Source organism: Zea mays, chromosome 8, assembly GCF_902167145.1.
Source record: "Zea mays cultivar B73 chromosome 8, Zm-B73-REFERENCE-NAM-5.0, whole genome shotgun sequence".
NCBI classification, from domain to species: Eukaryota; Viridiplantae; Streptophyta; class Magnoliopsida; order Poales; family Poaceae; genus Zea; species Zea mays.
In genome coordinates this window covers 34,758,061-34,830,149 of record NC_050103.1, presented here as the reverse complement: position 1 = coordinate 34,830,149, position 72,089 = coordinate 34,758,061, and the positions used below count along the sequence as shown (strand labels likewise).

At 43.4% G+C, this 72,089-nt stretch overlaps 1 protein-coding gene across 4 annotated transcripts; it reads right to left on the bottom strand.

The window, feature by feature from the left end:
* Positions 1–19,858: 19,858 nt before the first annotated feature.
* LOC100272416 (phospholipase D family protein) lies at positions 19,859–46,436 on the bottom strand. Of its 4 annotated transcripts, none has more exons than NM_001350737.1 (20): positions 45,568–46,411; positions 43,984–44,085; positions 43,400–43,518; positions 43,097–43,238; positions 42,783–42,950; positions 42,521–42,694; positions 40,856–41,095; positions 40,660–40,776; positions 39,242–39,381; positions 39,001–39,150; positions 38,746–38,902; positions 38,137–38,679; positions 34,692–34,802; positions 34,361–34,507; positions 34,081–34,278; positions 33,849–33,950; positions 22,210–22,341; positions 21,006–21,071; positions 20,679–20,740; positions 19,859–20,586 (listed from the first exon to the last, which is right to left on the bottom strand). In NM_001350737.1, the coding sequence occupies exons 1-20, from the start codon at positions 45,799–45,801 to the stop codon at positions 20,337–20,339; spliced, it is 3,354 nt and encodes a 1,117-aa protein (NP_001337666.1). In that variant the 5' UTR covers positions 45,802–46,411; the 3' UTR covers positions 19,859–20,336. The 4 variants fall into 4 exon arrangements, 3 of the variants coding, with proteins under 3 accessions (NP_001337666.1, XP_023156501.1, XP_035817227.1); XM_035961334.1 differs by having other exon boundaries at positions 19,922–20,586; positions 43,984–44,080; positions 45,568–45,786; XR_004851749.1 differs by having other exon boundaries at positions 20,212–20,586; positions 20,679–20,813; positions 45,568–46,427.
* Positions 46,437–72,089: the final 25,653 nt, after the last annotated feature.

The following is a 72,089-nucleotide window of genomic DNA, read 5'->3' as shown; positions in this document are numbered from 1 at the left end:
AATCCCAAATAATTCTATACAGAGTAAACCAAAATTAAGTATAAATTTTGGATCATATAGAATTTGAATTTCATGACATAGGACATTATAATGTCTGGTGATACACAATGTACTACTTGTGGTAGTAGAAAATTGGGCTAGTTATATTTCCAAGGATAATTTGGAGATTTTGGAAATCTCATTTGTTGAATTGAACCTTAAATTTGGTCCAGTAACTCGCTTGCCTATTAGTTAGAGCTATAGGTGACAAATATGTGAATATGGAATATATGAGTATGCTAAGTATACAACCACAGTGTGACCAAATGTGAGATTTGTCACTATTGTTATATTTGTTTTTAAAAAATGGCATCATGCATTTGTAGGATTCATTACGTAATGAATTGCCATGTACATTAAAGTCCTAATAAATAAGTTGTGTAAACAATCGTTTATGATTCGGGCAATGTTATGCTCTGTGTTGACTACTTCAATAGAGAAGTCACAAAGAGTGGATGGACCATACTCCTCAACATATTCAAATTTCTTTAGAAACTGATTGGAGGAGATGTGTAAAAATGTATATGCACATGTGTAGTGGGTTTAGTGGGTGGACACTTGTGGAAAATGAGCCATCATGACAATGAGGCTATAAGACACCAATGATATTTTTTGATATACAATGTCCATGTTAGAGATTTAATCCCATTCAATGCGAGTTATAACAATCCTACTAGAAATATTAGCCATATCCTACATGATGTAATCATGTGAGTAATAAATTTACTATATTAGTAAATTATATAGCAATAAAGCCTTGTGGTATAGATTTTTGGTCTCAAGGTGGTACTTGAGTTTGGACTAACCATATGAACAAACAGTAAAGTTGTTACTAACGTTTTGGACTCAATTCCTATGGGAATGAGTGATGTAAGAATCATTAGCAAAACATAAATAGGGGGTTGTCACCAAAACAATACAAAACTATCTTGTTACTTATTTAAACAAAATTGTTGCTCAAATAACCCTTAATTCAAGGTGAGTCTTGAATTGGTGTATGGATAATATTTATGAAGTCAAGATGAGTCTTGAATCACAAATAGTATTGACCTTATATTGGTCAAAATTGAGGCCATATACAAAAGTGCTACTTGGAGGACATTTTGTGAACAACAATTCTCTCATGGATTAAAAGTCCTAGAGATTAATTTGTGACTAATTAAAATTGGCATTGGACATATATCTGTCATTTGTTGTTTATCTCACTCTTTGAGAGCAAACCATAAAGTGTATCGATTTTTATCCATGATATACATAGATTTATAATCTTTGTATGTACTTTATTGAGGTAAAGTCTATATTTTACTTGATCTATAACTAGTGGTGCTCCATTATAGGGGGCATTATACCACTGTGAATCTATAGATCAGTAGGATGAAATTTATATCAATTGACCATGTGGGATATTTGGGACCATCAAGAGTGAGTAAATCAAGCTCTTCCTTGACCACTATCCTTGTTTGGGTCAAACCATATATTTATTTAATTTCACTGTGGGTAAATTAAAACGACTATGGTATGGTCGTATAATATGCAAAAGTGATGGTACAAGGAAAACTGTCACATCATGAGTGTAAACCTCAATATGTGCAAATACTTTGGAGGTAACCACTAAAAATAGTGTAGATCTCATTATGGGGTATAGTAAGTGCCACTTATGATTTGCAACTTCGTATTAACACATTAGGTAATCACTCATAAAAGTGTAGACCTTATTAATTAATTCATTTTTCATATTGGGTACGCATGTTGAGGATTAATATCATGCAGTAGTAACTATGATACTACCTTGTGTATGGCCAATAGGAATTATGAATTATGGTAGTCACCTTTAAGAAGAGTGTAGACCGTTGTTCCAAATTTAGATATTGGGTATGCACGTTGAGGATAGGTATCCCACAACAACAACTAAATGTTATCTTGTGTATTGCCAACATCCAATATTTGTGAACATTGTGTTATACAAAGTGAGATAAACATATAAATGGTTTTGCATTTAAATGGATTAAGCGCTTTTGGCTTTTAATGATAAAAGCATATGTCATAAACAAAAATTGCATGAAGTGCAATGGATAAAATAAGTGTATGTTTATTGGGTTTGTGGCATACAAACTCTTTGAACAACACTTATAATGGATATTTTACACTGGTAAAACATCAGTGGCACAATTATTGATAAAGTCGGCCAGTACAATGGATTGAGCAATGACAATCTCTACCAACAAGATGGATGAAAAACTCTACTAACAAGATGGAGAGCATTGAACAGAAATTTGGAAAGTATGAGAGGACAAGTGAATTTTCGCCGTAGGTACTCACGGTGGATAGCAGTGTCATTATTCTTCTTATCAAGATCATACTTCATCTTGTTCACGTTGTTGTGATTTGGGGAGAACATTGAAAATGTCCTCGATGCATATAGATGCAGATAGAAAAATACCAAGAACAGAAAATAGAGTAGAAGACAATCAGAAGGTAGTTACTCATATAATAATACTTATTAAAAGGGAAATAGGGTTAACCTTTCCCACAATTAATTTTGGTGCTTGAATGCCCAACACAAATATATGGACTAACTAGTTTGCTCTAGAATACATGTTCTACATGTGCAAAAAGGTTCAATACAAACCAATAAATATTCAAGTTAGGGATCAAATTCAAAGGAGCAAAGAAACTTGAGTGTGCTCAAGACTGGCGCACCGGACTGTCTGGTGTGCCACCTAGAGATGGAATGGGTAAATACCCACCGGGTATTACTACCCCATACCCATACCCACGACACAAAAATAACCCCATCGGGTCACCCATATATACTGGTGGGTATGGATTTACCCCCATACCCATACCCATGTGGGTATGAGTCACCCATCGGGTCACCCGTACCCACAAAAATTAAACATCTATCAAAATATTATATTATACAAATGTCAAGTATATTCATCTAAATACCATTACAAAATTTCTAGTATCATTTAACCATCCATTCAACACACCAAATATAATTGATAAAGTAGTAACACCAGGATAGTACTACATAGCACATTACATGTTCCATTACATGGTCATTAAATTGTCGTTAATCCTTCTATGACATTATGGCCTAAAAGGTTGTTAAATAGTAAAAAAGATGGATGACTAAAGTTAAGTTCATGCTTGGCTAAGTTTATATTGGGTATTTTATACCCACGGGTTAACGGGTATGGGCAAAGGCGGAACGTTCTAATACCCGTTTACCCATTGGGTGAAGATTTTTGCTCAATAACATACCCACGGGTAAAATATTTAGCCCGCATACATACCCTAATGGAGTAAATACCCATCGGGTATCGGGTCGTGGGTACCCATTGCCACCTCTAGTGCCACCGGACAGTGTCCAGTGCACCAGGACCGTACAGCTCAAACCAGCCACTCTCGGGTTTCCGCATGCGCGCTCCGCTATAATTCACCGGACTGTTCGGTGTGCCACCGGACTATCTGGTGAGTCAGCGGGCAACAGCTATCTGCGCGCAACGGTCGACTCTTCAAAGGCTATAGTGCATAAAAAGTGCGCGGCAGAAGTCAGAACAGAAGTCATGGCGTACAGGACAGTGTCCGGTGTGGCACCGGACTGTCCGGTGCCACAAGAAGACAACGGCGCCAACGGTTGACTGCTCCCGAACCCTAACGGTTGGGTGACGTGGCGGCGCACCGGATAGCCTACAGTGCCTGTCTGGTGGCGCACCGGACCCATCGACAACATCCTTCCCCAACAGCCACTTGGTGGTTGAGGGCTATAAATACCCACCAACCACCACCACACCAAGCATCCAAGCATTCTGAACATTGCATTCAATACAAGAGCAATAGAGTTCACTCCAAGACACAATCAAAGCGATCGATCCACTCAAAGTCCCCAAATCAACTCTAGTGCATTAGGACTTGTGAGAGGGTCTCTTGTGTTCCTTTGTTGCTCTTGTTTGCTTGGCTTGGCCTTCTTTTTCTTTTCATTTCTTACTCTCAAGTGCTTTGTAAGCAAGGCAAGAGACACCAATTGTGTGGTGGTCCTTGCGGGGTCTAAGTGACCCATGAGATTAAGGAAGAAGGCTCACTCGGTCTAAGTGACCGTTTGAGAGAGAGAAAGGGTTGAAAGAGACCCGATCTTTGTGACCACCTCAACGGGGACTAGGTTCTTTAAAACAGAACCTCGATTAAACAAATCACCATGTTCATCTGCTTTATTTCTTGGTTGATTTGTTTTCCCCCTCTCCACCGGACTTGGATTTAATTCTAACGCTGAGCTCGGCTCGTAGCTTGTGTTTTAAGTTGTAAATTTCAGATTACGCCTATTCATCCCCCCCCTCTAGGCGACTTTCAATTGGTATCAGAGCCTGGTACTTCATTAGAGTCTAACAACTCGAAGTGATGTCGGGAGATCACACCAAGAGGGTGATGGAAACCGGCGACAAGCCCACAAGACATGGGAAGGCCCCATCAAGGGAGTCCGGCACCAAAGTGAAGGAGGGATCTCCTCCCTTCATCAAATCGCATCGGAGTGGCGACAAGAAGAAGAGGATGAAGAAAGTGGTCTACTACAAGACCGACTCATCGTCGCCCTCCACATCCGGCTCCGACTCGGCGTCCGTCACTTCTAAGCGCCATGAGCGCAAGAAGTATAGTAAGATGCCACTTCGTTATCCCCGTATCTCAAAGCATGCTCCTTTACTTTCCGTTCCATTAGGCAAACCACCATTTTTTATGGTGAAGATTATTGCATGTGGAGTGATAAAATGAGGCATCATCTAACCTCACTCCACGAAAGCATTTGGGATATAGTTGAATTTGGAGCACAGGTACCATAGGTAGGGGACAAGGACTACGACTTGGATGAGGCCGCCCAAGTTAGGCACTTTAACTCCCAAGCCACGTCTATACTCCTCGCTTCCTTGTGTCGAGAGGAGTATAACAAGGTGCAAGGATTAAAGACCGCCAAAAAATTTGGGAAGTTCTCAAGACAGCGCACGAAGGGGGCGAGGTGACCAAGATCACCAAAAGAGAGAAGATCGAGGGGGAACTCGGTCGATCCGTCCTCAACCAAGGGGAAGAGCCGCAAGCTATGTACAACCGGCTAAAGACCTTGGTGAACCAAGTGCACAACCTTGGGAGCACCAAATGGGATGACCATGAGATGGTCAAGTTTATTCTAAGATCCCTTGTTTTTTGCAATCCTACTCAAGTGCAATTAATTCGTGGGGATCCTAGATACAAATTAATGTCTCCCAAGGAAGTAATAGGAAAGTTTGTGAGCTTTGAGCTAATGATCAAAGACTCCAAACACATCATCAACTTGGAGCAAGGCGCCACCTCCACACCCGAGGTGCAACCCGTCGCATTCAAGGCGACGAAAGAATAAAAGAGGGAGTCTACACCATGTAGGCTTCCAATCGACGCCTCTAAGCTCAACAACGAGAAAATGGCGCTCATCATCAAGAGCTTCCGCCAAATCCTCAAGCAAAGGAGGGGGAAGGACTACAAGCCCCGCTCCAAAAGGGTGTGCTACAAGTGTGGTAAGCCCGATCATTTTATTGCTAAATGTCCAAATTCAAGTGATAGTGACAGGGGTGACGACAAGAAGGGGAAGAAGGAGAAGAATAGATATTACAAGAGGAAGGGCGGTGATGCCCACGTGTGTCGGGAATAGGACTCCGACGAGAGCTCCACTGACTCCTCCTCCGACGAGGATGCCGCCAACATCGCCGTCAACAAGGGACTCCTCTTCCCCAACGTCGGCCACAAATGTTTCATGGCCAAGGACGACAAATCTAGAACCACCCCCAAGTATACTACATCTAGTGATGAGGGTAGATCTAGTGATAGTGAAGATGATTTAATGTCCATTTTTGCCAACCTTAACATGGAACAAAAGAAAAAAATTAAATGAACTAATCGAGACCATTAATGAGAGGGATGATCTCTTGGAAAGCCAAGAGGACTTCCTTATTAAAGAAAACAAAAAAAACATGTTAAAGTAAAGAATGCTTATGCTCAGGAAGTAGAAAAGTGTGAAAACTTGACTAAGGAGCTTAGCATTTGCAATGATTCAATTATCAGTCTTAGAAATGAAAATGCTAGTCTAAATGCTAAGATTGATGAATTAAATGTTTGCAATGACACAATTTCTACTCTTAAAACTGAAAATGATAATTTGATTTCTAAAATTAAAGAATTGAGTGTTTGCAATGATTCTATTTCCTGTCTTAGAAATGAGAATGTCATATTACATGCTAAGATAGAAGAATCAAATGCTTGCAAACCCTCTACATCTACTATCGAGCATGTTTCTATTTGCACTAGATGTAGAGATATTAATGTTGAGGCTATTGATGATCACCTTACCATAATTAAACAACAAAATGATCATATAGCAAATTAACTGCTAAAATTAATGAGCATGATCTTGAAAATGAGAAGTTTAAATTTGCTAGAAGCATGCTCTATAATGGGAGACGCCCTGGCATTAAGGATGGCATTGGTTTCCAACAGGGAAGCAATGTCAAGCTTAATGCCCCTAAGAAATTGTCTAACTTTGTTAAGGGCAAAGCTCTCATGGTTCAGGATAATGAGGGTTACATTTTATATCCTGCTAATCATCCTGAGCATAAAATTAGGAAGATTCATGATAAGAAATCTCATTATGTTCCTCACCATGCTTTTATGTATAAGAATGAGGCTTCTAGTTCTAGGCATTCCACTCATAATAAAATGTCTAACAAGAAAACTTCCACTGCATCAAATGAACATAACATTTCATTTAAAAATTTTGATGCATCATATGTGCTTACTAAAAAATCAGGCAAAGTAGTTGCCAAATATGTTGGGGGCAAACACAAGGGATCAAAGACTTGTGTTTGGGTACCCAAGGTGCTTGTTTCTAACGTGAAAGGACCCAAGACTGTTTGGGTACCTAAGAACAAGGCCTAAATTGTTTTGCAGGTTTATGCATCCGGGGGTTCAAGTTGGATAATTGATAGCGGATGCACAAACCACATGACAGGGGAGAAAAGAATGTTCTCCTATGATAAAACGAAGATCCCCAACGCGCTATCACATTCGGGGATGGAAATCAAGGTTTGGTCAAAGGACTTGGTAAAATTGCTATATAACCTGACCATTCTATTTCCAATGTTTTTCTTGTAGATTCTTTAGATTATAACTTGCTTTCTGTATCTCAATTATGCAAAATGGGCTACAACTGCCTATTTACATATGTAGGTGTTACTGTCTTTAGAAGAAGTGACGATTCAATAGCATTTAAGGGAGTGTTAGAGGGTCAACTATATTTAGTTGATTTTAATGAAAACACAGCTAAACTCAACACTTGTTTAATTGCTAAGGCTAATATGCGTTGGCTCTGGCATCGCCGACTAGCCTACGTTGGGATGAAGAATCTTCACAAACTTCTAAAGGGAGAACACATTTTAGTACTAACCAATGTTCATTTTGAGAAAGACAGGGTTTGTAGCGCATGTCAATCAGGAAAGCAAGTTGGCGCTCACCATCCACACAAGAACATCATGACAACTGATAGGTCGCTCGAGCTAGTCCACATGGATTTATTCGGCCCGATCGCTTACATAAGCATCGGCGGGAGTAAGTATAGTTGTAATTGTGGATGACTATTCTCGCTTCACTTGGGTGTTCTTTTTGCATGAAAAATCACAAACCCAAGAGACCTTAAAGGGATTCTTGAGACGGGCTCAAAATGAGTTCGAATTAAGGATCAAGAAAATAAGAAGCGATAATGGGACGGAGTTCAAGAATTCTCAAATAGAAGGATTTCTTGAGGATGAGGGCATCAAGCATGAGTTCTCTTCTCCCTACACACCTCAATAAAATGGTGTAGTGGAGAGGAAGAATAGAACTCTACTGGACATGGCAAGAACCATGCTTGATGAGTACAAAACACCGGACCGATTTTGGGCGGAAGCAATCAACACTGCTTGCTACTCCATCAACAGGCTCTACCTTCACCGAATCCTCAATAAGACATCATATGAACTCCTCACTGGTAAAAAGTCCAATGTTTCATATTTTAGGGTCTTTGGTAGTAAATGTTTTATTCTTGTTAAAAGAGGTAGAGAATCTAAATTTTCTCCCAAGGCTGTAGAAGGCTTTTTACTAGGATATGACTCAAACACAAGGGCATATAGAGTCTTCAAGGAATCCACTGGATTGGTTGAGGTTTCTTGTGACATTGTGTTTGATGAGACTAATGGCTCCCAAGTGGAGCAAGTTGATCTTGATGAGCTAGATGATGAAGAGGCTTCGTGTGTCGCACTAAGGAACATGTCCATTGGGGATGTGTATCCTAAGGAATCCGAAGAGCCTACACAAGCACAAGATCAACCGTCATCTTCCAACCAAGCATCTCCACCTACTCAAGATGAGGATCAGGCTCAAGATGATGAAGATCTGGAGGATGAGCCACCTCAAGAGGAGGTCAATGATCAAGGGGAGATGAAGAAAATGAAGACAAGGAAGATGATCAAGAAATTCAGGGTCAAAGACCGCCACACCCAAGAGTCCACCAAGCAATTCAACGAGATCACCCTGTCAACTCCATCCTTGGTGACATTCACAAGGGGGTAACTACTAGATCTTGAGTTGCTCATTTCTATGAACATTACTCTTTTGTGTCCTCTATTGAGCCTTACAGGATAGAGATGCACTAAGAGATCCGGATTGGATGCTGGCAATGCAAGAGGAGCTCAACAACTTCACGAGGAATGAGGTATGGCATTTAGTTCCATGTCCTAATCAAAATGTTGTAGGCACCAAGTGGGTATTCCGCAACAAGCAAGACGAGCATGGTGTGGTGACAAGAAACAAAGCCCGACTTGTGGCCAAAGGTTATTCACAAGTCGAAGGTTTGGACTTTTGATGAAACTTATGCATCCGTAGCTAGGCTTGAGTCAATTCGTATATTACTTCCTATGCTACTTACCATGGCTTTAAGCTTTATCAAATGGACGTGAAAAGTGTCCTCCTCAATGGACCAATCAAGGAATAGGTCTATGTTGAGCAAACTCTCGGCTTTGAAGATAGTGAGTACCCTAACTATGTTTATAAACTCTCAAAGGCGCTTTATGGGCTCAAGCAAGCCCTAAGAGCATGGTATGAATGTCTGTGAGATTTTCTTATCACTAATGGCTTTAAAGTCGGAAAAGCCGATCCTACTCTCTTTACTAAAATTGTTGCAAAAGATTTGTTTGTATGCCAAATTTATGTTGATGATATCATATTTGGGTCTACTAACAAATCAACATGTGAATAGTTTAGTAGGATCATGATATAGAAGTTCGAGATGTCTATGATGGGGGAGTTGAAGTATTTCCTTGGATTTCAAATCAAGCAACTCCAAGAGGGCACCTTCATCTGTCAAACAAAGTACATTCAAGACATACTTAAGAAGTTTGGGATGAAAGATGGCAAACCCATCAAGACACCCATGGGAACCAATGGGCATCTCGACCTCGACACGGGAGGTAAATCCGTAGATCAAAAGGTATATTGGTCGATGATAGGATCTTTACTCTATTTATGTGCATCTCGACCGGATATTATGCTTTCTGTATGCATGTGTGCAAGGTTCTAAGTCGATCCTAAGGAAGTTCACCTTAGGGTCGTAAAGAGAATCATGAGATATTTAGTTTACACTCCTAAGTTTGGACTTTGGTACCCCAAGGGATCCACTTTTGATTTAATAGGATATTCTGATGCCGATTGGGCAGGGTGTAAAATTGATACGAAGAGCACATCAGGGACTTGTCAGTTTCTGGGAAGATCACCGGTGTCTTGGGCTTCAAAGAAACAAAACTCCGTAGCTCTTTCTACCGCCGAAGCCGAGTACATTGCCGCAGGCCATTGTTGTGCGCAATTACTTTGGATGAGACAAACCCTTAGGGAGTATGGCTAAAAATTGAGCGAAGTCCCTCTCCTATGTGATAATGAGAGTGCAATCCGCATGGCAGATAATCCTGTTGAACACAGCTGCATTAAGCACATAGACATTCGGTATCACTTTTTGAGGGAACACCAACAAAGGGAGGATATCGAAATAGCTTATGTAAACACCAAGAATCAATTAGCCGATATCCTTACCAAGCCACTAGATGAGAAAACCTTTAGCAAACTTAGGAATGAGCTAAATATTCTTGATTCTCGAAATTTTGATTGAAACATTGCACACATAGCTCATTTATATATCTTTGATCATATCTCTTTCATTTGGTACAAATGCATATTTCTTATGTACCAAGGCTACGACTAATGTGTTTTCAAGTGTATTTCCATACTAAGTCGTAGATTGAAAGGGAAATGGGGTATATGACGAGGACAAGGCTTCCACTCCACTCTAACGGTATCATTTATCCTTCGTTGCTACTCCAATCACTCCAAATTGGTATAATCTTTCACTCATATTTCGCTCACCAAAAGGGGAGAAAATATAACCTAGGGCTCTCAAAGTCTCCGTTTTTTGTGATTAATGCCAAAGGGGGAGAAAATATTTAAGCCCAAAGCAAAAGGATCGCACCACCAATTTCAAAACTTTTCGAAATGAAGATTCATTTGTTTTTCACAAATATTTGTCTTTCAATTGATATCACAAATTAAGCTTTAATTGATATTTTTCATTGGTATCAATGTCAAGACAATATATCAATTGATATCCTTATCTTGAGAAAGCAAAATCTCATTTGGTATTGTGTTAAACTTCAATTGGTATCTTGTTATGACAATCTTTTCAATTGGTATATTCAAAGATAGAATTTCAAAAATGGTATCTATTAAAACCCTCTTGAAAACTAAGAGAATTTCATTCAGGGGGAGTTTTGTTTAAGTCAAAGGAAAAGCATTTGAAATAGGGGGAGAAATTTCAAATCTTGAAAATGCTTCTTGCAATCTTATTCATATACCTTTGACTATTTGCAAAAGACTTTGAAAAGATTTTTCAAAAAGATTTGCAAAAACAAAACAAGTGGTGCAAATGTGGTCCAAAATATTAAATAAAAGAAAGCAATCCATTCATATCTAATGAGATTATCAATTGGTTTAATTCTAAGTAACCTTTGCACTTACCTTATGCAAACTAGTTCATTTCTGCACTTTATATATTTGCTTTGGTTTGTGTTGGCATCAATCACCAAAAAGGGGGAGATTGAAAGGGAAATAGGGTTAACCTTTCCCACAAATAATTTTGGTGCTTGAATGCCCAACACAAATATATGGACTAACTAGTTTGCTCTAGAATACATGTTCTACAGGTGCAAAAAGGTTCAATACAAACCAATAAATATTCAAGTTAGGGATCAAATTCAAAGGAGCAAAGAAACTTGAGTGTGCTGTGGACTGGCGCACCGGACAGTGTCCGGTGCACCAGGACCGTACAGCTCAAACCAGCCACTCTCGGGTTTCCGCAGGCGCGCTCCACTATAGTTCACCAGATTGTCCGATGAGTCAGCGGGCAATGGCTATCTGCGTGCAACGGTCGACTCTGCAAAGGCTACAGTGCGTAAACAGTGCGCGGCAGAAGTCAGAGAAGAAGTTAGGGCGCACCGGACAGTGTCCAGTGTCCGGTGCCACAAGAAGACAACGGCACCAACGGTCGACTGCTCCTGAACCCTAACAGTTGGGTGACATGGCGGCACACCGGACAGCCTACAGTGCCTGTCCAGTGGCGCACCGGACTGTCCGGTGCGCCCATCGACAGCAGCCTTCCCCAACGGCCACTTGGTGGTTGAGGGCTATAAATACCCCCCAACCACCACCACATCAAGCATCCAATCATTCTGAACATTGCATTCAATACAAGAGCAATAGACTTCACTCCAAAACACAATCAAAGCGATCGATCCACTCAAAGTCCCCAAATCAACTCTAGTGCATTAGGACTTGTGAGAGGGTCTCTTGTGTTCCTTTGTTGCTCTTGTTTGCTTGGCTTGGCCTTCTTTTTCTTTTCATTTCTTACTCTCAAGTGCTTTGTAAGCAAGGCAAGAGACACCAATTGTGTGGTGGTCCTTGCGGGGTCTAAGTGACCCGTGAGATTAAGGAAGAAGGCTCACTCGGTCTAAGTGACCGTTTGAGAGAGGGAAAGGGTTGAAAGAGACCCGGTCTTTGTGACCACCTCAACGGGGACTAGGTTCTTTAGAAACGAACCTCGGTAAAACAAATCATTGTGTTCATCTACTTTATTTCTTGGTTGATTTGTTTTCCCCCTCTCCACCGGACTCGGATTTAATTCTAACGCTAACCCCGACTCGTAGCTTGTGTTTTAAGTTGTAAATTTCAGATTACGCCTATTCACCCCCCCCCCCCTCTAGGAGACTTACACTTATCTCTTTCCATGTTCTCATGGTGAAGAACAACTTGTTCTTGTGATTCCAACAGCAAAGAACATAAATGATCTAGTGGCATAGATGGGTTAGAGGCTTTAGTGCCTCTATTCTTCTTTATCTTGTGCTCAAAGGAGAGCGTGCATGATAACGTGTTAATAACTGAAATGTAAAGTGAAAGTAGAGAATGGAAGAAAATGTGTCTTTGTATTGATCTCTATACATATTTATACAAGGGGAAAGGGTGCGGTGAATAGGTGCCTAATTGTAACACCATGAATTTAGGGGTATAATATTTCTTCTCTAAATGCCTACGAAATTTAGGTGTTACCTCTTGTCTTTATCCCTCTAGAGTTCCTCTCTCCTCTTTTTGTTTAGAGCTAAGTTAATTAGGTTAGGGATTAATTATTTGTTTTGCCAAAACTAAGTGAGTCATGAATTGTTGCATCATGTTGAGCCTAAATTATTCTTTGATTTGATTTGCATGTTTGAATTATTTGAATTTGAATTGGTGTTTGAATTTGAATTGAGTTCATTAGAGAAAATAAAGGAAAAACAATTGGAAATTTGGGGAAATTGGAAAACTGCATTTCAGCCTAATCGGCCCAGTCCATCCAAGCGGGGTCGCGCACGCGCCCACGCCTCCTGACAGGTGGACTCCACCTGTCAGTGGCGGTTTCCTAGCCCGCGCGCGCTCTTCCCCCTCCCTCTGCCTAGTGGGGCTGGCTTGTCGGCGCTAGTTGCCCTCGCTCGCGCGCCCGCGTTCTCTCTCTGCATAGTGGGCCCAACTTGTCAGCACACCGAGGTGTTCCCTCCATGCGCCTGTTTTCCCTCGCTGCGTCGTGGGGCCTCCCTGTCAGTTCCGCCTTCCCCGCGAACCGCTGTGGACCAGCACGCACGCAAGTCAAGAACCTCACCACATCGCCTGCCCACGCACCCCAGCTCCCTTTTGAGCACCGCCCGCACCCGCTCTCTCTTCCCTGCCCCATTTCGCGTAAGCTCACTCTCTCTCTCGCTCTGCCCTCGCCGCTCACGCTCGCCGGAGACCCTCGTCCGCTGTGACAGCCGTCTAGCTCGCCAGAAGCCATGCCAAGCCACCTCGAGCTTCGTCCCAAGGTGAGGAACCTGTTCCCATGCTTGGTTTTCCTTATTCGCGTCTGATCTTAGCCAATTTGGCCTCGCTGGAGTTCATCTGTGTCGGTTCGCCGTGCCCAGCGCGATGACCGGCCAATTTAGCCTCGCATCGTGCCCCTGTGTTGGTCCATAGCACTCCTATTCTCTCGTCGGAGCTAGTTCGAGCCTTAGCACGCTCGATTGCCCCTCCTCGCTGCCGGGATTCCTCGCCGGAGTTACCTTGATCCGCCTGGAGCTTTCCCTCTGCTGTTCTCTCGCCTCTGGTCTCGGTCTCGTGTTCGGAACCCCACCAGTGAGTTCTTCGGGTCCTTCTCGCCGGTCCTAGCCAACTCTGGTGACCTTGGAGCCCCTCTAGCCTGCACCCGCCCTAGCTCCGGTGACTTCACCATCGTGGGCAGGAGCGGCGCCGCCCACAGCCGTTAACCCCCCGATGCTTGATCTCGGCCATCCGATCTCAATGACGCGGTCCAGATCACCGGGTACCGCTTCACGCAAGTGCGCCCTGCCCCCGAGCCCCATCTATCGGTCGCCTGTGCCCTCTGGCGCTGGGCCCGACCGGTCAGCTTGCCTCGTGTCCCCGGTCGCTAACCGCCCTGGCCCACTGATCAGTTGTGCGTGCACGCCCGTGTCCGTGCGCTCGCCCGCGGGATCTAATCTCGGCCGTTCGTTCGTGATTGTGCGGCTGAGAGAGCCTGATACCCCTTCACACAGTAAAATTGCTTAAGAAATCCTTGGTTTTGTAAGAATCAACCCACCGTCCCTGGTTTTCGCGTGTAGGCCCCTGTAATCTTGCAGATAGAACCCCAGGCTTTTATTTAATCACAGAATTAGACCTGATTTAGGGTTTTAAATTCCAAAACTTGTTTATTTCATATCTTTTGCATATGAATTTCATATTGAGTGATTAAAATTGCAAAATGTTCATGGGATTATTCTCAATCTGTTAAAATTATGATCATTCAACCGACCACTAAGGCCACCCGACCATGCCACGTGCTCCTTTCAACTGACCTAATTTCTACTACCAACCTAGAGAGGTGTATAGGACTCGAGGCCCTAAGAGTAGTGGTCTTACCATGGTGGGCCCTAAAGCCAATCTCTCGAGTCCATATCCCTGAGTGCGTATTGGTGGTAGTTGGGGGTATGACCTTCCTCGGGCATTGACAATAGGTTTAATTTGTTCGAGAAAGTTTAGATAAGCCTAATTCACCCACTTAGGCATATTGATCCTTTCAATTGGTATTAGAGCCTCATGCTCATTAATTAGGCTTCAACATCTAGAGTTAAGACGTCTGGTGAGGACGAGCTCCTCCTATCTTTGAGGGAGACGATTTCCATATTGGAAAATTCATATGGAGCCATACCTCGAGGTGATTGATGTAGGGGGTTTTAAAGCCCTCACTCAAGATCTTTCACAACCTAAGGATGTCACCAATTTAATTTCTAATGAAATACACTACGAGAAATGGAAACATAAAGGCCAAAACACTCTTTTTAGAGTACTTAGCAAAGATGTGTTTGATAGAGTGTGCAATCATAAAAATGATCTTGTTCTTTGGTCCAATATTTGTGTGCTTCATGAGGGGACAAAAAGTGATTGTGAGGAATTTTTCATTTAGTTATGAAGAAACTAAATTCATTTCAAATGCTTCCACATAAGAATGCAGTTGATATGTACTCATGATTAAATGTTCTTGTAGAAGAAGTAAATGAATTTGGGCTTACACAATTAACACAACCAAATGTTGTAAGAAAGATTCTAAGTGTTCTCCCAATCAATAAATATAGCCACATCATTTGGCTTCATCAAATTGATCTATCCACCACTACACCAACTCAGATCTTGGGAAAGATCAATGCTTATGAGATGTATATGCACATCAATGATCAAGATGGATCTTCTTTGAACAAAAATAAGAATTTGACTCTCAAGGTCAACAATTAAAAGATGGGCAAAGATAAAGTCAAGGAAGATATTGAAATCTCAAACAATGATGAAGTTGATGGTGTGAAACCAGCACTCATGGTGAAGAATACTACCAATATGCTAAAAAGCTAAATGAAGAAGGCATCGAGTTTGTTTCAAAGAAAAAAGAAATATTTCACTAGTAGAAAACGAAGGCACATCTATGAGATGGATTGCTCAATTATGGTAAACTTGGTCATCTTGCTCACCAATGCTCCAAGCCAAATAAGAATAGGTTCAAGGGCAACAAAGATGATACAAGTGATGATGAAAATAAGAATAGCAAGGCCTTCAAGAGAAGGGTTAGCAAGAAGAGGCATTTCCGCACAAAAAAATGAAGATGGAAAGGCATACATTGTTGTGATTGGCTCATCGACATTAAACCCACAAGTGGCTCATCTTCATGTGATAGTGATGAAGAAGAAGACAAGGTGGTCAAACTTGCTATGGGATTTTCTTCACCACCATTATTTCCATCATCCTCTACACACATATGCATTATGGTCAAGGGTGATCAAAAGATACAAAGTGATGATGGTAGTAGTGATAGTGATGAGAAATTTACCACTCCTTCATATGATGAATCGGTTGCCTTTCTTAATGAGTGTACCAAAATCATTAGAAAGACAAGAGACAAAAATGAGAAACTAAAACATAAGAACAAGTCTTTGTTTGCTAAATATGACATAGCCAAAAAAGCTAGTGATGAGCTTAGAGATGAAAATAAAACTATGTCAACCAATATCAAGGAACTAAAATCATCCCCAAGATAGCTCAAAGAAAAACATGATAGACTTAAGTGGATACATGAGGAGCTCAACACTAGATTTATCTCTTTAAAAGAAGACTTTGTGTTGAGATTAATCATGATAATCTTGTTATTGCTTATGAGCTCTTGTCTAGTAAAACACATGATGTTGCTAACCAAATTGTTAATATTGATATAGCAACATCATGCGATGATTTGGTTGAAAGACTAGAGAAAGAAACTAAAAGCAAAGGCACTAAATGAGATTGATCAAACCAAGAAACAAATGAGAAACTTAGAAAAGAATTAGAAGTGGTAGAAATCAAGAGCTAATTCACCAAAGTGCAATACCTCCAAAGTGAATTAATCATTAACATTTTCATGAAATTGGATGGGAATGGTATTGGCTCTCAAACATTTAAAGAGAAGAAATATAAACAATAAAACAAACCAAAGAAAATGCCTAAGACAACGGAATACTTTAAATGTGGAAAAGAGAGACTTTGCTCATAATTACAATTGTGCATGACAAGCTTATACTCACCGAATGTGTTCGGTGTCGCACCGAAACAAGATACTAGTACAATAACAGCTAGTTTAAAAAATTAGACGTTAGAAAAGCACTAGACATGTCTGGTGCAGAGATTTGGTATGCACTAGACATGTTTGGTGCCCCTTGACTTTGCTGAGTTGGCTTGTAGCGGCTAGTTTCTTTGCTTGGGGCTAATATACCCTCCCCCCCCCAACTCGGCCAAATGAGGTCTCTTCTATTTCAACTGGTGAAAGAAACTTGAGAGTGGGGAAGAGTCTTTCCCTAGTTAGGGACTTGAGAGTTACTAATCACATGAATAGTGGCCATATTAGTTTATTTGCAGAAGACTTGGTGTCGATTAGGAGTTCAATTATCACTCGGAGAGCTTGTGAGTAATACAACTCAAGCTTATACATGTTTGTGAGCAGTTCACCATGTCTGAGCAAAAAACATCTCATAGAGAGCATTTTGTCCTCGCACAAACCAACCCTTGCGTGGGGAGCGATACTCTTGCGTGGGTGCTCCAACAAGAACTAGTGAAATATATTGACCCTCCGATAACTCGAAAAAACATCGAGCTTCTAATCCCTTCTTTTACTTTACATATACGCATTTGATCAATTCTTTTGAAGCATTTTATATTACTAGAATTGCCATGCTAGTCTAAGACTCGAACTCTTTAAGGAGTGAATTTGTGTGCTTGAGTACAAGTTTTTTAAATTGGGAAAGTTCAATTCATCTAATTTATCTCTCCTTTTGGTATATTTTTTTAAGATATAGAAAGTTTCAAAGTCTGTAATATTATACCTATTACTTGTTTTTGATATTTGATGAGAAAAAACATTGTAGCAAAAGAACATGTAAAAGATTAGGGCTAGCCGACAGCAACAAAAAAGTTTGTGCCGTACAGTCTGCAAATGGAAACTGCGCAAAAAATATAGCTCCACCTACTATCATTAATTCTAATATAAAATAAATAATTTCCTGCGAAAAGCTTTGTTGAGAGTTGACTTGGCTACGCAGCCAATAAACAAAACAAAAAATTCTTTAGAAATTAAAATTTTGTTAGTTATACCTATCGAAGCTATTAGCAGCTAATAAAAAACAAATTAGCTACTTTAACCCAGATAAAACCAGCTAACTTATCTGCTGACTAACAACTCAGATAACTAATTTTATGACTACCAATTAGCTCTATTAATAGTACGTGTCCAGGCTAAATTTTAAGTACGTACTTTTCGCCAAGGCTTTAACTTATCTTAATCGTGCATACAAAATATAAAATAAATAAATTCCTTCGAATATCTTTATTGAGAGTTGGCTTAGTTACGCAGCTAATAAATAAAATAATTGCCGTCTATAGAAAAAAATATCCATGTTCAGCTGTGGTGTAGGCCCCGTTTCCCAGAGGGTAGCAGGGCCTTCCAAAAATTGGCGCGCGAGCCCACCCTAAAGTAGGGGCAGGACATCGCTCGCACCTTTGGCAACGTGTTCAGTCGGGTGTCGGCACGGCACGTCAGTCTCTATACGATCATCAACGGGCCGCCTTTCACCCCTGACAGGGTCAGGTAAGAGTTCCGCATCCCTCACGCGTCGTTCTTATAGCGCCCAGGCAACACTCACGTCGCTTCAGCTCGCGTTGTGGTACTAAAAAATTCCAACGCGCAGACGCCTCTCCGACCGACGCTTCAGCTCTTCCGTTTGCTGGCTGCGTAGCCCGAGTGAAACGAGCCGAGCGGTCTTTGTTCGGCCCAACAGCGCACAACCTAACTGAAGTCGTCCTATTCCTGCTTCCGCAAAGGCCTGCGGTTGTTTTAAAATAAAAAAATACCGCTATTTGCTTTCTACTTTGTATTTTTTTTCTAAAAAAAATTAGTCAAAGTTAATGAATTTGGTTTCTATAGATTAATTTTTAGTCCCTTCATTTTATTCTATTTTAGTCCCTAAAATGACTAAGACTCTATTTGGTTTAAGAGACTAAAGATTAGTCACTCCATTTTAGTCTCATTTAGGGCCTGTTTGGTTCGTGGCTAATTGTGCCACACTTTGCCTAAGGTTAGTTGTTCGAGTTTAAGAACTAACCTTAGTCAGAAAAGTTAGGCAAAGTGTGGCAAATTAGTCAGGAAACCAAACATGCCCTTAGTCCCTAACTAGTCAAATAGTGAGACTAAAATAAGGACTAAAGTGCTTTAGTCTCTAGTCTCTCAAATGGTGATTAAAAGGGACTAAAATATATCAATTCCACATTTTGCCCCTCATTTATTTCAATTACGCTAATGGTGGAAGAATGTTAAGGAGCATTTTAGTCTTCTTACGAGTCATTTAATACGTTCTGAATACTTTTAGTCCATGCAACAAAATAGGGTAAGGACTAAACTTTAATCACTCGACTAAACTTTAGTTCGTGGACTAAAGAAATAAAACATATCCTAATACAGAAACTAAAATAGAGTTTTAGTTTCCGTATTTGGTGACTAAAATAGAATAAAATGGAGAAACTAAAAAATAGTCCTTAAAAACCAAACACCCCTTCGTAAAAATCTCATGTGTAAAGGTCTGTTTTGTTCGATGGACTAAAGATTAGTCCTTCCATTTTAGTCACATTTAGTTCCTAAATTATCAAATGGTGGAACTAAACTATATTAGTCTCTAGTCTCTCAAGGGGTAACTAAACCATATAAATTTCACTTTTTGTTCCTTCTTTATTTCAGTTGCATTAATGGTGGGAGAATACTAAGGGATAATTTAGTCTTCTTATAATTCATTTAATATGTTTTGAATAGTTTAGTCTCTAAAACCAAAAAAGATAGAGACTAAACTTTAGTCTCTGAACTAAAGGAACAAACGGAGGCTAAATTATGATTTGGATCAGATGAAGTACACTCCAGTGACCTTAGTTGATTGATAACCTATTTAAGACAAAACTCAACCTATAATTTAGAACGAATGAAATTCCAATAATTCGTCTCAGCATGTACATTTAATTGCCTATAAAACAATGATTACATTAGATAAAACAATATACCAAATGTGCCCTCACTGCCTCACAGAAACTTCCAAAGTACCACATCCACAATAATGATCAGATAACAAATTTCAACAGAATCTGCCAATGCTCAATGTACAAGACTACAAGGCATCAAATTCAGCTTTAAGTGCATTTTATTTTGCATAAAAGAATTCATCTAATAGGGCAACATCTGCTGCCCGAACTAACTCTGATAAACGATCTGTACAAATCTTGGCCGTCATATCCTATATACCCGAAACTAGCAAGGATATGGTTGTTCCTTTGTTTTTGTTTTTCCTATTCATCCAGGCACGAGACACGATCTAGGCATATACAAGTATAATAACCCTATAACATGTACCTATGGGCGGACTTTCGCCAAAAGCGGGAAAATAAACACTAAGGGCTTGTTCGTTTCAACATTAATCCATGTGGATTAGATGGTATTGAGTCAGTTTAAATCCATAGCAAGTCAAAATTCATCCTAATTCACTCCAATACACACCAATCCACATGAAATTGAAATAACCGAACAAGCCCTAATGGAAAACTTGTGGAGATGTATAATACTCGCTCTCACTGAAGAAAGGTCTCAAGTCCTCTTGGCACATGAACTCCAAAGGGAAGCAAACAATATGACCCCGAACGTCCTGCAACCGTTCCATTGGTTTGGCACATGCCAGGTCTCCCTCCTGTTGCGTTTCCAGGTTTTCTAAGGCAACACCCAAGTCTATGGTTGTGTGGCCAATTTTCTCCTTACGATGAGCAAAACTTTGGCGAAATTGATACCTGCAAGAGGTTGATATCATTTCAGAGACCAGTGAGCACAATATTTCGACTCGAATGGGAGAAAACTTGAAGACAGGTCCTGCATTCAATACCTAGAATGGATGTGATCGTTGGGAACACATGAGAATACTTGATGGTAGATCACGGTATTCTCCTGTCATATATCAGTTTGTTCAGTTGAGAGGACCCGGGGGACCAAATAAGTTTTGGTACTCAGATGTATCAATCTTATTGTAAAAAAATGTAATGAAAAAATCATTAGATAATGAAATTACGGCATCGATAGACAGGTGCAGTGACAGATAGTCACTCAAATGGTTCCTGGTTTAGTGGTTAGTTCAAAACAAAACAGTTCAATCTCTAACTTAATAGCTTCAAATAAATAATGGGTCAACATAAAGTATCTCCGCTACACTCACCTTAGCAGTGGCCATCCAGATGTTTTTGTACGCTGAATCATCCACAGGATCCATAATGCAACTAACCTGAAAATGAAAATACACATCAAGTGGAATCTAACTCAAAGAGCTCTATACTGTATATGCATCATGTAACTCTTCTATTTCATGTTCTTGTGTTTTCGACCTCCGCAAGGAGTCGATTGTACCCGGTCTGTTCTCAGACCTTTTCTCTTTTTTAATATATTAATACGCAGCTCTCCTGCGTGTTTCGAGAAAAAAAAAACTCTTCTTCTGTCAAAAACGTGTCAAGTCTTCAGGACTACTTTATAAAGTGCTGCCCTGAAACAGATTTAATGACTTGGGTGTTAGATAGTTCAATTGCATGTGTTCAGAATCTTCAGATGGGAGGAGGGGTGACATTTTTGCTACGGTTGGCTTTTATTCTAGTTATACCCTGCTGATCCTCTGTATTTCTCACTTAGGGCTACTTTGGGAACCTCAAATCCCCTTCGGGATTGGAGGGTATTGAGGTGGAAATGAACTAATTTCCTCTCCAATCCCCTTCAATCCCTGGATTAAAGGGGATTTGAGTTTCCAAACTAGCCCTTAGGGCTTGTTCGTTTCACCATTAATCCATGTGGATTGAATGTTATTGAGCCGGCTTAAATCCATAACAAGTCAAAATCCATCCCAATCCATTCCAATACACACCAATCCACATGGAATTAGAATAACCGAACAAGGCCTTAAGTGTGCAGCAGCCTATAGTGCTGGTTCTTCTTCAAGTTGTCTCTGTCCAACTCACTTGTCCTGTTTACACTACTGATGCAGTGCCAATATGGAATACTAGGACATCACAGATTTGAGGTTATGTTGTTAGTTGGAATGGGTTTGACATGGACCTTAAATTTAAAATTGATCAGGTCAGATGTACTGAGGAAACGTTTCAAATACCAGTACATCAGGTTCTTAGACTACCTGTCTACCTGGGCGTCATGATAGAGAGCCAAAACACAATGAAGGTGAAGCTACTAGGTTAGGAATTGATATCTCATGGTTTAGATAGAGCACAATCAAGTTTGAGAAAAAACAAACAAATAAATAAACAAGAGAACTTAGACTACAAATCCTGCTTTCCTTCAGACTGCTTATATGCTTATTACAACTCTCAGTTTGAAGTATCAGTTCGTGGTTAAAGCATAATGAAACATATATCCCAAACCTCTCCTGGAAGAAGACCAAGGTGTTCTGCCCATAGAGAAAGTCGTAGGCTGAGGGAGAACTTTCCAGCTTCCCAAGGTCTTCCATCCATTATAGAACTGACAACCTCTTTATCTTCAATAATTATACCAATCTGAAAGAATAGTAAGATTTCATTAAAGTGTAGAATAGTAAGACTCCATTAGGCTATCTCCAGCAGCCTCCGACCTCCGTATCACACCGCTTATCTCACTCCTTATTTCAAACTTTGCTCTATAAGTGTAATTTATAGTGCAAAACAGTGTTTTGCATGGCCATATGCATGCCCTGCTGAGCACGGCCTTACAATGTAAATAACAGGACATAAGAGCTGTAGTAGATTGTCGAAGTAATCCGCCTAATCAAAAAAAAAAAACTCGACCGATAGAGGAAAGACCACCCCCATGGTATTATTATTAAGAAGAAACTCAATAGGAGCCCTGACCGGGAAAGGTCATGAAAGTTGGTCCCTCGTGTAGCATGAGAGTTCGTCCCCTATAGGCCAAATCTTTACTCGTGCTTTGATCTTCACTAATTGCAGTTTGGTCATGAACTAAAACATTCTTCACCTTGAACAGTGAACTTTCCAACTTTCTAACAAAAAGAAAGTTTTTTGGATAGAAGAGGAAAAGAAAGAGAGAAGATATATACAGAGCAAGGAAAATAATTTACATCGGAGTTTAGACTAATTGCGTATCTGTGGGAATATCCCTCGATTAGGGAAGGTCATTTGTTTTTTTAAACGTAATGGCAGGAGCTCTGCCTTTCAATTAAGAAGAATAATATAATTGATCCAGTTTTAAGGAAAACCAGGCCCGAAACCTACACAGAATGCACAAACAACCTAGATAATAGACGCACCACACACAAAGCCCATCCAGAGCCATCGTTGCCGAGCTCAAACACAAGTGCCGAGCAGCTTCGACTCCCCCAGACGGACCGCATATGGACAAAGGAACTCGACGACGCCTACATCCAAACACCGGTACAGAAGGAGGAAGCCCTCGGTGCATCGTCGTTGCCAAGCCTCACACCCCACGCGAGGCAGCTTCAATTCTTCACCAACAAGCTAGCTCCTCCGCCTTGCCTCCAACAATTGCCCAACCGCCGAACCAAAATCCAATCCACGAAGAAGGGGAGGTTTCGCCTCATGTCATCGTTGCCGAGCCACATCCCCTAACGCAGCAGCTTCGACTTCATGCAGCAAAACCCCACCTCCACTCGCATACCAGATGCCAAGAAGCGAAAGCAACATCCGAAGGTGACGTTGTGGCCGAGACTGAAAGGGAAATGTGCCCTTGGGTCATTTCTAAGTATTTTGGTGATTGAGTGCCAACACAAGTGCTTAAATGTGAATTTATACTCATGGATGGACAAAGTGCAAATCAAGAGTAAAGGTATGTTTCTAAGCCTTAGAACATTGGTTTTGTGTACTAATATACTTATCTAAGTGTTAGAAACAGAAAGAAGAAGAAAAGAAAAGAGGTGGAAAAGGCTTGGCTGTGTACAACCAAGACTCAGCTCAGTCTGGCACACCGGACTGTCCGGTGGTGCACCGGACAGTGTCCGGTGCGCCAGGCTGACTCGGCGTGAAGTGGCCGCTCTCGGGAATTCGCCGACGGCGTACGACAAAAATTCACCGGACTGTCCGATGTGCACCGGACTGTCCGGTGAGCCAACGGTCGGCCGGGCCAACGGTCGGCCGCGGAATCTGCGCGCGACACGTGGCCGGGCCAACGGTCGGAAGGGGGCACCGGACTGTCCGGTGTGCACCGGACATGTCCGGTGCGCCAACGGCTCCCAGATCTGCAACGGTCGGCCGCGCCATTTTAGGAAGGAAATCGGGCACCGGACAGTGTCCGGTGTGCACCGGACTGTCCGGTGCACCCGACGACAGAAGGCAAGATTGGCCTTCCAGATTTGCTCTCAACGGCTCCTAGCTGCCTTGGGGCTATAAAAGGGACCCCTAGGCGCATGGAGGAAAACACCAAGCAACCTTAGAGCATTCTTGATCATCCACACTCAGTCTTTGCGCATTCGTTTGTCATTCTCAGTGATTCGAGCTCCGTTCTAGTGAGAACTTTGAGATAGTCTTTTGAGCTCGATTCTTGGCCGTGTGTGTGCGCATTTTGCTGTGGATTTGTGTGTGTTGCTTCCCTCCCTTACTCCGTGCTTCTGTGTGAACTTTAAGTGTAAGGGCGAGAGACTCCAATTTGTGGAGATTCCTCGCAAGTGGGATAAAGATAAGCAAAGCAAAACACCGTGGTATTCAAGTGGGTCTTTGGACCGCTTGAGAGGGGTTGATTGCAACCCTCGTCCGTTGGGACGCCACAACGTGGAGTAGGCAAGCGTTGGTCTTGGCCGAACCACGGGATAACCACCGTGTCATCTCTGTGATTGATCTTTGCTTGTTATTGTGTTTTGTTGAGGATTCCTATCTTGCCACTTGGCAATTATTGTGCTAACGATTAACCAAGTTTTGTGGCTTAAGTTTTCAAGTTTCACAGGATCACCTATTCACCCCCCCCTCTAGGTGCTCTCAATTGGTATCGGAGTCGTTCTCTTCACAAAGGGACTAACCGCCCGAAGAGATGGATCCTAAAGGGAAGGGAATCGTGATCAACGACAAGGAGAAGGAGTCTTTCGTCAACGAGCCAAGGGATGACAAGTCCAACGACTCGAGCTCGGGCCACAGACGCAAAGATGGGAAGAAGAAGAAGACAAGACGCATCAAGGAGATCGTCTACTACGACAGCGATGAGTCTACTTCTTCCCAAAAGGACGACGACCACAACGACTACGAGAAAAGGAAACCGGTTAATTCGAACTTTTCTTTTGACTACTCTCGTATTCCGCAAAGTTCAAATTCACATTTGCTCCCCATTCCACTTGGCAAGCCCCCTCACTTTGATGGAGAGGACTACAGATTTTGGAGCCACAAAATGCGTACTCACTTGTTCTCTCTCCATCCTAGCATATGGGAGATTGTAGAGAGTGGAATGCACTTTGATAGTACGGATAGTCCTATGTTTATTAATGAACAGATTCATAAAAATGCACAAGCTGATACTGTGTTGCTAGCCTCTTTGTGCAGGGACGAGTACCATAAGGTGAGCGGCTTGGACAATGCCAAGCAGATTTGGGACACCCTCAAGATCTCTCATGAGGGGAATGATGTCACCTTGCTCACCAAGATGGAATTGGTGGAGGGCGAGCTTGGACGATTCGCAATGATAAGGGGCGAGGAGCCAACTCAAACATGCAACCGGCTCAAGACCCTTATCAACAAAATAAGGAGCTACGGAAGCACGCGATGGACGGACCACGACGTCGTCCGACTGATGCTAAGGTCATTTACCGTTCTTGATCCTCATTTGGTGAATAATATTCGTGAGAATCCCAGGTACACCAAAATGTCGCCCGAAGAAGTCCTAGGAAAATTCGTCAGCGGGCGAATGATGATCAAGGAAGCGAGGTACGTGGACGACGCCTTTAAATGGACCGATCAACGAGCCGCAACCTCTTGCTCTCAAAGCAACAAGAAGCAAGGAGGCGCTACCTAGCAAGGTGGCACAAATTGAGGCGGCCGGACTTAATGATGAAGAGATGGCACTCATCACCAAACGCTTCAAGACGGTGCTAAAGGGTCACAAGGGGCAGCCAAGCAAGACCAAGACAAAGGGGAAGCGCTCATGCTTCAAGTGCGGTAAGATTGGTCATTTTATCGCTAACTGCCCCGATAACGATAGTGACCAGGAACAGGGAAACAAGAGGGAAAAGAAGAAGAATTACAAGAAGGCAAAGGGTGAGGCTCATCTTGGCAAGGAGTGGGATTCGGACTGCTCCTCGTCCGACTCCGACAATGAAGGACTCGCCGCCACCGCCTTCAACAAGTCATCCCTCTTCCCCAACGAGCGTCACACATGCCTTATGGCAAGGGAGAAGAAGGTATGTACTCGAGACACTACTTATGCTTCTTCAAGTGAGGACGAATCTAGTGATGAGGATGAAATAGATTATTCATGTCTATTTAAAGGCCTAGATAGAACCAAGGTAGACAAAATTAATGAATTGATTGATGCCTTGAATGATAAGAATAGGCTTCTAGAAAAACAAGAAGATTTGTTGTATGAAGAACATGACAAATTTATAGAAGCACAAAAATCTCATGCTCTAGAAGTTAAAAGAAATGAAATGCTTTCTTGTGAATTATCTTCTTGCCATGAGACAATTTCTAAATTAAGGAGCATTAATGATGATTTGAATGCTAAGTTAGAGATTGCTAGTAAATCTACCTCTTGTGTAGAAAATGTTGTAACGTGTACTAGGTGTAAAGATATTAACATTGATGCTTATAGTGAACACCTAGCTTGCATTTCTAAATTAAATGAAGAGGTAGCTAGTCTTAATGCCCAACTTGAGACTAGCAAAAGTGATTTTGAGAAACTAAAATTTGCTAGGGATGCCTACACGGTTGGTAGACACCCCTCAATTAAGGATGGGCTTGGCTTCAAGAGGGAAGTCAAGAACTTAACAAGCCATAAGGCTCCCATCTCCGCCAAGGAGAAAGGGAAGGCCCCTATGGCTAGTAGTGCTAAAAAGAACTATGCCTTTTTGTATCATGATAGGAGACAATCTAGAAATGCTTATAGGAGATATAACGCATATGATGCTTTTGATTCTCATGACATGTTTGCTTCTAGTTCTTCTTATGTGCATGATAGAAATGTTCGTAGGAGAAATATGCCTAGGAGAAATGTTGTTAATGTTCCTAGGAAAGTTAATGAACCTTCCACAATATATCATGCTTTAAATGCTTCCTTTGCTATTTGTAGAAAGGATAGGAAGATAGTTGCTAGAAAATTAGGGAAAAGATGCAAGGGAGACAAAACTTGCATTTGGGTCCCTAAGGATATTTGTGCTAACCTTGTAGGACCCAACATGAGTTGGGTACCTAAGACCCAAGCCTAAATTTGCCTTGCAGGTTTATGCATCCGGGGGTTCAAGCTGGATTATCGACAGCGGATGCACAAACCATATGACTGGGGAGAAGAAGATGTTCACCTCCTACGTCAAGAATAAGGATTCCCAAGATTCAATAATATTCGGTGATGGGAATCAAGGCAAGGTAAAAGGGTTAGGTAAAATTGCAATATCTAATGAGCACTCTATCTCTAATGTGTTTTTAGTTGAGTCTCTTGGATATAATTTGTTATCTGTCAGTCAATTATGCAATATGGGATATAATTGTCTATTTACAAATGTAGATGTGTCTGTCTTTAGAAGAAGTGATGGTTCACTAGCTTTTAAGGGTGTATTAGACGGCAAACTTTATTTAGTTGATTTTGCAAAAGAGGAGGCCGGTCTAGATGCATGCTTAATTGCTAAGACTAGCATGGGCTGGCTATGGCATCGCCGCTTAGCACATGTGGGGATGAAGAACCTTCACAAGCTTCTAAAGGGAGAACACGTGATAGGTTTGACTAACGTGCAATTCGAAAAAGATAGACCTTGTGCAGCTTGTCAAGCAGGTAAACAAGTGGGAGGAGCGCATCACAGCAAGAATGTGATGACCACTTCAAGACCCCTGGAGCTGCTGCATATGGATCTCTTCGGACCCGTCGCCTATCTGAGCATAGGAGGAAGTAAGTATGGTCTAGTTATTGTTGATGACTTTTCCCGCTTCACTTGGGTGTTCTTTTTGCAGGATAAGTCTGAAACCCAAGGGACCCTCAAGCGCTTCCTCAGGAGAGCTCAAAATGAGTTTGAGCTCAAGGTGAAGAAGATAAGGAGCGACAACGGGTCCGAATTCAAGAATCTTCAAGTGGAGGAGTTTCTTGAGGAAGAGGGGATCAAGCACGAGTTCTCCGCTCCCTACACACCACAGCAAAATGGTGTGGTAGAGAGGAAGAACAGGACGCTCATCGATATGGCGAGGACGATGCTTGGAGAGTTCAAGACCCCCGAGTGTTTTTGGTCGGAAGCCGTGAACACGGCTTGCCACGCCATCAACAAGGTCTACCTTCATCGCCTCCTCAAGAAGACTTCGTATGAGCTGCTAACCGGTAACAAACCTAATGTATCGTATTTTCGTGTATTTGGGAGTAAATGCTACATTCTTGTGAAGAAAGGTAGAACTTCTAAATTTGCTCCCAAAGCTGTAGAAGGGTTTTTATTAGGTTATGATTCAAATACAAAGGCGTATAGGGTCTTCAACAAATCATCGGGTTTGATTGAAGTCTCTAGCGACGTTGTATTTGATGAGACTAATGGCTCTCCAAGAGAGCAAGTTGTTGATCTTGATGATGTAGATAAAGAAGACGTTCCAACGGCCGCTATACGCACCATGGAGATTGGAGATGTACGGCCTCAGGAACATTTGGAGCAAGATCAACCGTCTTCCTCAACTATGGTGCAACCCCCAACTCAAGACGATGAACAGGTTCATCAACAGGAGGCGTGTGATCAAGGGGGAGCACAAGATGATCATGAAATGGAGGAAGAAGCGCAACCGGCACCTCCAACCCAAGTTCGTGCGATGATTCAAAGGGATCATCCCATCGACCAAATTCTGGGTGACATTAGCAAGGGAGTAACTACTCGATCTCGATTAGTTAATTTTTGTGAGCATTACTCCTTTGTCTCTTCTATTGAGCCTTTCAGGGTAGAGGAGGCCTTGCTAGATCCAGATTGGGTATTGGCCATGCAGGAGGAACTCAACAATTTCAAGCGCAATGAAGTTTGGACACTGGTGCCTCGCCCCAAGCAAAATGTTGTGGGAACCAAGTGGGTGTTCCGCAACAAACAGGACGAGCACGGGGTGGTGACAAGGAACAAGGCTCGGCTTGTGGCAAAAGGTTATGCCCAAGTCGCAGGTTTGGACTTTGAGGAGACTTTTGCTCCTGTGGCTAGGCTAGAATCAATTCGTATCTTGCTAGCATATGCCGCTCACCATTCTTTCAGGTTGTACCAAATGGATGTGAAGAGCGCTTTCCTCAACGGGCCGATCAAGGAGGAGGTGTATGTGGAGCAACCCCCTGGCTTCGAGGATGAACAGTACTCCGACCATGTGTGTAAGCTCTCTAAGACGCTCTATGGACTTAAACAAGCCCCAAGAGCATGGTATGAATGCCTTAGAGACTTTCTAATTGTTAATGCTTTCAAGGTTGGGAAAGCAGATCCAACTCTTTTTACTAAGACATGTGATGGTGATCTGTTTGTGTGCCAAATTTATGTCGATGACATAATATTTGGTTCTACTAACCAAAAGTCTTGTGAAGAGTTTAGCAGGGTGATGACGCAGAAATTCAAGATGTCGATGATGGGAGAGTTGAACTACTTCCTTGGGTTCCAAGTGAAGCAACTCAAGGATGGCACCTTCATCTCTCAAACGAAGTACACGCAAGACTTGCTGAAGCGGTTTGGGATGAAGGACGCCAAGCCCGCAAAGACTCCGATGGGGACCGACGGACACACCAACCTCAACAAAGGAGGTAAGTCCGTTGATCAAAAGGCATACCGGTCAATGATAGGGTCATTACTTTACTTATGTGCTAGTGGACCGGATATTATGCTTAGCGTATGCATGTGTGCTAGATTTCAATCCGATCCTAAGGAGTGTCACTTAGTGGCAGTGAAGCGAATCCTTAGATATTTAGTTGCTACGCCTTGCTTCGGGCTCTGGTATCCAAAGGGGTCTACCTTTGACTTGGTTGGATACTCAGACTCCGACTATGCTGGATGTAAGGTCGATAGGAAGAGTACATCGGGGACGTGCCAATTCTTAGGAAGGTCCCTGGTGTCGTGGAACTCTAAGAAACAAACTTCCGTTGCCCTATCCACCGCTGAGGCCGAGTATGTTGCCGCAGGACAGTGTTGCGCGCAACTACTTTGGATGAGGCAAACCCTCCGGGACTTTGGCTACAATCTGAGCAAAGTCCCACTCCTATGTGATAATGAGAGTGCTATCCGCATGGCGGAAAATCCTGTTGAACACAGCCGCACAAAGCACATTGACATCCGGCATCACTTTTTGAGAGACCACCAGCAAAAGGGAGATATCGAAGTGTTTCATGTTAGCACCGAGAACCAGCTAGCCGATATCTTTACCAAGCCTCTAGATGAGAAGACCTTTTGCAGGTTGCGTAGTGAGCTAAATGTCCTAGATTCGCGGAACTTGGATTGATTTGTAGCATACATGTGTTTATGCCTTTTGATCATGTTCCTTCTGCATCTTGTTGCTTAATGGTGCTCAAGTTGTACAAACACTCCCTGGACCTCACAAGTCTGTTGCAAAGTGATGCACATGTTTAGGGGGAGATGTGTTACAACTTGACCCTTTGAGACTAACCATGTGCTTGAGTTTGCTTGTTTTAGTCTCAAAGGAGGTTTGAAAGGGAAAAGGTGGACTTGGACCATGAAAGACTTCCACTGCACTCCGATGAGAGGGTAACTTATTCCAAGTTCATCTCATGTACTCTTATTGCCTTTGTATTCTTATTGAAGATTTTGGTGAGGCAATGGGGTTCTGGGCCAAGATTGATCCCGTTTTGGTGCTTGATGCCAAAGGGGGAGAAAATAAAGGCCAAAGCAATAAATGGATCAGCTACCACTTGAGAAATTTTGAAAATAGTAAAATAGAGCTTTTTGTCAAAACTCTTGCATTGTCTCTTTTGTCAAAAGTTGGCCTCTTGTGGGGAGAAGTGTTGATTATGGGAAATAGGGGGAGTTTTTGAAATCTTTGATCAATCTCTTTTGGAATGACTCTCTTTATGCTTCAACATGTGTGTTTGACTTAGAGATAGAGATTTGAGTTTGATTTGCAAAAACAAACCAAGTGGTGGCAAAGGATGATCCATATATGCCAAAATTGAATCAAAATAAATTTGTGTTTTATTTAAAGTGATATTGCACTTGTTCTAGTTGCTTTATGTTGTGTTGGCATAAATCACCAAAAAGGGGGAGATTGAAAGGGAAATGTGCCCTTGGGTCATTTCTAAGTATTTTGGTGATTGAGTGCCAACACAAGTGCTTAAATGTGAATTTATACTCATGGATGGACAAAGTGCAAATCAAGAGTAAAGGTATGTTTCTAAGCCTTAGAACATTGGTTTTGTGTACTAATATACTTGTCTAAGTGTTAGAAACAGAAAGAAGAAGAAAAGAAAAGAGGTGGAAAAGGCTTGGCTGTGTACAGCCAAGACTCAGCTCAGTCTGGCACACCGGACTGTCCGGTGGTGCACCGGACAGTGTCCGGTGCGCCAGGCTGACTCGGCGTGAAGTGGCCGCTCTCGGGAATTCGCCGACGGCGTACGGCAAAAATTCACCGGACTGTCCGATGTGCACCGGACTGTCCGGTGAGCCAACGGTCGGCCGGGCCAACGGTCGGCCGCGGAATCTGCGCGCGACACGTGGCCGGGCCAACGGTCGGAAGGGGGCACCGGACTGTCCGGTGTGCACCGGACATGTCCGGTGCGCCAACGGCTCCTAGATCTGCAACGGTCGGCCGCGCCATTTTAGGAAGGAAATCGGGCACCGGACAGTGTCCGGTGTGCACCGGACTGTCCGGTGCACCCGACGACAGAAGGCAAGATTGGCCTTCCAGATTTGCTCTCAACGGCTCCTAGCTGCCTTGGGGCTATAAAAGGGACCCCTAGACGCATGGAGGAAAACACCAAGCAACCTTAGAGCATTCTTGATCATCCACACTCAGTCTTTGCGCATTCGTTTGTCATTCTCAGTGATTCGAGCTCCGTTCTAGTGAGAACTTTGAGATAGTCTTTTGAGCTCGATTCTTGGCCGTGTGTGTGCGCATTTTGCTGTGGATTTGTGTGTGTTGCTTCCCTCCCTTACTCCGTGCTTCTGTGTGAACTTTAAGTGTAAGGGCGAGAGACTCCAATTTGTGGAGATTCCTCGCAAGTGGGATAAAGATAAGCAAAGCAAAACACCGTGGTATTCAAGTGGGTCTTTGGACCGCTTGAGAGGGGTTGATTGCAACCCTCGTCCGTTGGGACGCCACAACGTGGAGTAGGCAAGCGTTGGTCTTGGCCGAACCACGGGATAACCACCGTGTCATCTCTGTGATTGATCTTTGCTTGTTATTGTGTTTTGTTGAGGATTCCTATCTTGCCACTTGGCAATTATTGTGCTAACGATTAACCAAGTTTTGTGGCTTAAGTTTTCAAGTTTCACAGGATCACCTATTCACCCCCCCTCTAGGTGCTCTCAGAGACGAGCATCAATAGCAACGCCTTCAGGAAGGGAGTGACGTCTTGGACCCCACCGTCGCTTGTCCGAGAAGAACCAGGCTTTCGCTCAAGAAGACAGTGTTGGGGAATGTGACGCCCACATAGGGGAAGCGGCACTCACGGGTGTCACAGTCGCCAAGGCTTTCACTCGCCCAAGATGTCCCCCAGCACATCGTCAGGCTACGACCCCGGAAAAAGCATGCAGCCTCCATCATCGTCGCCGCCCAGACATCTCGCACACACCCTTCCGGAGGGGTACCAACACGCCGGCTGCCACAGCAGCCGCATAGCTGTGTCGGCCGCCACCTCCTCCGGCTAGGCACACGGGACTGGACAACACCTTGTCGTGTGCATCACACTGTCACGTGCCAGAGCCGATGCCGACTGTCGTCGGCGGCCCTGGCACCCACAACCAAAGCCAGCTGCCTCCGGACACTCAGTCGTCGTCGCCGCCTCCGAGCGCCAGCCCAGGCCATCACGAGCCACCACCCCTGTGCACAGACCATAACCAGCAGCCAAACACTGCATCGACAGCACGCGCGCAGCCACTGCCAAGCGCAATCGTCTCTACTCACGCCTGACGCCGCCGCTATCACGTGCCACCCTCCTGCCGACAAATGCGGCCTCCTCATTGCCAAGCGCAACCCCTCACTTCTCTCTTGGCTGCGCCACCATGATGTCGCCACGGAATGCGCAGAGCCGCCGAGGAGAGCAAAGTCCCAGCGAGAAACACAGGAGCTCTTCCTTCCACCTCTGGCGAACCTCCAAGGAAACTCGGCGCCCAGACCTGCTCGCGCACAGGGAGCATCTCTGCTCCGGCGGCTGCTCACCGGCCTCCCTGGTTCTTCCTCTCACAATCGTGCAGCGCCCTCTTCTCTACGGTGGTTGCTACTCCTCTCTGAAGCTATGCGCAGGAGGACGTCACGCCTCCTCCCTACTACACGCCCTGGTCGACGACGAATTTCCCGTGGCTCAGGAGGCCGCGCCCGCCCAAATCCGCCGGAAGGAGGGAAAGGAGCCCCCCCCCCCCCCCCCCCCCCGCCGTCATCGCAGGCCGCACGGGCTTCCGATGGCCTGCTCAAGCGGCGGCGTGGACAGGGGATGCGGCGGCGGCTGGGCGGTGGCTAGGGTTTTGAGGGGCGCTCGAGCACCGTCTGCTTCCCTACAGGTCAAGTTCTCAACCTATTCAATTCTTGCTGCCTTGTATTAGCTAAACACAAAAATTTGGGAAGGTCATTTCTATGTTAATTAATATTGATGAATTCAGCAGTTATGCCTGCATGGAGCCGGAGCATATATACTGTGCACATACAAAAATTTGAGAAGGTCATTTCTATGTTAAAAAAAGAGCACCATGCAAACATACAAGTCATACCTCAGAATCCCTAGATCCAAGCAAGCTTCTATCATTTATGTTGGCTGAGCCAATCAATGCCATGCGATCATCAATAATCATCAATTTACTGTGCACATATATCTGCAACATGCAAATTGTTAGGAAAAAAATAAAAGAAGCACAGAAACTAACCTTGCCTAAAGGCATGACCTATTGAGTGTAACAGAAGCATTTTGACCCCCACCCTACCACCACCAACAAAAAAAAGTACCTGATTGGTGACCAGAGGACCCCCATCATCTGATCTTCCATGTGCTCTAAGCCCATAAAATGAGATATAATCATCCGCCTTCGAGCCAACCACATCATACAGATTTTTAAGAATTGAATTAGGTCCTCTACAAATAGTTCGGTATTGCCAATGCATAATTGCCCTCACAGACGCAGCTCCACCATCATCAATGCCACCCTGAAATAAAACAATTAACTATACAGCCAACCTTAAGCACCAAACCATGTGTCATAGTGTCATTGATACAAAAGCACGCTACCTGAAAACCAGGTAAAAGTGGTATGACAATAATAACCCGGAAGCGCCTTTTCTCTTTTTCTGCTCTAAGTATGCGCCTATATAGTGCTTCTAATACACGATTCTTAATTGTGTCATCCCCTGAAAGACCTGAAATGAAAAACTGATTCTGCAAAGGCCAGAAGAACGAATGTATGTTACAAGGGATATCAGTCTATTTGTAATTATATGTGCATATCGAAATATGAGGTCTATTAATTCTCAAACATATGAACGTGAATAACTCTGAATATCAAGTGTTACAATAAAACTTAAATCTTATGGCTTAAAACTGCAGAGCTAAGAAAACACACCTCGATGTAAACAAAATGTTCTGCCTTTTCAATAAGAGAAAAATAGGCATTATGGATGCTTCCTTCGATTTGAGCTGTTCCTGCTGACCATGGGCCAACACTTCTAACGACCTAAATAACAGAAAATTTTAATTGTTTAGACATTAGTGTACAATATGACTTTCGCTATTAAAAAAAACTTGACCTGCGGGGGGTAAGACAGCCCCCGGGCATTGTATTAAGAAGAAGACCTTCTCACACAGGTCAAGAAAACCCCCGAACCCCTGCCCCACCCATACACAGCGGCATCGAAGCCCATGTGAGAACGACCACGACCGGGGCTGAGCCTTAGACCTGTGCTTTGGCGTGGGACAGACGAGGGGATTTTTTAACCACAGCCTGAAATTCGCTCCCACGGGGAGTCGAACCCAGGACCTGAGGAGTGCTACTCAGACCACCTAACCAACTCAGCTAGAGGCCCTTTCGCTATGACTTTCGCTATTACTTGGTATACAAATTACAAGCAATCTAAAAGGACAATAATATCATCTCCGATTCATTTCAATGCACTTGGAGACTAGGAAAATAGATTAATGCAACATGATTTTAAGTTTTTAACAAATGCTGCATGTAATAATTTGAGACAAGGGTGTTCTATGTGCCACCCAAGAACAGTTCATGCAGGGATACTCTTTTTTTTATTTGTGTGGAATGACCGGATATTTCAACAACTTTGGCAAGCAAGAAGTGCAAATAAAACAAGATACTATCCCCATTATTCAAAACTTAAAGATTATGCACCATCGGCTATTATTTTGAACAAAATTTTAAAAAAACTTTCAATTGAATGACTCTTTTGATGACACCAATAGACGCTTTGTGCATAGGACCCAACATTCTAAGGTTAGAGAGACATTGAAAAGAATGAAAGAGGGTAAGACGATGGGCCCTAATGGTTGGAGACATTGCTATAGTATGGCTAACCAAGTTGTTCAACCATATCTTCTGGTTGAACAAGATGTTTGACGAGTAGAGAAGTATATTGGTACAAATCTACAAGAATAAGTGAGATATTCAAAGTTGTACCAATTACCGAAGAATGCAACACTATGAAGATACGGGAGAGAGTTATCAAACATCGTCTGAGAGGAATGAAGAGGGTCTCTATGAACCAATTTGATTTTTTTTCTCGAACGCGCAGAAGAGTTGCGTATCATTATATTAAGAATAAAAGGAGGGTCCAAAGTAGACCAATACAAGAGACAATGAGCCAATATACTTTGAATATATTGGAGACCAATACACTATGAACCAATTTGATGCACTGTTATTAAAACGTCGCTTAAACGTCGTTTAAGCGATAAAACGTGATTAGGAGCTGGAACGTCCAAACGTTCTAGTAAAGTGACGTAGAACGTCCGTTTTGGACGTTTAAACGTCGCTTAAGCGTCTTAAACGCGTTTTAGGGTGTTTTACTCGTTCTGTGGACGTTCTAGTCATTAGTGGGCCTTTTTCCTGGGCCTTTAGGTTTACAATCAGCGCGCGTGGAGGCCTCCTCTCCTCAGCCAGCGCATGGAGCTCTCCCAGACGACTGCCCTCCTCAGCCGGCCGCCCACAACAGTCAGCCGACCGGCACAGGTACGCCGCCCTCCACTGACCTCGGCTCCCCCCTCCCTCCACCCACAGGCCACTGCGTCGCGCCATAGGCCACTGCGCCGCGCCGCCGCCGCCCTCCACCGACCTATGACCTCTCACCTCTACGGCTCCCCCTCCTCCCTCCGCAAGACCAGCAGCCAGCGCCCAAGATTTGTTGATTTTGCTCATGGTCTTAATATTGATGAGTTCGATGATGGTTACTGATCATGCATAAAAGTTGTAACTTGTGTGGTTGAACTTGTGTTGTTGAACTTGATCTGTTTCTTTTTATGCTATTTGGTTTGTGAACTCAACTTATATATGAACTTATTCTATATTTGAACTTCTATGTCAAGTCTGAAAAGACGTTTCAACGTTCGTTTAAACGTTTAAATGTTAAAAAGTTGGTTCATAACGTTTTAACGTTTTACCGCTTTAATAACCATGATTTGATGTCATGCTCGAAAGATCAAACATGAAAGTCAATGAGCCATTTTCTTAATAAGACAAGTGATGGAGCAGCATAGGGGGCAGAAGGACCTACACATGGTTTTCATCTACTTAGAGAAGGCTTATGGCAAAATACCAAAGAAGGTTATGTGGTGAATTTTGGACAAACATAAAGTACCAACAAAGTACGTTAAACTCACTAAGGACATGTACAACAATGTTGTAACTTCCCGATTCGAATAGAACTACATCAAGAGTCCGCTTTGAGCCCTTATCTTTTTGACTTAGTGATGGATGAGGTCACAAGGGAAAGGGACATACAAGGAGATATCATTTGGTGTATGTTTTTTGCGCACGATGTATATCTAGTTGATGAAAGTCGAGCAAAAGTAAATAAGAAACTATAATTGCGACGAAAGACTCTTAACTCCAAAGATTTTAGAATCAGTAGAACTAAAACCGAATATATGAGATGTGACTTTGGTACTACTACACATGAGGAAGATGTTAGTTTGAAAGGTCAAATAGTGCCCAGAAAGGACACCTTTCGATATTTAGGATTAATGTTATAGAGACAGGGATTTTGACGAAGATGTTAGCCATATAATCAAAGTGGGGTGGATAAAGTGACATCAAACATTTGGTGCTCTATGTGACAAAGAGGATACCATAGAAGCTAAAAGGCAAGTTTTATAGGACAACGATTAGACATATTATGTTGTATAGTGCAGAATGTTGACCTACAAAAAGACAGCATTTTCAGTGGATAAGTGTTGCAGATATGTGTATGTTGTGTTAGATTTGTAGTTGTAGCCATACAAGACAGGATCTAATCCGAAACGATGGTATATGTGATAGGCTAGGGGTAGCACCAATTCAAGAAGAAAAGCTTGTCCAACACTAGTTGAGATGTTTTAGACATGTCCAATGGAGGCCTCTAGAGGCACCAATGAGTAATGGGATTCTAAGGCACGATAGTAACGAAAAGAGAGGCAGAGGAAGGTTGAAGTTGACAATGACATGGGAAAGTGCAATAAAAAAGACTTGAAATAATGAAATATACCTAAAGGTTTAAACTTAGGAGTGCATGAAAACAGTTATCCACATGTCTGAACCCACTTGTGGCTTATATTGGGTTTCAATTCTAGCCTACCTCAACTTACTTGGAACTAAAAGACTTTGTTGTTGTTGTTGCAGGGATTTCTTACGTTATATCTGTTCTCTGAGAAAGTGGTAAAAATTTAAAGTTCCCTTGAACCACCATGGTAAGGGTTAATTGTGTAATAATGAATAGCACTAAGCTGCACCATGTACAACACAGTTAGGGGCGGCTGAATCTATAAACCAGCATATACCATTTAAGTGCATGGAACAAACTAACCTGGCAACGACATGCTGCTCGGGGACCAACTTCTCCAACATCAAGCACAGAGGCAACTTGATCTCCTCGTTCTTGTGCCTCCCACCACTCCTTATCTATGTGTTGCATATTTGGATTTGAGGTGCTATAGTGCTTAGACACTGAAACCTCAGGGGAACCGATATTATCCACAAATCCTTTCATCTGTAAATCTTGTAAAGAAAGGTCTTGTTTGGCCTTTCGGTTGGAAACTGGCTGCTGGTTCCAATTGGATTTATTCGCATGATCTGAAAGACCATTGGTGATATTCATGCCATTCAGTCCAAAATCTCCACTTGCAAATATATGGTGATCAGGTTCATGTGGCAAAAGCAACGGAATGTCCTGACATGATGCTGGTGTGGTCAAGGAGTTTAACCTATTAAACTTAATATCCTTATCAAGGTTCTGTTTACTCTCCATTACCCCATTTGTTTCCTTGCCTGTACCCATGTAATGAGGGATTACCATGTGATGATGAGGCATTAATAATGGGATTGCTTGCTCATTTGGTGCTTTATTCCTCTGCAATAGGTGAGATTGTTAAGCACTTAAACAGATGAAAAATACTCCTAAAGCCAGTAAACTGACCTTCGCATAATTCCATCTCTGAACAAAATGCCTTGCTACATCTCTACATGCTGGACCATAAAGTGCACACTGAACATCATGCCAAGGCATGCGAGGATATTTAGTACGATCCAGCTCATCTTTCATTGTGTCCTCCCAAGAATTTGGCTCAGATTCCCTTACAAACAACAATAATAAGATAAGCACAAAAGCTAAAGAATTAATAGAAAGTATGCATGCATGGAATCTAATAAAAAGTCTGAATAACAAAAATACCTAGGATTGTAGTAATCCTTTCCTGGCCATGTTGATGGAGGAAAATCCACAACTTTATGCTCAGGGGAATCATAACGACCAAAGCACAAATCAAGACCTCCAATATAGCATACTTGATTATCAACAACAACAATTTTTTCATGGTGAGACCTTCAAGCAATACAATATAAAAGAGTCGATTGTGAGGATTTAACTAACTGCTGCTGACAGAAAAAAAAACAGTATAAAGCTCCCATTGTACCATAGATATATGCCAGTCGAGAAATGATCTGGGTAGCGCAGAACTTTAACATTCTCATGAATGTTAAGTAGCCTCCGTTTACTGTACATGCTGTTGATTTTCAACGCAAGAGATACTTCCTTGTACAAAAGAATGTAAATCTGCAAAACAAAATACCATTTCTTAGTTACTGGGACTTACAATTGTCATAACTAATAACTGTGATCGTTAAATTAAAAAAATAGTTCAAATGTATTATTAACAGAAAATGATTTATGATAAGCATCAAACAAACTGTGTTCAGTTTCTAGGAGCAATGAAATATTTGAACGCTGAAAAGTATGCTCTTGCAGTCTTTCCTACGACCATTCTGCATTGCAAAACATTTAGGACCATATGGGAGCACTAGACAAAGGAATCTGACTAAATGGCAGGCTATAAGTACAGAAATACCTACAAACCTAAGCATTCCAATATACAGAAGATATGTTTAAGTTTAATTACAGTGCACGAGGTTCATGTCCAGAACAACCATCGTGTGCTCCTTTTTTTTCTCAAACACGGAGTGCTGTGTATCAATAATGGTATTCTTAGATGATTAGATCCTTTGCTCTGTTACTGGACTACTGGCTCACAGTAATGCATTCTTGTCTTTCTAATATAAAGTGTTAGTTATTGACAGAATAATAAAAAGAGCATGCAACCACATGCCACACAGTAAATTCTAGATAGTTTATTTATCATGTGATAAAACTAATCCTCAAATGTTTGACTGTAGCATACCCCACATTGACTTGTTTAGACTTGGCCATAGACAAATGGTTTGAATTGATTTAAGACCTTTACCACCAAAAAATCTAGTTAAATTAGGTTAAGATAAATAAAATTAAATAAAAAAGTGATTTATCCCAAATCTCAATATAGTGAGGTTCCACTAAGTTTTTTCCTCAAAACTCTAAAAATAGGATAATCTAAAAATCATTTGTAGTTTTCATAAATAGAATATAATCCTAGACGAAAAGCAACTAAAAGCCTGTATTATCAAAACTTCACTAGAATGCACATTTGTAAAATCCAACATAATCATCCAAAGGTAAATAAGGGAAATCATCAAACAATATCTTTGTTAAACCTAACTGATTAACATCTTAAAGTCCAGTACTAACCCTTACAAATAAATGTAGTTTGTAAAAACCAGTTAATAAAGCTCCTATAGATTAATATGGAGCACATTCTGGAACAAGGTTCTTTTTCTCGAACATGCAAGAGAATTGCTCATCATTAAGAGAGAAAAAGAGGAATATGCAAAAGGAGGTAGAAGACCCCCCCCCCCTTCTCCCAAGATAAACACTAGACTGGAGCAACTAGGCTTTCTTAGCTAACGTGACACTGGGACAAGATTCTAATAGTTTTGCTGATTAAAAATAATAATTAAATACCTGTACCCCTTGTTTCGCCCTTGATTCCAGAAGAATATCAAGCCTAGAGGATCCATGAAAGTGAAAGGGGCGACGAAGATACAATTCTGGGCACAGCCACCAGTCAGTTATAAATATCTGCACCCAACATTTAATTATCTTCATGACATGGCAATGTCTTCAACTTGTACCAGATCCTCACTTCAAGTGCACTAACCTCTGATTTGGCTTCCTCAATGGAAGAAGCAATAGCATCAAATGCAGCATGGCCATCTATGAACCATTGTACGACACTACCATCTTCAGTCAAACCCCTAGGTGGTGCGAATGAACCAAAACGGTGAGGGTGACACCAGCCCTCTGGGGGTCGTCGAGCAGCATTTATTGCAGTAACCCAATCCTTTACCTTAACTGAATTTCTTGTTCTCAATTTTATTGTCCGCCCCCCAGAAGATACCTTCGACAAGTAGCAGTCTTTAGAAAATTCGGACATAACACTGATGCCACATCTACTGCATTACCATGTTGCTTGCCCAGAAAAATCAAGTCCAGTATGAGTGGTAATTTTTAACATCTTTTAATTTGAGCTACACAAGTCCATTGTCATTTTTTTCCTTATGACACAAAACCTAGGCAAGTTATTTGCAACATGGGCTTTAGCTATATGCCAAATAGGGACCGTATGTAGATAAAATGGATGGAAGAAAAGTCGAACATGAGGAACAAATGGAGAGCACACAGAAGAAATGCAAGAAACAATTGGTTATCAAACTAGTTTGTCAACGAGTAGACACAAGTGTCCATAAAGATTCAAATCCATGAAGTTAGTTCAAAATCCTTCAAAGTACCAAAGCAGCTCTGAAACTGGTTCAATTTAAACTACATAGAAGGTTTCTCACAAGAAAACACAGGGGCTACAAAGGGGTGCAGACTGAATCAGTTGCAAATCACGCATCTCCCGCATCCGCCGACATATTAGGAGGCCACGTGCACCAGCCTGCAGCCGCACCGCTGCTAACACCTGGCGGGTAATCATCTTCCTCATCGGCTCCATCGCGATGTCCGGCTGCTCGATCTGCTCACCCTTGGCTTGGATCTGTTGGGCACTGGTTATGGTGGTAGTGTTGATCGCTGGTTATCAGGATTCGATGGCCTCTTGACGCTTCTAGAGAGACGCCACCTGTTGGACGAAGTCAGCCAATGTCTTGGCAATGGGATCCAGTGGCAGTTCATCAGAACCTAGTATCTGTAATACCAGACGTTATGGCGACAGCTAGGGTTGAGGGAGCATGAGGAGGCTAGCCGAGGTCTTGCCCACGACCGGACAAGAGGGAAGGGTTTTCCTTCTTAATTCTTGCTTGATTAGATTGATATATCTCCTCTCCTTATATAGAGAGCTTATTTGACCTCTAAGCAGTGTTCTTAAGGCGTCGACTAGGCGATGCCTAGGCGTCCAGGCGCTCGGGCAAAACTGGCCGCCTTGCTCTCCTTACCCGCCTAGGCGTCGCCTAGGCGCCGCCTAGGCGCTAAGGCGGTTGTCTGGTGCATTTTCTCGCCTAGGCGCCTTGAGAACACTGTCTCTAAGCGAGTGATCCTTATTTGTAATTAACCCTAACACTAATGAGCTATATTGCCAACCTAGGCTTGATAGGCCCATGACATATGCCTCTAACAATTTTGTTTTGATTGCACTTGAACCCAAAATTGACCCAAAAAAATGATTATGCTAAAGGACCCATTTACTCATTTAGTCTACTTGTTTGGTAGAACCGTACGAGTGGTAACATAATAATTCCACGGGAGAGACTCTAATATTAGTTATTTGATTGGAGTGATATGTCAAGATGCTAGACCAAGCAAGTCATAAATGGAAACGAAATACCTCAAATCCAAAATGCAATGGATTACGTTCCTTTATCTCCTTTGCTAGAGTGGTTTGGTCATCTCCATCTCTATCAGTGCAAGGTGACACATCGAAAATAATTATGTCCAAGAGCTTAGGATCAAATGGATCTTGAAGTAAAGCCAAGAATCCTGGCTTCAGTACAGCCCAAACCTATCAAGAAGCGTTTGATTTAACAGCTCATGTAAAAGTCACCATCATTTTAGTAAAACAAAATAAAATCATCAAATATTTTCAGTACCTTTTGCCAGCTACTACTGCAAAAACTAAAACAACAGGATGAACAGTATCTCTCTTTACTGTCCATCTCAATTTTCGGCAAGTGCCTTGCTGTAACATAATCTTCCTTTAGCTTAGGCCCATATTCTGGCAGAAATGATAACAGTGAAACTTCCAAAAACTTGCAGACCTGCATTTTAACAGATGTTACTGTATAAAAGAAAATGAGAAACATGATGATCCACTCTAACGGACACATGAACAATACACTTTGTATATATTTACACAGTCATCAAAACTAACATGACTTGTTTTACGGAAAAGTGTTTTTGCTACCTCTCTTGAGTTGACAATATCCAAGTTTCCCAAGAAATGGTTCAAGTATTCTTGCATGGCAGCCTTTGCACGATCAGAAATTGATTGCTGACGGCCAAGGGCAGGTCGAATAACAGGTAAAACAGCACTTGAAGGGACATTCCTGCATCCAAAGTTTAAGTATGTTTATTACTATACATGCACATGGATATGTGGGAAGCCAATTGCTAAGTGCATCAAAATTGTTTCAAGATTTTGTTGCTGAAGTTTCCATTATTCTTTTACTTCAATAAGGTGAACATTGTTAATAAACCACCACTTTACCTGTTTTTGACAGAGTTTTCGTCATGCTGTGAAGGAACATGCACATCATCGGCTTCATCATCATCATGTACAACTGGCACATGCTCCCCTATCCCCAAATTTTGAAGCCATTCTTTGACCTTTAATTAAACAAAGGAGATTAGTTCAGTTCTACATGACTGGAAATGAAGCTTCCGCACAAAACAAATATACTGTGTCAAGAAGAGTTGACAGTCAAATAAAGGGATAGAATCAGGTTGATCAGCAAAATCACTCACTTAGAAGGCATACTTGCATTGTGCAGCTACATTAGGGTATAGAACCCCCAAACAGATCTCAAAGTAATATGCATGTGTTGGCCCAAGCAAGTGAAAATGACAGAAAATACAGTGAAATGCAAAATGTAATGAGAAGCACCTCCTAGATGCAGATGATGGTTATAAACTAAATAGTTTTGTGATTTTGTCAAGAAAAAAAAAGGCGCAAAAGTTCTTCCACAACGACATATATTTGCATTGTGATGTAACCAGTGTGTTTAGTGGTTAACCAGAAAGAATAGGTATATTCAAGCATGGCTCAAAATAATCATAGATTATGTAACCAACCTGTTCTTGTTTCTCATGGAATTCTTCAAGAAATGCACGTCTCTTCAATGCAAAATGTAGATATAGCACTTGTGAGGCCTTCTTATATAGAAGCCACCTAAACTGAGAGAAGTAGTGAACATTATTTAATGGATTTCAGAGTTCGTATTTTGGGGAAACGTAGAGGCTAAGAATGCAATAAATGAATGTTAGCCAAAGCAACCTCAAATATTCCAGTGGAATCATGTTTTTATAGTATCCATCAACAAGACAAGCAATGTGCCATGCATAATCAACTGATGCAAGTTGTACTGTTTATTGTGCCTTGGCTCGATGCCAAACGACACACGGAGCTATATCATTGTTGTTTCAGAAAAATGGCATGATGATATATCAATCTTTTCCATGGTTGATTGGTTCAGAAAGCAGCACCCCAGTTCACATTTTGTTCTGTGTGTCCACCCAACTACTTCAGCAGTTCAGCCAGCCATCCAATAGACCAATACCATCACACTGAATGCCTCATATATTTGCCACCAAATTATAGCCTAATATTACCCAAAAAAACGAAAGTTGACTCCCTTTAAATGCAAAAGACATAAAATGAACTACCTGAACTCCATCTAAGCATATAATCCTGTTTCCCAGCACATACAAAGCACCACGTATAAGAAATTTCTAGTGGCAGCTTATTTTATCAAAATTATAGGTCACCCTTTTCTCTAAACTAGCATATAGCCCGTGCTAACGCTACGATCTCGGGGAGGGGAAGGGGCGACGGCGGAGACGCGAGGGGAGGGGCTGACGGCGGCGCCATGAGTGAGGGGGAGGCTGGGGGCGGCGGGGGAGGGGGAGACTGGGGGCGGCGGGGGAGGGGGGAATGAGAGATGAGTTTGCAAAGTTTGAACTGGCGGATTTTATAGAAGAAGTTTAATGATAATGGGCCATACAAACTCTAATCTCATATACTAAGTATTAAATGGTATACAATTACAATGATCACCTACCCCAGCAAAACAACCCAGAAAATAGAGTTTTGAAGGAGTAAAAAGAAGCTCAAATTGCCTAAAGGACGTCAAAACACTTAACATTGATAGAGGCGTAATGTAGCCAGCAGCAAAGACCAAAGAGTTCACCTGCCTTTTGCATCGAATGGAAAATGGCAGACGGAACTCATGCAATCATTGATTCAGGCACTGACAATATTGCAACCCAAAGCACATAAGAGGTATCATTTTTCTCCATAGTAAGCACAAAAAGGTTTTGTGAAAAAGGAATAGGAATACAACAAAAAGCTACCTAGTTATAAGTCACTTCCATATTCGCATCCACATCAGAGCAGCAGGCCCGAATTGAACCACAACCCACTCACAGAACCCGAATCGAACGAGCAACTCAGTTCCCGGCACCTCAAGCGATAATCGAAGCTTGAGATCACCTAGAAAAATGTAACCAGAACCTATCGGGAAACAAATCACCCAGACGCCCAATTCACGCAGCAATTCTATACCGCCAAATGCCAGGCACTACTACGCTGACCGCCCAACGAGAAGAGCTAGGCCAGACGAATCCGGAGGTGGGAAGAGGCGGCGCCCGGGGACGGACCTGCTTGTAGTGGACCTCGATGGTGTAGGAGAGCAGCATGGGCGTGATGTCCCCGGCGTCAGGGCGCGAGACCTGGACGATCCTGGCCCGCGGCAGCTCGTCGAACACCCGCACCGACTCCGGCAGGCGGAACGACGCCGACGACGCGGCGGCCAACCCCTCCGGCTCGGGCGGCTCCGGAGGCATCCTGACGTACCTGTGGCCACCGTGCTCCTGCTCCTCCTCGCCGGTCATAGATTCCTCGGGGGGATTTATATGGATGGTTTGTTTTGGCGTTTGGGAGTGCGGGCGAGACACGAAGCGGAAGCCGAAGGGGAGGAGCGGTTCGAGGAACGAAGGAAAGGGGCGGTGAGCTGGACTGCCGCGCCGTGGCAGGAAAAGGGTAAACGATCAGGTGGGATGTGCTTCCTGCCAAATTTGGGGTGCTTTTGCCTTTTCCTCGCCCTAATGATCTTGAAATTTTTAGGCACCGTTGAGCAAAGGTTGCACGCCAGACTAGTGTTTGGTTGAGCGAAGGTTGCACGCCAAATTTTGAGCCACTGTTGAGAGGCCGCGCTGGAACAGCCGCGCGCGAGTCGGAGCTCCACGGCCGCGCGCCTCGAGCACGCGGAAGCGGCGCTCGTCGGCCGCGTGCCTCGTCGGGCCGCGCGTCTCAAGCATGCGGAGGCGGCGCTCGTCGACCGCGCGTCTCGACGACGCGGGAACAGCCACGCGCGAAGCGGACCTCGACGACGCGGAGCCGGCTCTACTTCGGCTTCAACTCCGACGACGATGGCGTGCTCCCCTCCCCTCCGAGCTCGCGACGAGGAGGCCGATCTGGCGAAAGTTCCCACACTGCCGTGACGGTCGTCGGTTGTTGTGCCTGTGCTGGGAGCTCAGCTTACCCGTACATTTGTGAAAATAATTGGAATTTTGCCAATATGTCCATAAATTATAGGTTCATCTATGTTTATAAAATATGGGTGTGATGAAAATTTTACGAATGAAATCGTTGTAACGGCAAATTTCTGATTCTCTCAGTGTATATTCAGTTCGGGAAACTTTAAGGGCCACCGTTGGAGAAAGATTAATGATCTTCTTTAGAACAAGGTTAATAATATAGGCTAGAGTGGGCTATGTTGTCATGTCACGTATAATCAATTAAAATTGACTAAAAGTTTAGTTAAATGATAACTCTCTAATTATACAAGTTGTATATTTAATACCGAGTCCACCTCTTTCTCTCTAGAAATCGTTCAGCTATTTACAAGTAAGCAATATACTTTCAACTGGCTATTAATGAACAGACCACTTTCTTTCTCTCCATTTCTCTTTTTTCTTGTTACCACAAATTTAGCATGACATCTCTTACGATCAACCTATGTTAACTTATTTACTTGCTCTTATGTCTTATTTTGATGGTTAGCGCGGCGAAGAAATATAGTACTCTAGAATGACACTTTGGCATGACAAAGTGCTATGTCATGCTGCTTCAGGCCATTGCGGGCTATATCTACACTCACATCAGAGTATTGACCAGTTTATATCTACTATTGTTGGTATTTATCTATAGCAACACTTGAGTGCACAATATTACCATTAGTCCACAGCCACCTCAGTACCACATTAAACGTTTCAGTCAAGAAAAACTCATCAAACACATAAATATGTAGTTCATAAAGAGAAATTGAAAGGGAAATGTGCCCTTGGGCCATTTCTAAGTATTTTGGTGATTGAGTGCCAACACAAGTGCTTAAATGTGAATTTATGCTCATGGATGGACAAAGTGCAAATCAAGAGTAAAGGTATGTTTCTAAGCCTTAGTACATTGGTTTTGTGTACTAATATACTTGTCTAAGTGTTAGAAACAGAAAGAAGAAGAAAAGAAAAGAGGTGAAAAAGGCTTAGCTGTGTACAGCCAAGACTCAGCTCAGTCTGGCACACCGGACTGTCCGGTGGTGCACCGGACAGTGTCCGGTGCGCCAGGCTGACTCGGCGTGAAGTGGCCGCTCTCGAGAATTCGCCGACGGCGTACGGCTAAAATTCACCGGACTGTCCGGTGTGCACCGGACTGTCCGGTGAGCCAACGGTCGGCCGGGCCAACGGTCGGCCGCGGAATCTGCGCGCGACACGTGGCCGGGCCAACGGTCGGAAGGGGGCACCGGACTGTCCGGTGCGCCAACGGCTCCTAGATCTGCAACGGTCGGCCGCGCCATTTTAGGAGGGAAACCGGGCACCGGACAGTCCGGTGCACCCGACGACAGAAGGCAAGATTGGCCTTCCAGATTTGCTCTCAACGGCTCCTAGCTGCCTTGGGGCTATAAAAGGGACCCCTAGGCGCATGGAGGAGTACACCAAGCAACCTTAGAGCATTCTTGATCATCCACACTCAGTCTTTGCGCATTCGTTTGTCATTCTCAGTGATTCGAGCTCCGTTCTAGTGAGAACTTTGAGATAGTCTTTTGAGCTCGATTCTTGGCCGTGTGTGTGCGCATTTTGCTGTGGATTTGTGTGTGTTGCTTCTCACCCTTACTCCGTGCTTCTTTGTGAACTTCAATTGTAAGGGCAAGAGACTCCAAGTTGTGGAGATTCCTTGGAAACGGGAAAAGATTAAAGTAAAGAAGAACACTGTGGTATTCAAGTTGATCATTGGATCACTTGAGAGGAGTTGAGTGCAACTCTCGTCCGTTGGGACGCCACAACGTGGAGTAGGCAAGTTTTGTACTTGGCCGAACCACGGGATAACCACCGTGCCATCTCTGTGATTGATTTCTTGTGGTTATTGTGTTTTGACTCCTCTCTAGCCACTTGGCAATTATTGTGCTAACGATTAACCAAGTTTTTGTGGCGTAAGTTTTCAAGTTTCACAGGATCACCTATTCACCCCCCCCCCCCTCTAGGTGCTCTCAATTGGTATCAGAGCCATTCTCTTCAAGAAGGGACTAATCGCCCGAAGAGATGGATCCTAAGGGGAAGGGAATTGTGATCAACGACAAGGAGAAGGAGTCCTTCGTCAACGAGCCGAAGGATAACAAGCCTACTGACTCGGGCTCGGGCCACAAGCGCAAAGATGGGAAGAAGAAGAAGACAAGGCGCATCAAGGAGATCGTCTACTACGACGATAGCGATGAGTCTACTTCTTCCCAAAAGGACGACGACAACGACTATAGGAAGACGGTCAATTCGAACTTTTCATTTGATTATTCTCGTATTCCACATAGTTCGAATTCGCATTTGCTTTCCATTCCTCTTGGCAAACCTCCACACTTCGATGGGGAGGACTACGGATTTTGGAGTCACAAAATGCGTAGTCACTTATTCTCTCTCCATCCAAGCATATGGGAGATTGTAGAGAATGGAATGAAATTTGATAGCTCGGATAGCCCTATGCTTATAAATGAACAAATCCATAGAAATGCACAAGCTACTACTGTTCTATTAGCATCTTTGTGCAGGGAAGAGTACAATAAGGTGAGCGGCTTGGACAATGCCAAGCAGATATGGGACACCCTCAAGATCTCTCATGAGGGGAACGACATCACCATGCTCACTAAAATGGAGTTGGTGGAGGGCGAGCTCGGACGATTCGCAATGATAAGGGGAGAGGAGCCAACCCAAACTTACAACCGGCTCAAGACCCTTATCAACAAAATAAGGAGTTACGGAAGCACGCGATGGACGGACCACGACGTCGTCCGCCTAATGCTAAGGTCCTTTACCGTTCTTGATCCTCATCTCGTAAACAATATTCGTGAGAATCCCAGGTACACGACGATGACGCCCGAGGAGGTACTCGGAAAATTCGTAAGCGGGTGGATGATGATCAAGGAGGCAAGATACGTCGACGACGCTCTAAACGGTCCAATCAATGAGCCTCAACCTCTTGCTCTCAAGGCAACAAGAAGCAAGGAGATGCTACCTAGCAAGGTGGCACAAATTGAGGCGGCCGGACTTAATGATGAAGAGATGGCTCTCATCATCAAGAGATTCAAGACGGCGCTAAAAGGCCGCAATGGGCAGCCAAGCAAGACCAAGACAAAGGGGAAGCACTCATGCTTCAAATGCTTCAAATGTGGTAAGCTTGGTCAACAAGTCCTCCCTCTTCCCCAACGAGCGTCACACATGCCTTATGGCAAGGGAGAAGAAGGTATGTACTCGAGACACTACTTATGCTTCTTCAAGTGAGGACGAATCTAGTGATGAGGATGAAATAGATTATTCATGTCTATTTAAAGGCCTAGATAGAACCAAGGTAGACAAAATTAATGAATTGATTGATGCCTTGAATGATAAGAATAGGCTTCTAGAAAAACAAGAAGATTTGTTGTATGAAGAACATGACAAATTTATAGAAGCACAAAAATCTCATGCTCTAGAAGTTAAAAGAAATGAAATGCTTTCTTGTGAATTATCTTCTTGCCATGAGACAATTTCTAAATTAAGGAGCATTAATGATGATTTGAATGCTAAGTTAGAGATTGCTAGTAAATCTACCTCTTGTGTAGAAAATGTTGTAACGTGTACTAGGTGTAAAGATATTAACATTGATGCTTATAGTGAACACCTAGCTTGCATTTCTAAATTAAATGAAGAGGTAGCTAGTCTTAATGCCCAACTTGAGACTAGCAAAAGTGATTTTGAGAAACTAAAATTTGCTAGGGATGCCTACACGGTTGGTAGACACCCCTCAATTAAGGATGGGCTTGGCTTCAAGAGGGAAGTCAAGAACTTAACAAGCCATAAGGCTCCCATCTCCGCCAAGGAGAAAGGGAAGGCCCCTATGGCTAGTAGTGCTAAAAAGAACTATGCCTTTTTGTATCATGATAGGAGACAATCTAGAAATGCTTATAGGAGATATAACGCATATGATGCTTTTGATTCTCATGACATGTTTGCTTCTAGTTCTTCTTATGTGCATGATAGAAATGTTCGTAGGAGAAATATGCCTAGGAGAAATGTTGTTAATGTTCCTAGGAAAGTTAATGAACCTTCCACAATATATCATGCTTTAAATGCTTCCTTTGCTATTTGTAGAAAGGATAGGAAGATAGTTGCTAGAAAATTAGGGGCAAGATGCAAGGGAGACAAAACTTGCATTTGGGTCCCTAAGGATATTTGTGCTAACCTTGTAGGACCCAACATGAGTTGGGTACCTAAGACCCAAGCCTAAATTTGCCTTGCAGGTTTATGCATCCGGGGGTTCAAGCTGGATTATCGACAGCGGATGCACAAACCATATGACTGGGGAGAAGAAGATGTTCACCTCCTACGTCAAGAATAAGGATTCCCAAGATTAGAGATGTCAATGGGTAATTCCCCATCGGGTTATAACATCTGAGACCCATCCCCATCATGTTTGATACATCCCCATACCCATACCCATACCCATCATGGGTACAAAACTCATCCCATACCCATCCCCATTCGGGTTTTGGGTCCCCAATGGGTCCCCATCCCCAATTAAGGAATAACTAGGTACTAACATATAGCACAAACTATCTAGATTTCATACATCACCACATCGGCAAGCACTCATCCATGAACCATTATCCATTCATCCATCATCAGAAAAGAAATCAGTACTTGGGACCAATATAAGAAATGGAGTATTCCGGATTTGATGGTCGACTCGGCCTCAACTCATTCATACAAACAGGACAGGTGTACACGTATGAAATACCCATGGGTAATCGGGTTCGGATTATTGCTTCCCAAACCCATACCCGTTTACCCAATGGGTAGAGATTTTGTCCCATATCCATACCCATGGGGATAATTTTTGTCCCATACCCGTACCCTAATAGGGGAATTCCCCATGGGTTATCGGGTATCGGGTCCCCATTGACATCTCTACCCAAGATTCAATAATATTCGGTGATGGGAATCAAGGCAAGGTAAAAGGGTTAGGTAAAATTGCAATATCTAATGAGCACTCTATCTCTAATGTGTTTTTAGTTGAGTCTCTTGGATATAATTTGTTATCTGTCAGTCAATTATGCAATATGGGATATAATTGTCTATTTACAAATGTAGATGTGTCTGTCTTTAGAAGAAGTGATGGTTCACTAGCTTTTAAGGGTGTATTAGACGGCAAACTTTATTTAGTTGATTTTGCAAAAGAGGAGGCCGGTCTAGATGCATGCTTAATTGCTAAGACTAGCATGAGCTGGCTATGGCATCGCCGCTTAGCACATGTGGGGATGAAGAACCTTCACAAGCTTCTAAAGGGAGAACACGTGATAGGTTTGACTAACGTGCAATTCGAAAAAGATAGACCTTGTGCAGCTTGTCAAGCAGGTAAACAAGTGGGAGGAGCGCATCACAGCAAGAATGTGATGACCACTTCAAGACCCCTGGAGCTGCTGCATATGGATCTCTTCGGACCCGTCGCCTATCTGAGCATAGGAGGAAGTAAGTATGGTCTAGTTATTGTAGATGACTTTTCCCGCTTCACTTGGGTGTTCTTTTTGCAGGATAAGTCTGAAACCCAAGGGACCCTCAAGCGCTTCCTCAGGAGAGCTCAAAATGAGTTTGAGCTCAAGGTGAAGAAGATAAGGAGCGACAACGGGTCCGAATTCAAGAATCTTCAAGTGGAGGAGTTTCTTGAGGAGGAGGGGATCAAGCACGAGTTCTCCGCTCCCTACACACCACAGCAAAATGGTGTGGTAGAGAGGAAGAACAGGACGCTCATCGATATGGCGAGGACGATGCTTGGAGAGTTCAAGACCCCCGAGTGCTTTTGGTCGGAAGCCGTGAACACGGCTTGCCACGCCATCAACAGGGTCTACCTTCATCGCCTCCTCAAGAAGACTTCGTATGAGCTGCTAACCGGTAACAAACCTAATGTATCATATTTTCGTGTATTTGGGAGTAAATGCTACATTCTTGTGAAGAAAGGTAGAACTTCTAAATTTGCTCCCAAAGCTGTAGAAGGGTTTTTATTAGGTTATGATTCAAATACAAAGGCGTATAGGGTCTTCAACAAATCATCGGGTTTGATTGAAGTCTCTAGCGACATTGTATTTGATGAGACTAATGGCTCTCCAAGAGAGCAAGTTGTTGATTGTGATGATGTAGATGAAGAAGATGTTCCGACAGCCGCACTACGAACCATGGCGATTGGAGAAGTGCGGCCACAGGAACAAGATCAACCTTCTTCCTCAACAACGGTGCATCCCCCACCTCAAGACGATGAACAGGTTCATCAAAAGGAGGCGTGTGATCAAGGGGGAGCACAAGATGATCACGCGCAACCGGCACCTCCAACCCAAGTTCGAGCGGTGATTCAAAGGGATCATCCCGTCGACCAAATTTTGGGTGACATTAGCAAGGGAGTAACTACTCGATCTCGATTAGTTAATTTTTGTGAGCATTACTCCTTTGTCTCTTCTATTGAGCCTTTCAGGGTAGAGGAGGCCTTGCTAGATCCGGATTGGGTATTGGCCATGCAGGAGGAACTCAACAACTTCAAGCGCAATGAAGTTTGGACACTGGTGCCTCGTCCCAAGCAAAATGTTGTGGGAACCAAGTGGGTGTTCCGCAACAAACAGGACGAGCACGGGGTGGTGACGAGGAACAAGGCTCGACTTGTGGCAAAAGGTTATGCCCAAGTCGCAGGTTTGGACTTTGAGGAGACTTTTGCTCCTGTGGCTAGGCTAGAATCAATTCATATCTTGCTAGCATATGCCGCTCACCATTCTTTCAGGTTGTTCCAAATGGATGTGAAGAGCGCTTTCCTCAACGGGCCAATCAAGGAGGAGGTGTACGTAGAGCAACCCCCTGGCTTCGAGGATGAACGGTACCCCGACCACGTGTGTAAGCTCTCTAAGGCGCTCTATGGACTTAAGCAAGCCCCAAGAGCATGGTATGAATGCCTTAGAGACTTTTTAATTGCTAATGCTTTCAAGGTTGGGAAAGCAGATCCAACTCTTTTTACTAAGACATGTGATGGTGATCTGTTTGTGTGCCAAATTTATGTCGATGACATAATATTTGGTTCTACTAACCAAAAGTCTTGTGAAGAGTTTAGCAGGGTGATGACGCAGAAATTCGAGATGTCAATGATGGGCGAGTTGAACTACTTCCTAAGGTTCCAAGTGAAGCAACTCAAGGACGACACCTTCATCTCCCAAACGAAGTACACGCAAGACTTGCTCAAGCGGTTTGGGATGAAGGACGCCAAGCCCGCAAAGACTCCGATGGGGACCGACGGACACACCGATCTCAACAAAGGAGGTAAGTCCGTTGATCAAAAGGCATACCGGTCAATGATAGGGTCATTACTTTACTTATGTGCTAGTAGACTGGATATTATGCTTAGCGTATGCATGTGTGCTAGATTTCAATCCGATCCTAAGGAGTGTCACTTAGTGGCAGTGAAGCGAATCCTTAGATATTTAGTTGCTACGCCTTGCTTCGGGCTCTGGTATCCAAAGGGGTCTACCTTTGACTTGGTTGGATACTCAGACTCCGACTATGCTGGATGTAAGGTCGATAGGAAGAGTACATCGGGGACGTGCCAATTCTTAGGAAGGTCCCTGGTGTCGTGGAACTCTAAGAAACAAACTTCCGTTGCCCTATCCACCGCTGAGGCCGAGTATGTTGCCGCAGGACAGTGTTGCGCGCAACTACTTTGGATGAGGCAAACCCTCCGGGACTTTGGCTACAATCTGAGCAAAGTCCCACTCCTATGTGATAATGAGAGTGCTATCCGCATGGCGGAAAATCCTGTTGAACACAGCCGCACAAAGCACATTGACATCCGGCATCACTTTTTGAGAGATCACCAGCAAAAGGGAGATATCGAAGTATTTCATGTTAGCACCGAGAACCAGCTAGCCGATATCTTTACCAAACCTCTAGATGAGAAGACCTTTTGCAGGCTGCGTAGTGAGCTAAATGTCCTAGATTCGCGGAACTTGGATTGATTTGTAGCATACATGTGTTTATGCCTTTTGAACATGTTCCTTCTGCATTTTGTTGCTTAATGGTGCTCAAGTTGTACAAACACTCCCTGGACCTCACAAGTCCGTTGCAAAGTGATGCACATGTTTAGGGGGAGATGTGTTACAACTTGACCCTTTGAGACTAACCATGTGCTTGAGTTTGCTTGTTTTAGTCTCAAAGGAGGTTTGAAAGGGAAATGGTGGACTTGGACCATGAAAGACTTCCACTGCACTCCGATGAGAGGGTAACTTATTCCAAGTTCATCTCATGTACTCTTATTGCCTTTGTATTCTTATTGAAGATTTTGGTGAGGCAATGGGGTTAAAAGGCCAAGATTGATCCCGTTTTGGTGCTTGATGCCAAAGGGGGAGAAAATAAAGGCCAAAGTGATAAATGGATCAGCTACCACTTGAGAGATTTTGAAAATAGTAGAATAGTGTTTTTGTTTTGTCAAAACTCTTTTGTTGTCTCTCTTATCAAAAGTTGGCCTCTTGTGGGGAGAAGTGTTGATTATGGGAAATAGGGGGAGTTTTTGAAATCTTTGATCAATCTCTTTTGGAATGACTCTCTTTATGCTTCAACATGTGTGTTTGACTTAGAGATAGAGATTTGAGGTTGATTTGCAAAAACAAACCAAGTGGTGGCAAAGGATGATCCATATATGCAAAAAAATTGAATCAAAATAAATTTGAGTTTTATTTGAAGTGATATTGCACTTGTTCTAGTTGTTTTATGTTGTGTTGGCATAAATCACCAAAAAGGGGGAGATTGAAAGGAAAATGTGCCCTTGGGCCATTTCTAAGTATTTTGGTGATTGAGTGCCAACACAAGTGCTTAAATGTGAATTTATGCTCATGGATGGACAAAGTGCAAATCAAGAGTAAAGGTATGTTTCTAAGCCTTAGTACATTGGTTTTGTGTACTAATATACTTGTCTAAGTGTTAGAAACAGAAAGAAGAAGAAAAGAAAAGAGGTGAAAAAGGCTTGGCTGTGTACAGCCAAGACTCAGCTCAGTCTGGCACACCGGACTGTCCGGTGGTGCACCGGACAGTGTCCGGTGCGCCAGGCTGACTCGGCGTGAAGTGGCCGCTCTCGGGAATTCGCCGACGGCGTACGGCTAAAATTCACCGGACTGTCCGGTGTGCACCGGACTGTCCAGTGAGCCAACGGTCGGCCGCGGAATCTGCGCGCGACACGTGGCCGGGCCAACGGTCGGAAGGGGGCACCGGACTGTCCGGTGTGCACCGGACATGTCCGGTGCGCCAAAGGCTCCCAGATCTGCAACGGTCGGCCGTGCCATTTTAGGAGGGAAATCGGGCACCGGACAGTGTCCGGTGTGCACCGGACTGTCCGGTGCACCCGACGACAGAAGGCAAGATTGGCCTTCCAGATTTGCTCTCAACGGCTCCTAGCTGCCTTGGGGCTATAAAAGGGACCCCTAGGCGCATGGAGGAGTACACCAAGCAACCTTAGAGCATTCTTGATCATCCACACTCAGTCTTTGCGCATTCGTTTGTCATTCTCAGTGATTCGAGCTCCGTTCTAGTGAGAACTTTGAGATAGTCTTTTGAGCTCGATTCTTGGCCGTGTGTGTGCGCATTTTGCTGTGGATTTGTGTGTGTTGCTTCTCACCCTTACTCCGTGCTTCTTTGTGAACTTCAATTGTAAGGGCAAGAGACTCCAAGTTGTGGAGATTCCTTGCAAACGGGAAAAGATTAAAGTAAAGAAGAACACCGTGGTATTCAAGTTGATCATTGGATCACTTGAGAGGAGTTGAGTGCAACTCTCGTCCGTTGGGACGCCACAACGTGGAGTAGGCAAGTTTTGTACTTGGCCGAACCACGGGATAACCACCGTGCCATCTCTGTGATTGATTTCTTGTGGTTATTGTGTTTTGACTCCTCTCTAGCCACTTGGCAATTATTGTGCTAACGATTAACCAAGTTTTTGTGGCGTAAGTTTTCAAGTTTCACAGGATCACCTATTCACCCCCCCCCCCTCTAGGTGCTCTCAGAAATAATTACTTAAAAATTATAATGTACATAAGATAAAATAAAATAAAATAATATACAATGCATAAAAATAAAACTAATAGTATTTGAAAATATATATAACTTATAAAAATAAAATCTAATTTTGTGGTACAGATCATGAATATGCTCCATTAAATTATTTTGGAGTTGATCATATATCGAGCTTGCTTGGATTGCGGCCTCACGTTGAAAGCTCATTGGTGCTTCGAGGGGTGACGGTTGGTGTTGCAACAGAGAACTCAAGTTGTTGGGGGATTGGATCCCTAGGCTCTAGGGGGACCATGAGTCAGAGGGAGAATGGAGAGAGGCCCGCCTAGGTAAATCTGCCCCTAGATGACCCTGCGCGCTGAGCCTAGGGATCGGACGAGGCGAAGCCAGGCAAGGGGTCGGACGAACTGCTAGGGAACCACTCAAGTAGGTTCCGCGTGTGGCCAACGAGTTCCTCTCGTCATCAATACCACACACGTTGCATTAATTGTGCTCCCACACATGGCCTATGAGCCCTAGGCCTGAGTCCCACTCATGACCTACGGGCCCTAGGGGTCCTAGGCATGAGCCCTTTGATGCCCTACGAAGCACGCAAGACAACGAATGAAAGCTAGAGGTCAGGCTACGAAGACCAATGGTCGTCATGGGAAGAGGTGGATAAGAGGAGTAATAATGAAGCTCAGGCTCTCGTCACCAGCACGCTCCCCTAGCAGCCTTAAAAGAAGCACGACCGGAGATTTACATGAGGATGGATATCAACACACAGTAAGGCTTTTACCGGGGGCTAACCAACCCATTCTACCCTAGCACGACGATCCCTTCCGAGAGAATATATTTGTAATCAAGGTCAGCCCGAAAAAGGGGAAAAGAGAGAAGATAAACGAGAAGAGGGGGCCCAAACCGAGAGCAAACACACGATATGTGGATCCTCTAGTGGAACAACGAATAGAGAACTGGGATCCTTCCCTCTCTCACCTGCTTGTAACCCCTACTACAAAAGCAATCAGGTGCCGGTAGCATGAGCCATCGAAGACTAGAAGTAGGGTGTTCGGCCTAAACTAGTATAAATATTACGTCCACTGAGCACAACATCCGGGTCTAAAATGTGCATATACAAATTTAATCATTGGTGCTAGTTCAAAACACCGACACAACTATTTCATAGTCATCCACATCATATAATCCTACACACTCAACCTTAATGATCATATAATGCAGAATAATATATGCATGTATGGTCACACTAAGTATCTGGTGGGAAAAGAAACAACATGGGTAGCAAAAATATGGAATCAAGCTTTGAGCGCCCTAAATGTTCTCTCCACATCCTTCCATGCATCCTTCTGGCATTCAACAAACATCTGCTCCTTTGGAGTCTGTGAGAGGGAAATGATCTTTGAAAGGGAAATAGGCTTACACTTTTTCCTAAATGATTTTGGTGGTTGAATTGATCAACACAAATAATTGGACTAACTAGTTTGCTCTAGATTATAAGTTCTACAGGTGCCAAAGGTTCAACACAAACCAATAAAAAGTCCAAGAAAGGGTTAAAATAAAAAGAGCAAAAGACAACCGAAGGCTGCCCTGGTCTGGCGCACCGGACTGTCCGGTGCCCCAGGGAGTTCGACTCCAAACTTGCCACCTTCGGGAATTCTGGGAGCCACTCCGCTATAATTCACCAGACTGTCCGGTGTAGCACCGGACTGTCCGGTGTGCCAAGCGGAGCAACGGACGTCTGTAACGGCTACAGTGAACAGTGAACAGTGCGCGACTGTGCGCGCAGTCAGAGCAGGCGTCAGATGGCGCACTGGACAATGAACAGGAGCTGTCCGGTGCACCACCGACTGTCCGATGGCTCACATGTCAGAAGCTCCAACGGTCGATCCCTAATGGTTGGGAACGTGGCTGGCGCACCGGACAGTGTCCGGTGGCGCACCGGACTGTCCGGTGCGCCATACGACAGCAGCCTTCCCCAACGACCATTTTGGTGGTTGGGGCTATAAATACCCCCACCCACCACACTTCAATGCATCCAAGTTTTCAGCCATCAAACCTCATACAAGAGCTATAGACTTCATTCCAAGACACAAACAAAGAGATCAAATCCTCTCCCAAGTCCGGAATCACTCCAAACAAATTAGTGACTAGAGAGAGAGACTTTTGTGTTCTTTTGAGCTCTTGCGCTTGGATTGCTTTTCTTCTTCCTCTATTCTTGTTTCCAACTCACTTGTAATAAAAACGAGAGACACCAAGTTGTGGTGGTCCTTGTAGTGGACTAAGTGTCCCATTTGATTGCAGAGAAAGGCTCACTCGGTCTAAGTGACCGTTTGAGAGAGAGAAAGGGTTGAAAGAGACCTGGTCTTTGTGACCACCTCAATGGGGAGTAGGTTTGCAAGAACCGAACCTCGGTAAAACAAATCACTGTGTTCATCCGCTCTATTTCTTTGTTGATTTGTTTTCCCTCTCTTTCGGACTCGAATTTAATTCTAACGCTAACCCCGGTTTGTAGTGTGTGCTTAAGTTTGTAAATTTCAGACTCCGCCTATTCACCCCCCTATAGGCGACTTTCAATTGGTATCAGAGCCGATACTTCATTAAGAGCCTAACCGCTCGAAGTGATGTCGGGAGCTCACGCCAAGAAGGAGATGGTGACCGGCGAGAAGCTCGCCACAAGCCACGGGAAGGCTCCATCAGGGGAGTCCGGCAACAAGAAGAGGGAGGAGTCACCTCCCCGCGTCAAGTCGCACCGGAGTGGCGACAAGAAGAAGAAAATGAAGAAAGTGGTCTACTACGAGACCGATTCTTCGTCGCCCTCCACCTTCGGCTCCGACATGCCTTCTGTCACTTCTAAGCGCCATGAGTGCAAGAAGTTTAGTAAGATCCCCTTACGCTATCCTCGCATTTCCAAACGTACCCCTTTACTTTCCGTCCCACTAGGCAAACCACCGGTTTTTGACGGTGAAGATTATTGTATGTGGAGTGATAAAATGAGGCACCATCTAACCTCACTCCACGCTAGCATTTGGGACATTGTTGAGTTCGGTGCGCAGGAACCATCCGTGGGGGATGAAGGCTATGACTCGGTCGAGGTAGCCCAAATCCGGCACTTCAACTCCCAAGCCACTACTATACTCCTCGCCTCTCTAAGTCGAGAGGAGTATAATAAAGTGCAAGGGTTGAAGAGTGCCAAAGAGATTTGGGACGTGCTCAAGACCGCGCACGAAGGAGACGAGGTGACCAAGATCACCAAGAGGGAAACAATCGAGGGGGAGCTCGGTCGCTTCATGCTTCACCAAGGGGAGGAGCCACAAGCCATGTACAACTGGCTCAAAACCTTAGTGAACCAAGTGCGCAACCTCGGGAGCACAAAATGGGATGACCATGAAATGGTCAAGGTTATTCTTAGATCACTCGCTTTTCTTAATCCTACTCAAGTTCAATTAATTCGTGGTGATCCTAGGTATAAACTAATGTCTCCCGAGTAAGTTATAGGAAAATTTGTGAGCTTTGAATTGATGATCAAAGGCTCCAAGAAAATCATCGAGCAAGGCGCCTCCTCCACACCCGATATGCAACCCGTCGCATTCAAGGCGATGGAGGAGAAGAAATAAGAGTCTATGTCAAGTAGGCTCCCCATCGACGCCTCCAAGCTCGACAATGAGGAGATGGCTTTAATCATCAAAAGCTTTTGCCAAATCCTCAAGCAAAGGAGGGGGAAGGACTACAAACCCCGCTCCAAGAAAGTTTGCTACAAGTGTGGTAAGCTCGGTCATTTCATTGCTAAATGTCCATTATCAAGTGATAGTGACAGGGGTGACGACAAGAAGGGGAAAAGGAAGGAGAAGAAGAAGTATTACAAGAAGAAGGGCGGCGATGCCCATGTATGCCGTGAGTGGGACTCCGACGAGAACTCCACCGACTCCTCTTCCGACGAGGACGCCGCCAACATCGCCGTCAACAAGGGCCTCCTCTTCCCCAACGTCGGCCACAAGTGCCTCATGGCAAAAGACGGCAAAAAGAAGAAGGTAAAATCTAGAGCTTCCACTAAATATGCAACATCTAGTGATGAGGCTAGCTCTAGTGATGATGAGGATGATTTGCTCACCCTTTTTGCTAACTTAAACATGCAACAAAAGGAAAAATTGAATGAATTGATTAGTGCTATTCATGAGAAGGATGAACTCTTGGATAGCCAAGAGGACTTTCTTATTAAAGAAAATAAGAAGCATGTTAAAGTTAAAAATGCTTATGCTCAGGAGATAGAAAAATGTGAAAAATTAACTAGTGAGCTAAGCACTTGCCATGACACTATTTCCAACCTTAGTTTTGAAAATGATAAATTGATTGCTAAGGTTGAGAAATTAAATGTTAGTGACGATTCTCTTGTCAACCTTAGAAATGATAATGCTAATTTGATTGCTAAGATTGACAAATTGAATGCATCTCTCTCTAGCCTTAAAATTGAGAATGAAAAATTAATTGCTAAGGCTAAAGATTTAAATGTTTGCAATGATGTTATTTCCAATCTTAGGAATGAAAATGTCATGTTACATGCTAAGATTGATGAATTAAATGTTTGCAAACCCTCTACATCTACCGTTGAGCATGTTACTATTTGTACTAGATGTAGAGATATCAACGTTGATGCTATTCATGATCACCTAGATTTAATTAAACAACAAAATGATCACACAGCTCAACTTAGTGCCAAAATTAATGAGCATGACTTAGAAAATGAGAAATTTAAATTTGCTAGAAGCATGCTCTATAATGGGAGACACCCAGGCATTAAGGATGGCATTGGCTTCCAACAGGGAGACAATGTCAAGCTCAATGCCCCTAAGAAATTGTCTAATTTTGTTAAGGGTAAGGCTCCCATGGCTCAGGATAACGAGGGTTACATTTTATACCCTGCCGGTTATCCCGAGCACAAAATTAGGAGAATTCATTCTAGGAAGTCTCACTCTGGCTCTCATCATGCTTTTACGTATAAGAGTGAGGCATCTAGTTCTAGGCAATCCACTCATGTCAAATTGTCTAAGAAGAAAACTCCTATTGCATCAAATGAACCTATTATTTCATTTAAGACTTTTGATGCTTCATATGTTCTAACTAACAAATCAGGCAAAGTAGTTGCCAAATATGTTGGGGCCAAACACAAGGGCTCAAAGACTTGTGTTTGGGTACCCAAGGTGCTTGTTTCTAATTGAAAGGGAATTAGGCTTACACCTTTTTCCTAATTGATTTTGGTGGTTGAATTGCCCAACACAAATAATTGGACTAACTAGTTTGCTCTAGTCTATAAGTTTTTACAGGTGCCAAAGATTCACAATAAGTCAATAAAAAGACCAAGAAAGGGTTCAAACAAAGAGAGCAAAAGACATCCCAAAAGGCACCCTAGTCTGGCGCATCGGACTGTCCGGTGTGCCACCGGACAGTGTCTGGTGCACCACCGGACAGTGTCCGGTGCACCAGGGCACTCCAAGCTGAACTCTCTACCTTCGGGAAAATCAGAGGGCACTCCGCTATAATTCACCGGACTGTCCGGTGAAGCACCGGACAGTGTCCGGTGTCACACCGGACTGTCCGGTGTGCCAGCGGAGCAACGGCTACTTCGCGCGCAACGGTCGACCGCAACGCATTTAATGCGCGCCTGCGCGCGAAGAGGACAGAGCACGCGCAGTTGGCGCACCGGACAGTCTACAGGACCTGTCCGGTGCACCACCGGACAGCCCAGAGGCCCCACAAGTCAGAGCTCCAACGATCGAACCCCAACGGCTGGCTGACGTGGCTGGCGCACCGGACAATGTCCGGTGGCGCACCGGACTGTCCGATGCGCCATGCGACAGCAGCCTTCCAACGGCCATATTTTGGTGGTTGGGGCTATAAATACCCCAACCACCCCACATTCAATAGCATCCAAGTTTCCAACCTTCAACACATTACAAGAGCTATAGCATTCAATTCTAGACACTCCAAAGAGATCAAATCCTCTCCCAAGTCCGGAATCACTCCAAATCAAATAGTGACTAGAGAGAGCGACATTTGTGTTCATTTGAGCTCTTGCGCTTGGATCACTTCTTTTCTTTCTCATTCTTCTTGTGATCAACTCAATTGTAACCAAGGTAAGAGACACCAATTTTGTGGTGGTCCTTGCGGGAACTTTGTGTTCCGTTTGATTGAGAAGAGAAGCTCACTCGGTCTAAGTGACCGTTTGAGAGAGGGAAAGGGTTGAAAGAGACCCGGTCTTCGTGACCACCTCAACGGGGAGTAGGTTTGCAAGAACCGAACCTCGGTAAAACAAATCATCGTGTCTCACTCTTTATTCGCTCACGATTTGTTTTGCGCCCTCTCTCTCGAACTCGTTTCTATTTCTAACGCTAACCCGGCTTGTAGTTGTGCTTAAGTTTATAAATTCAGATTCGCCCTATTCACCCCCCTCTAGGCGCCTTTCAATTGGTATCAGAGTCCGGTGCTTCATTAGAGCCTAACCGCTCGAAGTGATGTCGGAAGCATCCGCCAAGAGGGAGACCGGGACCGGCGAGAAGCCCGCCACAACCCATGGGAAGGCTCCATCCGGGGAGTCCGCCAACAAGGTGAAGGGATCACCCTCACACAACAAGTCGGGTCGGAGCGGTGACAAGAAGAAGAAGATGAGGAAGGTGGTCTACTACGAGACCGACTCTTCGTCTCCATCCACCTCCGGCTCCGACACGCCGTCCGTAACTTCTAAGCGCCATGAGCGCAAGAAGTTTAGTAAGATTCCCCTATGCTACCCTCGCATTTCCAAACGTACTCCTTTACTTTCCGTCCCATTAGGCAAACCACCTATGTTTGATGGTGAAGATTATAATATGTGGAGTGATAAAATGAGGCATCATCTAACCTCACTCCACACTAGCATTTGGGATGTTGTTGAGATTGGAGTACAGGTACCATCACGAGGGGATGAAGACTATGGTTCGGACGAGGTCGCCCAAATCCGACATTTCAACTCCCAAGCCACCACTATACTCCTCGCCTCTCTAAGTCGAGAGGAGTATAACAAGGTGCAAGGACTAAAGAGCGCCAAGGAGATTTGGGACGTACTCAAGACCGCACACGAAGGAGATGAGGTGACCAAAATCACCAAGCGGGAAACGATCGAGGGGGAGCTCGGTCGGTTCCGACTCAACCAAGGCGAGGACCCTCAAGCCATGTACAACCGCTTGAAGACCTTGGTGAACCAAGTGCGCAACCTCGGGAGCACCAAATGGGATGACCATGAAATGGTCAAGGTTATTCTAAGATCCCTCGTTTTTCTTAATCCTACACAAGTTCAATTAATTCGAGGTAATCCTAGATATACACTAATGTCTCCCGAGGAAGTAATAGGTAGTTTTGTGAGCTTTGAGTTGATGATCAAAGGCTCAAAGAAAATTATCGAGCTAGATGGCCCCTCCACGTCCGAAGCACAACCGGTCGCATTCAAGGCGACGGAGGAGAAGAAGGAGGAGTCTACATCAAGTAGACAACCCATCGACGCCTCTAAGCTCGACAATGAGGAAATGACGCTCATCATCAAGAGCTTCCGCCAAATCCTCAAACAAAGGAAGGGGAAAGATTACAAGCCCCGTTCCAAGAAGGTGTGCTACAAATGTGGTAAGCCCGGTCATTTCATTGCTAAATGTCCATTGTCTAGTGATAGTGACAGGAGCAACGACAAGAAGGGCAAGAGGAGAGAAAAGAAGAGGTACCACAAGAAGAGGGCGGCGATGCCCATGTGTGCCGCGAGTGGGACTTCGAGGAGAGCTCCTCCGATTCCTCCTCCGACGAGGACGCCGCCAACATCGCCGTCACCAAGGGCCTCCTCTTCTCCAACGTCGGCCACAAATGCCTCATGGCAAAGGACGGCAAAAAGAAGAAGGTGAAATCAAAATCCTCCACTAAATATGCATCCTCTAGTGATGAAGATAATGCTAGTGATGAGGAGGATAATTTGCGTACCCTTTTTGCCAACCTAAACATGCAACAAAAAGAAAAATTAAATGAACTAATTAGTGCTATTCATGAGAAGGATGATCTCTTGGACTCTCAAGAGGACTTCCTGATTAAGGAAAATAAGAAGCATGTTAAGGTTAAGAATGCTTATGCTCTAGAAGTAGAAAAATGTGAAAAAATATCTAGTGAGCTAAGCACATGCCATGATGTTATCACCAACCTTAGAAATGAAAATGCTAGTTTAATTGCTAAGGTTGATTCAAATGTTTGTGATGCTTCAATTCCCAATCTTAGAGATGATAATGTTGAATTACTTGCTAAGATTGAAGAATTAAATGTTTCTCTAGCTAGCCTTAGAAATGATAATGAAAAATTAATTGCTAAGGCTAAAGAATTAGATGTTTGCATTGCTTCCATTTCCGATCTTAGAGATAAGAATGATATTCTACGTGCTAAGATCGTTGAACTCAATTCTTGCAAACCCTCTACATCTACCATTGAGAATGTTTCCATTTGCACTAGATGTAGAGACATTAATGTTGATGCTATCCATGACCACTTAGCTTTAATTAAGAAACAAAATGATCACATAGCTCAACTTAATGCTAAGATTAATGAGCATGACTTGGAAAATGAAAATTTTAAATTTGCTAGAAGCATGCTCTATAGTGGGAGACGCCCTGGCATCAAGGATGGCATTGGCTTCCAAAAGGGGGACAATGTCAAACTTAATGCCCCTCCTAAAAGATTGTCCAACTTTGTTAAGGGCAAGGCTCCCATGCCTCGGGATAACGAGGGTTACATTTTGTACCCTGCCGGTTATCCCGAGAGCAAAATTAGGAGAATTCATTCTAGGAAGTCCCACTCTGGCCCTAATCATGCTTTCATGTATAAGGGTGAGACATCTAGCTCTAGGGAATCAACCCGTGCAAAATTGCCTAAGAAGAAAACTCCTATTGCATCAAATGATTCTAACATTTCATTTAAAACTTTTGATGCATCTTATGTTTTAACTAACAAATCCGGCAAGGTAGTTGCCAAGTATGTTGGGGGCAAGCACAAGGGGTCAAAGACTTATGTTTGGGTACCCAAAGTTCTTGTATCTAATGTCAAAGGACCCAAAACCGTTTGGGTACCTAAAATTAAGAACTAAACTTGTTTTGTAGGTTTATGCATCCGGGGGCTCAAGTTGTATCATCGATAGTGGGTGCACAAACCATATGACAAGGGAGAAGAAGATGTTCTCCTCCTACGAGAAAAACCAAGATCCCCAACGAGCTATCACATTCGGGGATGGGAATCAGGGTTTGGTCAAAGGATTGGGTAAAATAGCTATATCACCTGACCATTCTATTTCCAATGTTTTTCTTGTAGATTCTTCAGATTACAACTTTCTTTTAGTTTCACAATTATGTAAAATGGGTTACAACTGTCTTTTTACGGATACAGGTGTTACTGTCTTTAGAAGAAGTGATGATTCAGTAGCATTTAAGGGAGTGTTAGAGGGTCAGCTATACTTAGTAGATTTTGATAAAGCTAAACTCGACACTTGCTTAATTGCTAAGACTAACATGGGCTGGCTCTGGCATCGCCGACTAGCACATGTTGGAATGAAGAATCTTCACAAGCTTCTAAAGGGAGAACACATTTTGGGACTAACAGATGTTCATTTTGAGAAAGACAGGGTTTGTAGCGCATGTCAGGCAGGGAAGCAAGTTGGTGTTCATCATCCACACAAGAACATCATGATGACTGACAGGCCACTCGAGCTCCTACACATGGATCTACTCGGCCCGATAGCTTACATAAGCATCGGCGGGAGTAAGTACTGTCTAGTTATTGTGGATGACTATTCTCGCTTCACTTGGGTGTTCTTTTTGCAGGAAAAATCTCATATCCAAGAGACCTTAAAGGGATTCTTGAGACGGGCTCAAAACGAGTTCGGCTTAAGGATCAAGAAAATTAGAAGCGACAACGGGACGGAGTTCAAGAACTCTCAAATTGAAGGCTTCCTTGAGGAGGAGGGCATCAAGCATGAGTTCTCTTCTCCCTACACCCACAACAAAATGGTGTAGTGGAGAGGAAGAATCAAACTCTACTGGACATGGCAAGAACCATGCTTGATGAATACAAGACTTCGGATCGGTTTTGGGCCGAGGCGGTCAACACCGCCTGCTATGCCATCAACCGGTTATATCTTCACTGAATCCTCAAGAAGACATCATACGAACTCCTAACCGGTAAAAAGCCCAATGTTTCATATTTTAGAGTCTTTGGTAGCAAATGCTTTTTTCTTGTTAAAAGAGGTAGAAAATCTAAATTTGCTCCTAAGGCTGTAGAAGGCTTTTTACTAGGATATGATTCAAACACAAGGGCATATAGAGTCTTTAACAAGTCCTCTGGACTAGTTGAAGTTTCTTGTGACATTGTGTTTGATGAGACTAACGACTCTCAAGTAGAGCAAGTTGATCTTGATGAGCTAGGTGATGAAGAGGCTCCGTGCGTCGAGCTAAGGAACATGTCCATTGGGGATGTGTGTCCTAAGGAATCCAAAGAGCCACCACAAGCACAAGATCAACCATCTTCCTTCATGCAAGTATCTCCACCAACTCAAGATGAGGATAAGGCTCAAAATGATGAAGGAGAAGATCAAGAAGTTGAGCCACCTCAAGAGGATAGCAATGATCAAGGGGGAGATGCCCATGATCAAGATGAGGAAGATGAGCAAGTTCCAAGACCGCCACACCCAAGAGTCCACCAAGCAATCCAACGAGATCACCCCGTCGACACCATCCTCGGCGACATTCATAAGGGGGTAACCACTTGATCTCGTGTTGCACATTTTTGTGAGCATTACTCTTTTGTTTCCTCTATTGAGCCACACAGGGTAGAGGAAGCACTTCAAGATTCGGATTGGGTGGTGGCGATGCAAGAGGAGCTCAATAACTTCACTAGGAACGAGGTATGGCATTTAGTTCCACGTCCTAATCAAAATGTTGTAGGAACCAAATGGGTCTTCCGCAACAAGCAAGATGAGCATGGTGTGGTGATAAGGAACAAAGCCCGACTTGTGGCCAAGGGGTATTCACAAGTCGAAGGTTTAGATTTCGGTGAAACATATGCACCCGTAGCTAGGCTTGAGTCAATTCGCATTTTACTTGCCTATGCTACTTACCATGGCTTCAAGCTTTATCAAATGGACGTGAAAAGTGCCTTCCTCAATGGACCAATCAAGGAAGAGGTCTATGTTGAGCAACCTCCCGGCTTTGAAGATAATGAGTACCCTAACCATGTATATAAACTCTCTAAGGCGCTTTATGGGCTCAAGCAAGCCCCAAGAGCGTGGTATGAATGCCTAAGAGATTTTCTTATCACTAATGACTTCAAAGTCGGAAAGGCCGATCCTACTTTATTTACTAAAACTCTTGACAATGATTTGTTTGTATGCCAAATTTATGTTGATGATATTATATTTGGGTCTACTAACGAATCTACATGTGAGGAATTTAGTAGGATCATGACACAGAAATTCGAGATGTCGATGATGGGGGAGTTGAAGTACTTCTTGGGATTTCAAGTAAAGCAACTCCAAGAGGGCACCTTCATTAGCCAAACGAAGTATATTCAAGACATTCTAAACAAGTTTGGGATGAAGGATGCCAAGCCCATCAAAACACCCATGGGAACCAATGGGCATCTCGACCTCGACACGGGAGGTAAATCCGTCGATCAAAAGGTATACCGGTCGATGATAGGTTCTTTACTCTATTTATGTGCTTCTCGACCGGATATTATGCTTTCCGTATGCATGTGTGCAAGATTCCAAGCCGACCCTAAGGAAGCTCACCTTACGGTCGTAAAATGAATCTTGAGATATTTAGTTCATACTCCTAAGTTTGGGCTTTGGTACCCTTAGGGATCCACATTTGATTTAATTGGTTATTCGGATGCCGATTGGGCAGGGTGTAAAATTAATAGAAAGAGCACATCAGGGACTTGCCAGTTCTTGGGAAGATCTCTGGTGTCTTGGGCTTCAAAGAAACAAAATTCCGTAGCTCTTTCTATCGTCGAAGCCGAGTACATTGTCGCAGGCCATTGTTGCGCGCAATTGCTTTGGATGAGGCAAACCCTTAGGAACTATGGTTACAAATTAACCAAAGTTCCTCTTCTATGTGATAATGAGAGTGCAATCCGCATGGCGGATAATCCCGTTGAGCATAGCCGCACTAAACACATAGTCATTCGGTATCATTTTCTTAGGGATCACCAACAAAAGGGAGATATCGAAATTGCATATGTTAACACCAAAGAACAATTAGCCGATATCTTTACCAAGCCACTAGATGAACAAACTTTTAACAAACTTAGGCATGAGCTTAATATTCTTGATTCTAGGAATTTCTTTTGAAGTTTTGCACACATAGCTCATTAATATACCTTTGATCATGTCTCTTTTATATGCTATGACTAATGTGTTTTCAAGTGTATCTCAAACCAAGTCATAGATTGAAAGGGAATTGGAGTCTTCGGCGAAGACAAAGGCTTCCACCCACTCACTCATCCTTCGCCGTCGCTCCGAGCATCTCTCCAACTTTGGTATAATCTTCACTCATATGTTATTTACCAAAGGGGGAGAAAGTAGTTTAAAAGGGCTTATATTTCACTCAAGTATTCGTTTTGGCGATTCATGCCAAAGGGGGAGAAAATATTAGCCCAAAGCAAAAGGACCGCACCACCACCAATTTTCAAAATTTGAGTTAAGAAAAGTCTTGAAATGATGAATTTTTCAATTGATATCTTATTGTAATCGAAGGGGGAGAAAGTAGTATTTTCAAAATTGGTATCTTAAAACCCTCTTGAACACTAAGAGGAAGATTTTTAAAGGGGGAGTTTTGTTTAGTCAAAGGAAAAGCATTTGAAACAGGGGGAGAAAATTTCAAATCTTCAAAATGCTTCTCAAAATCTTATTCATTTACCTTTGACTATTTGCAAAAGGACTTTGAAAAGAATTTACAAAAGAATTTGCAAAAACAAAACATGTGGTGCAAGCGTGGTCCAAAATGTTAAAAATAAAGAAACAATCCATGCATATCTTATCAGAATTTATATTGGCTCATTTCTAAGTAACCTTTGCACTTACAATTATGCAAACTAGTTCAATTACGCACTTCTATATTTGCTTTGGTTTGTGTTGGCATCAATCACCAAAAAGGGGGAGATTGAAAGGGAATTAGGCTTACACCTTTTTCCTAGTTGATTTTGGTGGTTGAATTGCCCAACACAAATAATTGGACTAACTAGTTTGCTCTAGTCTATAAGTTTTTACAGGTGCCAAAGGTTCACAATAAGCCAATAAAAAGACCAAGAAAGGGTTCAAACAAAGAGAGCAAAAGACATCCCAAAAGGCACCCTAGTCTGGCGCACCGGACTGTCCGGTGTGCCACCGGACAGTGTCCGGTGCACCAGAGCACTCCAAGTTGAACTCGCTACCTTCGGAAAAATCAGAGGGCGCTCCGCTATAATTCACTGGACTGTCCGGTGAAGCACCGGACAGTGTCCGGTGTCACACCGGACTGTCCGGTGTGCCAGCGGAGCAACACTACTTCGCGCGCAACGGTCGACTGCAACGCATTTAATGCGCGCCTGCGCGCGCAGAGGACAGAGCATGCGCAGTTGGCGCACCGGACAGTCTGCAGGACCTGTCCGGTGCACCACCGAACAGCCCAGAGACCCCATAAGTCAGAGCTCCAACGGTCGAACCCTAACGGCTGGCTGACGTGGCTGGCGCACCGGACAGTGTCCGGTGGCGCACCGGACTGTCCGGTGCGCCATGCGACAGCAACCTTCCAACGGCTATATTTTGGTGGTTGGGGCTATAAATACCCCAACCACCCCACATTCAATAGCATCCAAGTTTCCAACCTTCAACACATTACAAGAGCTATAACATTCAATTCTAGACACTCCAAAGAGATCAAATCCTCTCCCAAGTCCGGAATCACTCCAAATCAAATAGTGACTAGAGAGAGAGCGACATTTGTGTTCATTTGAGCTCTTGTGCTTGGATCGCTTCTTTTCTTTCTCATTCTTCTTGTGATCAACTCAATTGTAACCAAGGCAAGAGACACCAATTTTGTGGTGGTCCTTGCGGGAACTTTGTGTTCCGTTTGATTGAGAAGAGAAGCTCACTCGGTCTAAGTGACTGTTTGAGAGAGGAAAAGGGTTGAAAGAGACCCGGTCTTCGTGACCACCTCAACGGGGAGTAGGTTTGCAAGAACCGAACCTCGGTAAAACAAATCATTGTGTCTCGCTCTTTATTCGCTCATGATTTGTTTTGCGCCCTCTCTCTCGGACTCGTTTCTATTTCTAACGCTAACCCGGCTTGTAGTTGTGCTTAAGTTTATAAATTTCAGATTCGCCCTATTCACCCCCCCTCTAGGCGACTTTCACTAATGTCAAAGGACCCAAGACCGTTTGGGTACCTAAGAACAAGGCCGAAATTTGTTTTGTAGGTTTACGCATCCGGGGGCTCAAGTTGGATCATTGATAGCGGGTGCACAAACCACATGATCCCCAACGAGCTATCACATTCGGGGATGGAAATCAAGGTTTGGTCAAAGGACTTGGTAAAATTGCTATATCACCTGACCATTCTATTTCCAATGTTTTTCTTGTAGATTCTTTAGATTATAACTTGCTTTCTGTTTCTCAATTATGCAAAATGGGCTACAATTGTCTTTTTACGGATCTAGGTGTTACTGTCTTTAGAAGAAGTGATGATTCAGTAGCATTTAAGGGAGTGTTAGAGGGTCAGCTATACTTAGTTGATTTTAATAGAGCTGAACTCGACACTTGCTTAATTGCTAAGACTAGCATGGGTTGGCTCTGGCATCGCCGACTAGCCCACGTTGGGATGAAGAATCTTCACAAGCTTCTAAAGGGAGAGCACATTTTGGGACTAACAAATGTTCATTTTGAGAAAGACATGGTTTGTAGCGCATGTCAAGCAGGGAAGCAAGTGAGTGTTCATCATCCACACAAGAACATCATGACGACCGATAGGCCGCTTGAGCTACTCCACATGGATCTATTCAGCCCGATCGCTTACATAAGCATCGGCGGGAGTAAGTATTGTCTTGTAATTGTGGATGATTATTCTCGCTTCACTTGGGTGTTCTTTTTGCAGGAAAAATCTCAAACCCAAGAGACCTTGAAGGGATTCTTGAGACGGGCTCAAAATGAGTTCGGCTTAAGGATCAAAAAGATTAGAAGCGACAATGGGACGGAGTTTAAGAACTCTCAAATTGAAGGCTTTCTTGAGGATGAGGGCATCAAGCATGAGTTCTCTTCTCCCTACACGCCACAACAAAATGGTGTAGTGGAGAGGAAGAATAGAACTCTACTTGACATGGAGAGAACCATGCTTGATGAGTACAAGACTTCGGACCGGTTTGGGCGGAAGCAATCAACACCGCTTGCTACGCCATCAACCGTCTCTACCTTCATCGAATCCTCAAGAAGACATCGTATGAACTCCTCACCAGTAAAAAGCCCAATGTTTCATATTTTAGAGTCTTTGGTAGCAAATGTTTTAT

Excerpts from the sequence above, each read along its gene's own strand:
- LOC100272416 (NM_001350737.1), bottom strand. The coding sequence starts at position 45,801 with ATGACCGGCGAGGAGGAGCAGGAGCACGGTGGCCACAGGTACGTCAGG. Across the intron at positions 42,951-43,096 it reads ATATTGTCAACTCAAGAGAG|GTCTGCAAGTTTTTGGAAGT; the intron begins GTAGCAAAAACA and ends GTTAAAATGCAG. Across the intron at positions 38,903-39,000 it reads AAGGATTACTACAATCCTAG|GGAATCTGAGCCAAATTCTT; the intron begins GTATTTTTGTTA and ends GTTGTTTGTAAG.